The 71,350-nt window shown below is 41.9% G+C and overlaps 5 protein-coding genes across 6 annotated transcripts; all 5 read left to right on the top strand.

Annotated features, from left to right (window-relative positions):
- Window positions 1-884: 884 nt before the first annotated feature.
- On the top strand, window positions 885-2,744 carry LOC143852301 (importin subunit alpha-1b-like). Its single transcript, XM_077361700.1, has 4 exons — window positions 885-1,196; window positions 1,377-1,504; window positions 1,611-1,991; window positions 2,229-2,744. Exons 1-3 carry the CDS (start codon window positions 885-887, stop codon window positions 1,987-1,989), a joined length of 819 nt encoding a protein of 272 aa, XP_077217815.1. The 3' UTR covers window positions 1,990-1,991; window positions 2,229-2,744.
- Window positions 2,745-18,090: 15,346 nt separating this feature from the next.
- Window positions 18,091-19,374, top strand: LOC143852928 (GATA transcription factor 15-like). 2 transcript variants are annotated; one of them, XM_077362581.1, is made up of 3 exons: window positions 18,091-18,553; window positions 18,634-18,741; window positions 18,823-19,374. In XM_077362581.1, exons 1-3 carry the CDS (start codon window positions 18,515-18,517, stop codon window positions 19,075-19,077), a joined length of 402 nt encoding a protein of 133 aa, XP_077218696.1. In that variant the 5' UTR covers window positions 18,091-18,514; the 3' UTR covers window positions 19,078-19,374. The 2 variants fall into 2 exon arrangements, with proteins under 2 accessions (XP_077218696.1, XP_077218697.1); XM_077362582.1 differs by having other exon boundaries at window positions 18,095-18,544.
- Window positions 19,375-35,055: 15,681 nt separating this feature from the next.
- Window positions 35,056-35,989, top strand: LOC143852827 (histone H1-like). Its single transcript, XM_077362442.1, has 2 exons — window positions 35,056-35,241; window positions 35,332-35,989. Exons 1-2 carry the CDS (start codon window positions 35,128-35,130, stop codon window positions 35,776-35,778), a joined length of 561 nt encoding a protein of 186 aa, XP_077218557.1. The 5' UTR covers window positions 35,056-35,127; the 3' UTR covers window positions 35,779-35,989.
- Window positions 35,990-37,820: 1,831 nt separating this feature from the next.
- Window positions 37,821-38,234, top strand: LOC143852300 (uncharacterized). Its single transcript, XM_077361698.1, has one exon. The coding sequence runs from the start codon at window positions 37,821-37,823 to the stop codon at window positions 38,232-38,234; it is 414 nt and encodes a 137-aa protein (XP_077217813.1).
- Window positions 38,235-57,451: 19,217 nt separating this feature from the next.
- On the top strand, window positions 57,452-58,198 carry LOC143852299 (uncharacterized). Its single transcript, XM_077361697.1, has one exon. The coding sequence runs from the start codon at window positions 57,452-57,454 to the stop codon at window positions 58,196-58,198; it is 747 nt and encodes a 248-aa protein (XP_077217812.1).
- The last annotated feature ends 13,152 nt before the right edge of the window (window positions 58,199-71,350 follow it).

The following is a 71,350-nucleotide window of genomic DNA, read 5'->3' as shown; positions in this document are numbered from 1 at the left end:
CACTTCATCCTTGCACGAGCCTCCGCCAAAGTTTCATTTTCATTTCCTGACGGCTTTAGAGTTGTGAGAACATGGACCACTTTGAGTGATGTCAAAATGAAGTGCAGCTTCTTCTGCCAGCGCTTGAAATTTCCTTTGTCGAAACGTTCGAGTTTGACAAAGTCTTGGGTCATTTGACGAACTGAATAAAGTGCCATTGAAACAACAGTAGAAAATCTTGTCTTAAGATTGTTGGAAAATTTGTTGAGGGTACTGTTGATGATAGAAAACAGAAACTTGTTGCTTCAAGGCGTGATATCACTTTCCTTAAGACAAGATTCGCCCCCACTAGTAGTGTGCAAAGGGGATCCGCGAATTGCCTCCAAGATACAATGAAGCCTAGTAGGGAAGCCCTACTAATGTTTGATGACGCGTAGCACTAGCGGAATCAAACCCGAAATGCCCTTCCGAAATTTCAAGCCTTAGAGAAATCTCTAGATTCTGTTTCTGCAGAAAAACAGTATCTAGAACAGTAAACAAAAGAAAAACAGTATGTAGAAATACTTGGGGATTTTAGTAGGAGTGTAGAAGAGAGTGTAAAGTCAGTCAGAATTGCCATTGGATCTCATCATCGGCATGTTTCTATTAACTTGAGATGTAGTCTTAAAAGCATTAAAAAATAAATTAATCAGATCCAAAATGAGCTGAAAAAATTAAGCATCTTGCAGTCACAAATTTTGATGGCTAAATTGCGTATTTGTATCTACTCTATGGTTGAGCTAAATATTTCAATTATTTCAGCCACCAACATCCTGTTGTTACCTAATTAGGCTAGGGCACGCAGTGTTTGTTTTCCTGCTTAATGTTTTTAGGCTTCATTGGGCATTTGGTGTCCAACCTTGGCCATGCACTGCTTGTTTTCCTGCTTAGTGTTATTAGGCTTCATTGGGCATTTGGTGTCCAAAGTCCAAACTTTCAGTACTTACATACTTTGTGGTTGTCTTTGCCAATGTTATTGTTGCTTTTTTTTTTTTTTTTTTTTTTTTGCACAATATGTTATTGATTTATTCTTTATCATTATTTGTCAGTATATCATCAACCATCAAGCACTTCCCTGCCTGCTAAATCTTTTGACACACAATCATAAGAAAAGTATCAAGAAGGAAGCTTGCTGGACCATCTCGAACATCACGGCAGGGAATAAGGATCAGATACAGGTATGTAGTTACTCTTCTCTCTAGCTTGCACTGATGTCATCTCAAGCCCCTCTTTAGTTTTCAAACTAATGTTTGAAAATTTTATATTTTATTAGTGGTTTTTAAATGCATTGGTTCTTTTGACCCCGTAGTGTTGCTTGTTATATTCTAATTATGGGTGTGCAATTTGAAAATTCTCAGGCTGTTATTTCTGCTGATATCATCGGTCCTTTGGTCCATTTGCTTCAAACCGCTGAGTTTGATATTAAGAAAGAGGCAGCATGGGCTATCTCAAATGCAACTTCTGGTGGCACCCATGATCAAATTAAGTATGTGCACGTCTAATCTCAGTTTTGTTTTATGCATGAGAAAATGGAAGTCTATGGCTACCTAGATCAGTTAATTCTCATTCTTTTATTATCTTATTCTTGAAAGGTACCTCGTGAGCCAAGGTTGCATCAAACCATTGTGTGATCTCCTAATTTGCCCTGATCCAAGAATAGTCACGGTCTGTTTGGAAGGTCTTGAGAACATCTTAAAGGTCGGGGAAGCAGAGAAGAATGACCTGGGTAACACTGGGGGTGTCAACCTCTACGCTCAGTTGATTGATGACGCCGAGGGGCTAGAGAAAATCGAAAATCTTCAAAGCCATGACAATACGGAGATCTATGAGAAGGCCGTGAAAATCCTGGAGACATATTGGTTGGAAGAGGAAGATGAGCCATTGCCTCCAGGTGATGTTGCTCAATCTGCTGGGTTCCGTTTTGGGGGCAATGATCTCCCTGTGCCTTCTGGTGGATTCAACTTCAGCTAGAGGTAAGCTGTATAATCCCAAAATAATTGATTTATATTTCATCTTTAGTTTGACATATCCCTTATTTTTAGTCTCTTTTTGCTTCATGGAAAGCGTTGGAATTGAGCCTCTTGCTTAATTGATTTAGGCTTTGTTCTTCAACTTTGAGGTCAGAGGTTCAAGCCCAGCTTACCTACCCGGAAAAAAAAAACGTGGATAGTATTTTCCTAATGGAAGTTTTATACATGCAAATTTTGCAGTGGTTTGGGCTGAGCTGCTATGTATGGTGTCCAGAAGGGAACGTCGACGGGATGTAATGGGTCGGTCGGGGAGTCGGGTGATGGTCGGTTGGGGAGTCGCGTAATTGGGAGTCGCGTCGTGTTGTTTGGTCCAGTTGCAGGTTTGGTTGAAGAGGTAATGAATTGGGTCTTTCTGTGGTGGTAGAATAAAAAAAAAAGTGGGGGTCCAAGGAGGCGCTAGAGACATGATGCATTTTGTTGGTATGTTTGGGGGAAATGATATGTAGTTTGGCTTTTTATAATTTCTACTCGGAGGGGATTGATTGTAAAACAGGGTCATCGTTGCCTTATGTTGTCCCAAAGGCGATGAAATGTCTTGTTTTTTTTTTATTGTTATTATCGGTTTAGTCTTGTAGTAGCTCTGTAGCTACTACAGAGTCGAGTGTTGCAGATTCAAACCTTTTCCTAGCAGAATAGTCGGGTTATGTTACTATCAAACTTTTTTGAAATGGAAAGGTGAAGTATTATATAGGTCTTTGTTTTCCTCTTGTCAAAAAGGTAAGGTTTGGTTGGTTTGGTGTGAAGCAATTTTTCCTAAAGTTTCCTGTAAGTTTTAGAGGTTTTAATTTGCTGATGCTTTTTTTTACTAGCAAGCAGAAATTGCCCTGACCCGAGGCCACGGGAAGTTACGAAGCGAAAAAAGCTTGTGGTTTCCAATTTAATTTTACAAATTGGCTAAAAGTAGTAGTGAAAATTCGAAAGTGGGATTGTTAGTGGAGGGTGACTTCTATTTGCTATGTTTTGGTATTGTGATTCATTGGTTTGAAATTTCCGTAATGCAAGTATAGACCCTAAGCAGGCATATTACTGCTTGAAACAAGTTCATGTAGCGTCTAGTTTCTAGGTTGACCCATCTTAGTCATGGAGGTAGTAGAGACCCTAAGCAGGCGTATAATTGTGTGAAACTACAAGTTCAGTGAACAAGATCTTGGTAGTAGAATTACTTGTGGATATCAATGCCATGGCAAAATGCATTTTGTCCTTGTACCTAAGATGCCCATATTTTTAAGGGACCCGGTATTTACTTTGAGGATTGTCAATCAGTGATGCTCAATAAAGGGATATAAACAGGGACAGTAGAGTACACACTGTACTCAATAGGATTATAGATGCTCAATATGGAATACACTACCCCAATAGGGGGAATATTTAAGGTTGTCCCCATCAGAATTTAGACTTACTAAAATGACTCATTGTTTTTGTGTTTAGCCTTCTATTGGGAATTGCTAGTTGCAATCATCAAAGTCATGTGTTAAACACACAAGTCAAAATCGGCCTCATTAGGTCTAGGGAGTTTACTTCATATGTGTTGGTGCCAAAATTTGCTCAGGTCAGATGTGGTTTAGGATAACTTCAATTAGTGTGCGTCCTGCTCTCAAAGAACACACGTTAGGGGTTGCGTTAGGAAAGCTGCTGTGCTAGGTTCGGGTTCTTTCTGTTTTGCTTGGGGTTGCTATCCTTGGAGGATGGGGGTAATGACCAACTCCCCCTTGTTTCCTAGGAGACGAGCTTGGTTGCCAAAATACAGTAGGTGCCATGTGGGTGGGTGGACGGATATTACCTAACAATTTGCACGCTGGACAAAGTACTCTTGAGTCACTTTTGAGGCTGCTACTGAAACGGAGATTTGTTTTATAAAAATTAAAGAAAATGAAAACAAAGAGGGTTCTCTAAAGACTGCTTGAATCCCGAAAATGCTAAAACATGGTGAAAATGACACAATCGTTGGTCATTTATTGTTGGGAAAATTATTTTTAAAATGCAAAGTTTTGATGAAATTATGAATAAGGGCAGACTTTTGAAAATCATGAGAGGGGTTGTCTGGTGAGTAGATATGTTTTAGGACAAAATTACCCTTCTTGCTTTTCCCTCCACCTTTAGGCACATATTCCAATGCCATTTCACTTAACTTTTTCACTGTTTATCTTCTTCTTTCACAAGCCTTCTAAACAGTTGCTATTGCCATTAGAAAAAAAAACTCCATTGCCATTGCCATTAGGAAAAAAAGTCCATTGGTTCTCTTTAATTTGCTTTGGATAATAAACCTAGGCTTTGTTCACTTGCGTTCCTAGGAAAGCAAATCCCTAGAAAACAGCTTATTTTTTCCCTGACAAGACCTTGATAAGACAGAATTCTAGTGTTCACTTGCTTTCCAGGGAAAATAGAATTACACATGTGGAATATTTGCAAAAAAGCAAAAAATGACATGGAAAAGCCCATTTTCCCACGGGATTCCATTTCCTAATAAAAACACACGGATTTCGTTTCTCTGGAAAACTAGTGCAAAAGGAAGGGCAAGCAGTTTCCCTGGAAACCTTTTCCAACGCAAGTGAACAGTCTAGGGAAACTTTTTCCTGCATAGATTCCCTGGATTTCTTTTCCTAATGCCACGTCAGATTCCCGGGAAACATTTTCTTTTCCTTTCCCGAGAAAACAAGTGAACAGAGCCCTGTTGAAATATTATCAGCTGTATATTGATGAGGGCACTCCTCACTTTATTAAAAGTACGGTATGACCCGCACCATAGGATGATCCAAACCGTCCATTAGATGGGCCACGGCCTAAATAAGTTGTGCTCCAAAAATCATTTCCATAGGTCGATCCTAACCCTCCAATCTATTGAGGGTTAGGATCAACCCTCTAACATTCAGATCGGAGGTTAGGGTCAAAATATGGAAATGATTTTTGGGGCACAATTTATTTAAGCTGTCGCCCATCTAATGGATGGTTTGGATCATCCTATGGTGCGGGCCATACCATACTTATAATAAAGTGAGGAGTGCCCTCATCAAAATACAGTAGTGCTGATAACATTTCCCTAAACCTATGCTCTGGTATAGGGCTGCAACAAGGTCGGGTTGGGTCGGGTTTTTCAAAACCCTAGCCCAACCCTGGATCCCATTATCTCGGCCCTGACCCGCCCTGACCCTAAGTCAGGGCCGGAAAACCTCAACCCATTACCCGCCCTACAGAGTATTGTGCTGGCCCTGGCCCGCCCTGATTGGGCAGGGCCGGCCCAGCCCTAATTGACCCTAGTGCAAATACCTGTAAAGAGTGCCAAAAATAAAGCAACCACTTATCATATGGAACAAAATGATCAATAAACAGAGAAAGGGAACAAAATAAGACAATATGAATTCAACAACATGTGGGCAACATAGACAATTAATAATAATAATCTAAAGAAACATCAAGCCAAGATAATAGAAAACATTAGCAAAAGAAACATGCACAGATGGTTCAATTCTATAATAGAAAACTCAGGGTTGGGCCGGGTCAGGGTACCCGAGGCATTAACCCAAAACCCGCCCGACCTGAGTCAGGGTAAAAAAAAAATGAACCCTGACTCGCCCTCAGGGTTAGAAAATCCAGCCCTGACCCTGTTCGGGCTCAGGGCTGGTCAGGCTGACAGGGCCAAACTTGCACTCCTACTCTGGTATGTTCATTGTCTTCCATTTTCCTTTGGATAATAATGGAACCACTCTTTCCATATTTGGCCGGTGGTGTACATGTGTTGGACAGTGATAATATATTTCTGTGGTGATATCAATATTTTAGACCATGTAACCACTATACTTCTTCTTTTGGAACCACAATTCTGATTTTGGCAGCACCTTTTTAATCTTGGAACCATTATCTTGAAAACGGAACCACTATTTCTCACTTAGGAACCACCCATTTCATACTGAAACCACTCTTTTGATATTGGAACCACTCTTTTCATAATGAAAAAGCCACTCTTTTCATACTAGAACCACTCTTTTGATATTGGAACCACTCTTTTCATCATGGAACCACTCTTTTCATATTGGAACCATTCTTTTCGTACTTGAACCACTTCGTTCGGGAGTCTGAATGACCTTTAGGACTTCCGATAGGAGTCCAGTAGTTTATGATGGAAGTGGTACCCAATCGGGAGTCCGGCGGGAACAATCGGAAGTCCGAGTCAGACTTCCGATTGGGTACCATTTCCATCACAAACTACTGGACTCCTATCGAAAGTACTACTGGACTCCTATCGAAAGTTTGAAAAGTCATTCGGACTCCCGAATGAAGTGGTTCCACTATGACAAGAATGGTTCCAGTATGAAAAGATTGGTTCCAATATCAAAAGAGTGGTTCCATTATGAAAAGAGTGGTTCAAATAGAATGTTAGAACACCTTTAGAATGTTAGAACCACTATTAATAAGCTATTAACCACTATTATAGTCTCGGAACCACTATTATACTCTCGGAACCACTATTATACTCTCGGAACCACTAATTAGTGGTTCCAAGTGTCTACATACTGATTATGAGTGTGTAAACTACTATTGATACATGCATGATCACTTTTACAGCCAATAAAATACTATTAGAATGTAGGAACCACTATTTAATCAATCAAAACCACTAAATTGTGGTTCCGAGGTTTAAATAAAGGTTCCAAAGTATACATGGTTGTTCTGAGTATTTAAATAGAGCATCTGATTTTTTATAATGGTTAGAACCATTGAAACAATATTAGAATGTATGAACCACTATTTACACTCTTGGAACCGTAATTGACTGGTTCCAAGTGTATAAATAGATGTCCTTAGTGTTTAAATAGTGCCTCTTATTGATTAGATAGGGTCATGAGTGTGTAAAGTGTATTTACACCCTCAGAACAACTATGCCTACTCTAGGAACCACTATTGATTGGTTTCGAGGAATAAATAGTGGTGGTGGGGTGTAAATAGTAGTTCCGAGATTTAAAAATTGGTTCTGAGCCCTTGTAACTTGTGGTTCTGATTGTATAGATAGGAGTTCCGTTCGGGTTTGCCTCTACACATAGAGAGAGAGGTCAAAACAAACATGTAAGCAAACAAAGAGAGCATTGTAAAGAGGATGAAAATAAACCGTATCGTTGTAAACAGAAAAAAATGCAAAGAGCATGTAAAACCTAAGCAAATGGAGGACAATGGACCTACCAGAGCATAGGTTTATCGCTCAAAGCAAATTAAAGAGAACCAATGGAGTTTTTTTTTTCAAATGGCAATGGCGATGGAGCTTTTTCCTAATGGCAATAGAGTTTTTTTCAAATGGCAATGGCGATGGAAATAGAGTTTTTTACCGTTTGGAAGGCTTGGGAAGAATAAGATAAAAGGTGAAAAGGGTGGGTGAAAGTGCATTGGGATTAGTGCCTAAAAGGTGGAGGAAAAGCAAAAAAGGGTATTCTTGTCCTAAAACCACTCTGACGCCCCTCTTTCATGATTTTAAAAAGTCTGCCCTTGATTCACAATTTCAATAAAACTTTGCATTTTTTTAATAATTTTCCCTTTATTATTTGAACCGATTTCTGCTGGAAGTGTTTGCTTCACTTATTGTTTTGCATTAAGAGGAATGCTAACCTTAAGGGTGCCCTCGCAAAAACCTGATGAAAGGGAACCCAAATTGGTGGAACGTGACCAAAGTGGATTTGTAACATGTAAAGTCAAAGAACATTAAATGGACTCTGGTGACATTCCACCAATGGGGGCACCCTTTCATCTGCTATTTGCAACGGCGCCCTTGAGTTTAGCATTCGTCTTATATTAATGATCCTTGTCCATGTGTGACACTCCTTCACACACTCACATTTTTGCTTTGCGTCTTACCTCATCGATTGTGATGAACCCCTCTTTATCTAGCAGCACAACATGTGTCAACTGATTAAGAAAAAGTTTTCCTACTTTGGTGGGAACAATATTAAGTTTAGAAGGAACCAGAAAATCATATCTCCTACTAATGAATATACTCTTAGGTATTTGACTTGAGTGCAAAACAAGTTTATCCTTGCCGTCTTTGAGATGAATATTTGTTTCCAATATAGTTTAAACAACATGTGGTGGGACTTGCTACTATAAACCTGTCCTGTTCCATGATCCTTCATCCAAAATCAGATCTTTAACGCAGAAGTTTAAATTGCTTTTATTTCTATCTGAAACCCAATCTATAAGAGGCTTGCATTCAATCCACCTGTCTACCCGGAAACATGTTTCCTTGACCGTTAATCCAGTTGTTATTCCCTATATATCCACAAATCTTTTACTTTGAGAATATCTCTCCATTCTTTTGATACTTCTTTCAGATATTTACATCTAGGAAAAATTGCCAAGGGGGGGCACCAACATACAAGAATTGTGGACTGGGGACACCCTTTTCAAAAATTGTTAAAGAGGGTTGATAACCCCCTTTTGAGAGTTTGATAACCCCATTTAGAGGGTTGGTAACCCCCTTTTAGAGATTTGATAACCCCCATTTCGTCCCTCTCTAACAACTTTTCAAAATTGTGTCCCCCTGCACAATTCTTGTATGTTGGTGTCACCCATTGGCAATTTTTCCTTACATCTAATTAACCTGCTCAAGTTTCACCTTGCCTAGAGTGATATGACTTGATTTCATTCCATAATGATAGGCTTTCGTTTCATATAGATGATCATATTCAATGTGTGACATTCTTTTTTCACACACATATGCCTACTTAGGGTCTCCACCCCCAGCCCAACATATAAAATATATCTAGAAAAGGATTTTTAGTCTCCATCCAGTGTTGTCAACACTAATAAGTTTATAATTAAGAAATCATAACACCATATGTCCTGTCAAGGGCTCTCCATTCTTAGGCATTTGACTTGATTGCAACACTAAGAGCAATATAAGTAGTCTAAAATAAAAATGCTTGATTTACAATGTCTAGAGAAACACCAAACTACTTGTGAGAGTAGGCCTGATAACATAAAGAAATTCAACGAGAGAACTCTTCCACCTAAGAGCATGATGTGGAAGTGTAGGGTCTCTTCTACATTCAAATACTACAAATCCAAGTTGCTGGAGATGGCCTTTTGTCAAAATACACAACCCACGACTTAAAAAGATGCATCCATGGTAAAATTAGGGAGCTCGTTTAGTGACAATGAAGTTCAAAAAGAGTGCATTGAAGAAGCCATGTTTTTGGGAATCCCACCTGTTTCACACCCGGCCACGCCTTTTACATATAAGGGCATTTTAGTATTTTCACCCACGCTGTCTTTTGAGTTTTTGGGAACCATCCACATGTGGTGACTCCCTTAATAAATTATCATCATTCAAACTCGGATACTGCTTTCGCAAATAATGCAGAGTATGAAGCTTCTTTTGCAAACTCTCCTAGCTAGTGATATTGGCACGACATTTTTTTTATGTTGGGACCAGATGTCAATGGCTGTTACAATACCCCAAAAAAGCTCTCATATGTGTTTTGAGATACCCGTTCAAAACACAATGGTGCGGATATCAGTAGCGTATACATATAGTATCTATAACCCATTAAAATAGAAAAAAGAGGGTGCATATATCAAAATAAGAAACTGTAAGTATGGTTTTCTTTTCCCTTGCTAGTTTATTATAAGAGTTGCAGAGAAACTTAAAAAAAAAAAAAAAACCCACATATTAAAAAACGTTTCAGACATGATATCATGTTTTCGAGGTAGACAAGCTTTCTCAAGTGGGCTCTTAAGATTTTTCTTTTGGCAAACGAGAAGCCTCGAGTCAAAAATAACATAACACGGGCTCTGTTTGTCAGGAGCTTCTTTGTTTTTTCGTGAATCGAGTGGAAGCCTATTATTTTATTATCATTTGGCCAAGACAAAAGGGCCTCATAGAATCAGACTCTAACCTCGTTTTGACCACACCTATACACCCTTTTAGTGAAAGAAAATACACCAAAAGAAGAACCCTTTTCCCCATTTGTTTCTGACTTTGTCTTTTTGGTGTATCTTTTTTCCGTCTACTTTGTATTTGAAGACAAAAGTCGGCCTCTCGACCTTTCGTTTTCCCCCTGCCGTAAGAATAATAGGTGACCTGTTTTTGTCCACCCTTGCATTGTATCTACACCCTCTCTCTCCTTTCCTTACAAAACATGTCATAACTAATCTTTCCAGAAAATTCTCACCTTTTTACTTGTGGTCCACTACTTAGGTTAGGACTCTCCTCAAGAGCCCTTTTAATATCATTGCTGATCTAAGATTAATTAGAATGCCACTTATCATCACAAGCCAATCTATAGTTACATAACTATATGCTCTTGTAGTGCATTCATACTTTTGTTTGATATTTCCTATGAGTATTCATGAAAGTCACTACGATCAATGGTAAAAGGCAGTTTATGGGTCCAACAGGAACATGGGGGCTATTAGAGTTTGATGGTATTGGCAAAACCCTAAATGAGGCTTAATGAAAGTAAGCTTTTTGAGTAATTGGTTGTTTCACATGGTATGTGATACGTACTTGTTATGGTGTATGTGATTTAGTTACAAAGTAGTTATTGTAGGATTTTTCATTTTTGATTTGTGGGTGTTGGTTATTTGTTATGTGCCATGTAAGTGGGTTAATGAGGTAGTTATGCGGAACTACCGTTATACTTAACTCAACTCAAGAAAGCCTTTGTCCCAAACTAGTTGGAGTCGGCTAAATGATCATCCTTTATGAGGAACTACCGTTATGTTGTAACTAAATCACATACACTATAACAAGTATTAGTATCAGAGTTGTTGCCTCGTGGCAGGGCCTGTGTTCTAAGCCCAATAACTCCCTGGTATTGGAAAAAAAAAAAAAAAAAAAACCCCCCACGGTACAGCCAACTCAAAAGATGGGCCACATGTGCCATGTATATGGCCACCCCAATAAAAAGAGGGGCCAAACGTGAGGGGGAGTGTTGAGTATACATGATTAAATAACATCAAGTCTAACATCTTAAGCTTTTGGTTTCACAAGTTTGATGGATTAATGGTATAGGATGTTCCAATCAAAGTGTTCTTAATGGCATTTGTGCGGACTCATGGTGGTTTTTCGGTCAGCGGGTCTGATCTTGTAAATGAGGCAAAAATGGGACCAAATTATTGTCTTTTATGAAGGAGTGACCAATTAGTTTCTTTTAAGCATTTCATATTTTCTATGTAAAATGCTAAAAAGATCTTGACTCTTAGACTCGTTCCTAAAGACACTCTGGACTCTACCTGTGCCACATCTATATAATCAGATCCGTTCGACCAGTATCCACAAATCTGGCCAAATGGCTTCCAGAACACCTTGATCTGATTATCTAAGGTCCTTTATCAATCTATATCTTACTCATGTTATGTCCATTTGGTATGAGAGAGACCATTTGGGTCGGCTCAAGAAGTTTTCCAAGATCTACGTTCCTGATTACAAGCTCATGTCCCTATGTGGGGATGCTAGAATTGATTTTCACCATTGATTTCTTACTGCCCTTGCTTATCTAATCTAAAATTAAAAAGGGGGAAAAACAAACCTTCTCATATATAGTTAGATATTGTGTTTTGTTGGGTATATAGTATAACCTATATATGTTCTATATAAGCCCAATAAGATAATGGACTGGTGTAGTGGGCCTACATGGGCTAGAGTCCATTAACCAACTAATAACCCTAGTGCATCTCTATATATAGGGGCTGGAAGCAACAAACTAGGTATTCTAAACTAAATACCTAGGGTGTAATGCTTCAAGCAACCTTGCCTGACTTAACAATCTTGAAGTATTATTCTGCAACCCTAATTTTTTATCGTCTCTATCTATTATGGGATTTTTCTCTTCTCCCAAGAGACGTCTGTCTCTCAGGGAAAAAAAGAAAAAAAACGTCCAACTCTCACTCTCGTTTTTTTTTTTTTTTTTTTTTGGTTTGGGATTCTCTAAGGTACCTCAAGATATTAGAGAGAACTAACCATCTCGTATAGTTAGATACTGTGGCTTTGAACTTTTGATACTTTGCTTGAGATTTAGATTCTCACATCAAAGGGAGAAGGGGTAAAGAAGATCTTACGCTTTAGATGGTAACTTGAGTGTATAAAAATGGACTAATTTTAATGCAGGGTCACGAGGAAGACAATAAATAAGGCTAGTTAGCCGCATATATCACACGACTCACGAGATTGTCGAGAAGAGGTCAATGAACACGTGGTCCCGTAGACACCATTATTGAGCTACTTTTTGGGAAATTATATGTTCGACCCCATTTTTACTTGGGACAGCTCCATCAAGTGTAAAAGAGTAGTCGTAAATAAACGAGAGTGGGGATGTCTCAAGTAAAATGAAGGGACAAATATATCATGAAAACGTTTTTTATTTTGTCGGACTTTCTCGCTTTTTCTAGTACCCTTAGTCAAGACATAGTATAATAACTACAGTAGCGGCCTCTATAACTTTCTCTCGCACTATTTCTAACTGTATTATGGGCATCTTTGGCAACCATGAGAAAAAAGAGAATTTATGTGATGCCCGACCATCAAAATACAAGGGAGTGTTTTGACCGGATTGAAAATCAAGGGCTAGGTGGTTTGCCTGGTTTGCCACCTAGCTCTTGTAATTTACCCGGTCGGCCATCATATAAAAACTCGATAAAAAAAAATCATGGAATATTTGTTTACGTATGATGTGAGAGAAGGATATAGAGTATGGGTGCAACTTGGGTTGGCAACCATAATCCGACGGGTTCAACCCGATTTTGGCTCGGGTTGGCTGGGAAAAGCCAATCCGATTTAATTTTGGATTGGGTTAGGATTGAGGCCTTGGTAACCCGACCCGACCTGGAGCCGACCTCCGTCCTCTAATTTTATCATGATTTTCTTAGGATTATATTTTATATTGTATTGTTATGTTTGGCTCCAGATGAACCCGAACCCAACCCAACTCAAGCCGAACCCGATTTGGAAACGGGTTGGATTAGGATTGACCATCCTCAACCCGAGGCTCTGGTTGGGTTGGGTTGAGGGAATGCTACCGGGTTGGGTTAGGGTTGGCCTCAACCGGACCCGATCCGATCCTAGTTGCATACCTAGTGTGTGTGTGTGTGTCTATATATATATATATATATATATATATATATATATATATATATATATATATATATATATATATATATATAGAGAGAGAGAGAGAGAGAGAGAGAGAGAGAGAGAGAGAGAGAGAGTTTTGGTAAACAGAGAAAAATAATTCTCTAATTAAAATAAGATTTTCATTTTTCCTGTTTTCCTACCCCATCTCATGCTCGCTTCACTACCCATCCCAAGTTCTTAAGCTTTTTTATTTAAAATAGGAACTCAAATAATTTTTGCTCGTAAAAAGACTAAAATATTATTTTATATTATTCTTGTTGTTGTTCTTATTATCTTTTCCATATTCTTTATTTTTAAGATTTTTAATAAAGAAGAAGAAGAAAAAAACTCCAAGATTAGGAGAAGGAGAAGGAGAAGGAGAAGGAGAAGGAAGATGACGAGGAAGAATAGAAAAAACTAGAAAAATAATCTAAAATAAGAGGTAAGAAGAAGAAGAATAGAAATTTTAAACATACTCTGTGATAAATCAAAATAAGATTTCAATAATTTTGGTTGATTACAATCAATCCCAAAGTATGTTTAGAGCACAAGGGATAAACAAAGAATGAAATCTCGATAATTATGAAAGGAACCAATCTCTCTAGGTTACATTTATTAAGCTAATGATACGACTGTGAGATCTCAACCTAATCCAACGGTGGGACCTCACATATTTGAGGAAAGTGAAGCTACACACTTGTGTAGCTAACTTGGCTACATCGACGGCTTAAAATACAGTGGGCCCACATTGTTTGGGTGATCCAAACCATTCATTTGATAGGCCCTCACATTGATAGGGTGTGCCCAAAAAATCAGCTCTATAGGATCATCCCAACCCTTCAAACTGTGGAGGCAAAAATGGATAGATTTGTGAAGGTTTTTACACGTCCATTTTTGCTTCCACAAATTGTAGGGTTGGGATCATCCTATGGAGCTGATTTTTTGGGCACAACCTATCTATGTGAGGGCCTCTCAAATGAATGGTCTGCATCACCCAAACAATGTGGGGCCCACTGTATTTTAAGCATAAGTGTGTAGCTAAGTTAGCTACACGAGTGTGTAGCTACACTTTTCTCCACATATTTTAACACTTTGAAATAAAAGAAACAAAAGTACAAAAAAAAGTTTGAAAACCGGGGAAGAAGAAAAGGAAAACAAAGAAAACAAAGGAAAAACTCTAAAAATATGGCAAAAAGAAGAAGAAAAATTACAAAAACAACTTGTAAAAATGAAGATAGAATGAAGATAGAAGAAGAAGAAAAATCATAAAAAATGGAAGAATAAAAATTTTCTCTGAAAGTCTAGCCAAAAGAATGGGGATGAAAAGAGGAGGATTAAAAACACTATAATTGATAAAAGATAGCCTTCTATTCACAGACAGCCTTCCATTCAAAGGCTAGCTATTGCTGTCAATCACAACTCACCTCTATTTCTATTCTTAGATGATAGGTTAGATGCCATTTCTGTATTGGATATTTGTTTCTTCTTTTAGGCTCTATTCACTTGCGTTCCCGGGAAAGCAAATCCCTCGAAAACAGCCTCTTTTTTCCTTGACAAGACCTTGACAAGACAAAATTCTGGTGTTCACTTGCTTTCCAGGAAAAATAAAATTACACATGTGGAATTTCTACAATAAGTCAAAAAATGACATGGAAAAGCCCATTCCCCCCTCCCCGCTCCCCCCTCCTTTAGGCTCTGTTCACTTGTTTTCCCGGAAAAGGAAAAGAAAAGGTTTCCCGAAAATCTGACGTAGCATTAAGAAAACAAATCCAGGAAAACTGTGAAGGAAAAAGTTTCCCGCGCCTGTTCACTTGCGCATGAACTGTGTAGGAAAAGGTTTCCTGAGAAACTGCTTGCCCACTTTTTTACACTAGTTTTCATGGGAAAGCAAATCCGACTAAAATAAAGGGAAAAGGAATCTCACACTTGTGAGAAAAGACTCATTTCCACATCATTTTTCTCAATTTTCATGTCAGATGTGACATTTTCTACCTAGGCTCCTTCTAAATCCCGTGAAGACAAGTGAATATGCGAATTTTAGCTTTCTCGGGAAAAAAATGGGTGTTTTCCAGGGATTTGGTCTTCCGGGAACGCAAGTGAACAGAGCCTTAGGGATTTCATTTCCTACAAAAAACACTCGGATTTCGTTTCCCTGGAAACCTTTTCCTACGCAAGTGAACAGTCCAGAAACAGTCCAGGGAAAGCTTTTCCTGCACAGATTCCCTGGATTTCTTTTCCTAATGCCACGTCAGATTCCAGGGAAACATTTTCTTTTCCTTTCCCAGTGAAACAAGTGAACAGAGCCTTAGGTTAGAATGAAATACAAATACAAATATACATGGTATTGAATGGTGTTGTCTAATCTCCTAATGGGGAAATGAATATTCATTACATAAATGGCATATAACCTATCATCTAAGAATAGAAAGAGAGGTGAGTTGTGGTTGACAGCAATCGGTTGCCTTTGAAAGAAAGGCTGTCTGTGAATAGAAGGCTATCTTTTATCACCCTTGCTCAAAATAAACATGGGAACCACCTATAGTTTGCCATGAAACCATATGAAGTGCCTGACGAAGACCCTTTGTAAGACCATCTACAATTCGGTCATTGTTGTGAATGTATTGGACTTGTAAGGCCTCGCAAGAAGCCCGTTCCCGAACAAAATGATAGTCGACCTTGATGTGTTTGGTACGAGCATGAAAGATGGGATTTGGCACGGGATATGTAGCACCGACGATGTCACAAGATAGAGTGGGACAGGTTCCGAGGCGAATTCTCAAGTCAGTAAGGATTGCATGAACCCAACATAGATCAGCAGTGATAGTAACCATGGCACGATATTCGGCTTCAATGTTGGATCTGGTGATAGTTAACTGCTTTTTAGAACACCATAGTATAATATATGGGCCACAGAGTATGAAAGGTTGTCTGTGAATAGAAGGCTATTTTTTATCAATAATTACACCACAATTTTATAAAGGGAATGATATCAACACTCCACTATTTAAATAAGATGCACGAAAGCATCTTATCGTCTAGTATTTAAAGGGTTGTCAGAAGGATATTCCATTTCTCAGAAAGCTCTTTCAATTTGATGATTATATCAAAAGTTATAATGACCATCTGATAGCGTACGCTATTTTTCTTAGTCCATTTATAAGTAGGGTACTTGCTATTGTCTAGTAATATACCAACTATTGATTAGTAGGGTATTGGCTACAGACATGCGCTGGCATAAGTTATCCTATTAATTAATAGACATTATCCTACTAATTAGTAGCTAATAAAACCACTTTCTGGCAATTACCTACTGATGAACTACTTATGGAAAAAAAAAACCCACTATCATCTAATCGCTGTAATTTTTTATCCGATTCTCATAACAAATTTTGTATTGATTTGGGGCTACTTGAGACATAGTATACATCCTCGATGGATTTATAATCATAAGACATGGTTATGTACTCAGATCGTTGTTCTGAAACCGAGAATATAGAGAAGAAATGAGAATAAGAAGAAAGGAAATTTTAGTCTTTTTACAATCAACACATGACAAAAGTTACATGCAACATGATAGTTTTTCCTTCGTTACAATAAGGATGATCATGTATTATCATATGCAAATGTCATTTCAAACCATCCGTTTGTCGGGTCATAGGCATCTTTGGCTATTCTGAAGTAATTACCAAAGAAAAATTAATCAAATTGTAGACATGGCTTTGTTTTTCCTAAGATTTTTTATGAAAAGGTTTGAGTTAAAATCGACCAAATTCCGAAATTGAACTCACACATACTCGAAATGTTAATTTTTTTTTTTGTCCATAATTTCTAAATTTCGGCTGAAATTTCGTTTTCCCGAAATTTAAGGAAATTCTACCCCAAAATCTCAATTGTTTAATCAAATAATATTTTCCTGAAATTTAGATAATTTTTGGCCCAAATTGTGTATTACAAATTTTTTTTTTTTAATTGTTTCGTTGGATTTCGGCCTAAATTTCGGTTTTGGTGAGGACCAAAACACATTCCGAAACCGAAATTTGAAACCATGCTCAAGTCTCTCCTCTCCACTCACCCCTCTCAAGTCTCATGTTCGCCCATCCTTCTCTCACCACTTATAAGTAGGGCTGCAACTTGGGTCGGGTTTTACCCAACCCACATCGACCCCAACCGATGCGAAAATAGCTTGGGTTGGGTTCATTTTTCTTGAGTTTTGGGTCGAGTCGGGTTTGAAGGGGCCAACCCGACCTGACCCGACCCGACCCGAGTTACTTAAGTTATAGTATGTATTTTTTTTTTTCAAAAACTTTGTTACTTTAAAAGTGAAAAGTTAAAAGTAAAACTCAGCACGCACACAATCACAGGGACTCTTTCCATCTTGTGTTCGTTTCCCCCTTTAGTTCTAGGGTTTCAAGTTTAAACTAAATAGTTAATGCACTAAATAGTTTGTTGTTTATCTCATATGAGTATAATCATTTCATTTGGTAATGCATTAATTTATTCTCTTAGGACTAGTTATTAGTTAATGCACTAAAGAGTTTGTCATGCTTGAGTTTTTCTACTTCTATGAGTTGAGTTGCCTTTCCAAATAAGAGTTTTCCTTCAAAAATTGCGTCAACGTAAAAAAAAACCCGACCTGCCTGACCCAAGTTGCAGCCATACTTATAAGCTAATATTCCATTGAAAAAAAATTCATGGTCTCCAAACATGGCCATAACCTTTTTTGAGCATTTACATTGCTTGACCCCTCGAACTAACAATGGCAGTTTATACTTCACACAATAATAGGATCCCTTGTAATCTTTGTCTTTTATATGGCTGGGACATCCCAAGGATAATTACTTCAGAGGTGGGTACTTTCGTCATTTCAAGTGTAAGCTAGGGTTTCGTGTCTTTGTGAAGATTTCCCACCTTTTCATCATAAAGGTTATGTGTCGTTCCACTTCACCTCTCTGTCTGCATGCGGGTTTTCCTTTTTAGTTACCCGATTAAACAACACCTGTTCACAATCCTTGGGGATCAAGCCTTTTCCCACTCTTTAAAATCCCCCCTCATATCTTTTTCTTTATTCACCTCCCTATCAATACTAGCATAAATTCCCCTCCCCTTTTTTCCTGAGACAACCCCACTCTCTCTCTCTCTCTTATATGTACGAAAATCAATTCGCATTCATCTTTTCTTTCACAAAATTACCCTTCATTCTATCTCAGACATCAACTTAAATGCAGGCTTATTTTTCACCAGAATTCTCTTAGATCTGTTCTGTCTAGAATCCACCCAAACCCCAAATATCTGGCCATCTTATGCTCTACTTCTTACTTGGGTAGCTTATAAAGCCTCAATCCTTTCTGGGTTTCTTCAGATCTAAAGTAGGGTGATGGATTTCAATCAAAAAGTGATTGATCAAGTAAGCTTTGTAGGTTTCATTGTTGATTTTGTTTTTTCTTTCTATTGGGTTTTTTTATGAAATGATCATTGATCTACTTTTTGTTACAGAAATCAGTATCTATGGAGGAAAGCCAGTTGAATGAATTGAGAAGAACTTGTGCTGATTGTCAGACTACTAAAACCCCTTTATGGAGGGGTGGTCCAACAGGTCCTAAAGTGAGTATAAGTTTTGTTTTTCTTATTATTCCCTTTTGTCATTTGGATTTATTTATGATCTCTGTGTTGTGGGTTTTTCAGTCCCTTTGCAATGCTTGTGGGATCAGATATAGAAAGAGGAGGAGAGCTCTTCTTGGGTTGAACAGTGAGGCAGAGGAGAAAAAGAAAGAGAGGAGGAAAAATAAACTTGGGGTTTCTTTTAAGTTGAGGTTATTGGCCATGGGCAAAGACGTCTTTTTACAGAAATCTATGTTGAAGAGACAGAGGAAATTAGGAGAGGAAGAAGAGGCTGCTGTTCTATTGATGGCTCTCTCATCTGGATTTGTTTACTCTTAACAAAAGCACAATTCCCTTGTTTTCCAGCCAATCTTTTGTGTTGGCTTTTTATAAGGAAACTTTTTTTCTTGTTTGGGGGTTTTGGTCTAGAGGAGAGGAAGAGAAGAGATTGGGTTTTTTGGGTTTAGAGAGAGGATAAAAGTGGAGTGATCAGTGAGCGGGGGATGGGTTTTCATGATGAATCTATCACCGGCAAATATTTTGTTTGTTTTATTTTGTGGGAGATGTGTGATCATTCAAACAAAAGGCTCCCATTGTACTGTATAATGAACATAAGAGGGAATTTGGCTTCTTTTTTATGGCTCTTAGCTAATTTTACTTTGTTTGATTAGTGTAAATAACTGTATTCTTGTAAGCTGCTCTAGACTGGCCTACTAGCAAACACCACTTCAAAACAGATTTGTCTTCTTTTCGAGTGTGTTCTGTGGCCTAAGAGAGAGAGAGAGAGATCCACTTTTGGGTGATCCGGGTGGATACTAATTGGATCTGATTTTAATCTGAGAATTTCTCAGATTTCACCTTTAAATGTTTGGGTAACAATCCATTTTTGGAATATCTGATTCATAGTGGTTTCTTGGGTTCTACAGCAATATTCATTTTCGGCCTTCGCATTAGATACCCTGATAAGAAATTGGGATACAATTTTGATAGGTAGCATTTTAATAGTTAGAAGTGGAAGAAAAATAGATACCTCCTTTAAACACCATTAAACTCCACCTTGACGGTTGCTCCCTTGGCAATTCAGAATTTGTGGTGTTTTTATGAATTCTTTGGGTTTTATAATTTCTGGGCTTCTCGGAACAACTGATTCTTCAGAAGACATCTTTATTAACCAGATGGAAGTGAACTTGGAATTGAAAAGTGATCCATCCAATATTGTATATTGTGTTGTGTTGTGAAAAACCCCAAATAGCAATGAATAACAAACACATGCAAACACACAAAGATTTATGTGGTTCGCCAAAGCCTACTCCATGACAGAGGCGACAAGAAAATCCACAATAAGAAAATGAGAAGCCTTTTTCCTTCTTGAGCACTCAACCCTCTTATTAAAGACAAGAATACGAAAATAAGCCCTAAAACCCATTTATATAAAGCGGGTCATAAATTATTCTTATCGGCCCGAAAACATTTAAAATGGGCTGGGCCAAACGGAAGGTGGCTTCACCCCGGACTTAAACATTAAAGACAAGAATACGAAAATAAGCCCTAAAACTCATTTATATAAAGCGGGTCATAAATTATTCTTATCTGCCCGAAAACACTTGAAATGGACCGGGCCAAACGGAAAGCGGCTTCACTCCAGGCTTGAACGGACCACATCTGGGTCGCATTTTCGGATTCCAACCAGGTTGAATTCAAGACACCCAACTAAACATGTTGTGGGTCAAAGGGATACATCTCTATTGAGAATTTGGGTTGTGAGAACTGCATCGTTTATGTTGCTAAATTAGAAATGTTGCCTGGATTGTGTCTCATTTCCTACACCTTGAGTCAAGCAATCCCCTAGATTGAGTAGGAGTGGTTGCACTCTATTATAAGTTTTGGGAAATGATATCTTCCCCCATTTTATACGCCGGGGAATCCACATGTAGTGTTAAAAGAGTAGCCATAACCATAAGGAAGAGGCGTAGTTTTTTTTTTTTTTTTGGGGGGGAGGGGGGGACTTAAAATATCTTACTTCTGTAAGATTTTTTTTTTTTTCAAACAGATTTTGGGTATTTTGGAGGAGAGATCAGGAGAAAAGAGAAGTTTTCTTTAAAATGAAACACCCCCTGTTGTCTGTTGACTCCGCCGATCCTGATCCGTCTTGGCAGTGAGAGGCAGTCCAACTCGGTCGTCTGACCCAGTTCGACTTGGCTGCTCCAAACTAGTCCGACCTGCCACACGTTCGACTTGGCTGCTCCAACCTAGCCTGACCCGCCACACATTCGACTTGGTTGCTCCGACCTAGTCTGACCCGCCACAACTTGTATGCATTGAACAGGTTTTACATGTTGATTCAAATCGGCCCATCGTACCCAACTCGCCTGGCTAAGCCAGCTTAACCCATTCCAGCCTATTTTAGGCCTTTTCGTCTCCTTTTAGTTCTTAGGACTGTTTTGGGGCTATTTTAGCTGCCATTTGAGCACCCATTTTCGGCATTTTCTTTATTTTTCCATGACATTCCTTATGATACTGTTTTAACATGTTGGTGTTACCTTTTGTGGGTATTTTGGATTAATTTCATTATCCATATTTTGATCTTTTCACACTTTGAGGATCATAATAGTGGTTAATCCTTTATTTATTGGGGGTAATTATGTGCTTAGCAAAACAATTTCCTCATTGTCGCCAAAATTTGAGTGGTTAAAACTTTTCGCAATGTCATAACCTAAGAATTGGATCAAAAGTATCTTAGTTAAGAATCATAACATCAAATAAAAAAGGGTTTTTTGTGTGTGTGTGTGTTGGGGGGGGGGGGGGGGGGGGAATGAAATTTACAGGGTTTTGATTGTTTTTGTTAAGGATTCGATGTGAAAAAATGGATCTATTCACGTCCAAAGCAATAGAATTGAACAATCCACAAGATACGCACAATGAGATTTATATGGTTTAGTTACAATGCCTACATCCACGGCTGAGAACATAATCTTCCAAAGAAATAAATAAAAAGATTACAACATAATTAACATATAGCGTGCACCAACCTTTTTACTTTGTTTTCTCACCCTAGTCATACCCAAAAAAAAAATAGAAAAATCCCCACTAAATTTCTCACCATGGAGAAAAATCAATTACTGGGGCTGAACAAGGTGTATTTGTAGTCTGTAGTCTGTAGTCCGTCCACACCCAAGTGTATACACCCAAGGAAAGGTGAGAAACTGAGAATAGGCTTGTGAAAACAATAGGTTTGAGAACACAAGAAAAGTCAATTCATGGATTTATGGGGCATTGTAAATTGCTCACAAGATTTCACTGATGAGATGTGTACTTCTCTAACGAAATGACATTCGATCTCCATAGGATAGAATAGCTTGAGTCCTAGCACAGCTGAGGCAATCGATCATGCAATAAATGAATCCTTATAGAGCTCAGAAGTCAAATTGATTCACCGTACGAAACGTCGTGCCAACGAGCTTTAGAGGTATAGGGTTCAAGGATATCCCCGGGACATTTGGAAGTCCCGTCCCAATTATGGGCTGCCCTATCTAAGTCCAGCGTTCCTCTAGGCCTAGGGTTATCCCATCCGATATGATTTTATGGTGCACCCTTTCCTTTGGGCCCCATTTGCTGGCTGGATTTTTAAATATAGCAATAGCCAATAGTGTTATAGTGGGACTCTGGGAGTGGGATGCGGTGTGTTCGGCAAGTGTTCTTTTATGTGATTTTCCCCTTTTATTAGCGGTGAAGAACAACGAGAGCCAAAAAATTCTCAAAAATCATGTTCGGCTGTGTGACCCACTAAGGTCCGTTTCTAAAATTTCTGCTACTTTGTTGACTAAAAAATAGGATTCCTCGAAGCGATAAATACCGTTTCTAAAATTTCTCGTCACTCCGTTTCCGTCCGATTCTTTAGGCGAGAATGAGAAGTGTTGCCGAACATGCCCGTACCTGCAGAAGTCTTCTCATGTAAGAAGACTCATTCTTTTTAGGAGGCGTCCTAAAATCCCTTTAACCCATCCTGTAGTCCTGCTTACCCAAGAGTGGTTTATTTTCAAAGACAAAAAAGCCTCTCTTTGATAAAATGATGAGCACGCCTCGATCCTAGGGGTGCAACTCGGGTTGCCCTTTTTCCAACCCCAACCCGATTTCCAACCAAACGAGCTTCAACCTGACCTGACCCGAGGGAGGCTTTTTTCCAACCCGAACCCAAACCCGACCCGACCCAAGTTCAACCCCACCCAATCCGAGTTTTTAAGCTTGCAAAAAAAAATAAAAAAAAAATGATTACAAATGTCAGGTTTCACTCGGGTCGGGTTGCCCAAACTCTCAACCCGACCCGACCCGATTTACAACCCAGGTTGGGAAAACTCAAACCGAACCCAAACCCGACCAGAACTCAACCCGACCCGACCTGGGTTTTTTTTCCAGGTTGAACCCGACCCGAGTTGCACCCCTACACCTCATAAAGGTACAGTGTGAAATATATCCGAAAGCGAGAAATGTGTGCATCGATTCGTGTACAACGGACGGATGATTGATCCACTCCTTGTTCACTTTTGAGTCTAATGATACTATGTTCTAATTTTAAAGTTCTCAAATTGTACACTGTTGAAAAGTTCGAGGGAGTGGGATCTCTTTGGCTTTTGTAGACGGTCTCATAAATCCTGTGGCATCGCGCGGGAAGGTGGAGAGAGAAGGGAGGTGTGCACGCATCCCTTGTCCTCTGTCGCGGTTCCGACCGCACCCCCGCCCGGTGGCGAGACAGATATATTCCATGGTCTTGTCTCAACTCAAATTTGGTTTGTATACATTCCTGACACCCCGCTCATGGTTGAAAGATAGATTTAAACCGGCTAAGAGGATATGTTAAAGTATAAAAGATTAAATATAGCCTTTCTCTAATAGCTTAAGCGTTTGGAGAAGTTGGTAAGTTAACATGGTATCAAAGCAAATGCCTGGGTTCAAACCTCCTTTTGATAGCAAAATCCACATGCAATGGGTAAACTCAAAAGTGGGGCCACATGTGCAACGTGTAGGCCAACCCTAGAAAGTGGGGCCACACGTGAGGGGGAGTGTTAAAGTGGCACTGAAGTCAAACTTGACATCCAAAAACTAATTGTTACAGGACATATTCAATTCCTCCACACTATAAACCGGGTGGGTAACAAACATAGTTCCTATTGTCAAAAAAGGTGACCTATACATGTATACGTAGGCTATCCAAAGCTAGTCCTAAAGATAATATTTATCTACCTATACATGTATACGTAAGCTATCCAAAGCATTGTGGTCAAGAAGTGTTGTCTGCTTAGGTCCAAGGTCACACCACCTTCGTTAGGTTGTGGGAATCTACTACTATCAAGTCTTGCCCTTTGGCCTCAAAAAATGCTAGAGCCACCTATCGAAGGATCAAGACTTCTATTTCTCATGATGTCATGCATCATAAACTCTCGTAGATGATGTTGATGATATAGTAGCAAAATACAAAATCGGAGATGCCCATTTTCTATCCTTAGTATAATTTTCAATCGTCTACGCAAGTCTCTCTCTCTCTTATCTCTCTAGCTATAGTTTAGTTATTTTATTTGGTTTTTCTCGTCTTGTGTTGAAATCGGATCAATTGGAAGACCCTTATGATTAAAATTAGTTATTAACAATTAATAGTTAAAGAGATGCAAGCTAATGGTGAGCTGTGTAGTACACACACCATGTGCTTGGTGTTATATCATTGACGAGTATATACAAAAAAGAAAGGAAAAAACAAAGAAGCTTTCCACAAAGGACCCTTCCACGAGGAATAAATTTTGGCATATTGGTATTGGAAGCCCCAAAGTTCAATCTCCGAATCTTCACATTTATATTGACTGGAGTGTGAATAGCTGGAGAAGCAAGCTGACAATATGTGGCATTTTACTGATGCCGATGCTACAATATAAAAAGGGAAATTATAATCCTAAAACCCTTATTTGATACAATCACCACTCACTCCTTTTAGTTGCTGAGATTTAAAGGGGGTGAGAATGTCAAATCAAAGGGGGGTGGGGTGACTAACTTCAAATAAAAATTGAAAGAACATAGAATGGAAGATCATATGCCCAAGGGTGAAGTGTCTTTAGGGATAATGGGTTTTGCATTTTTGTTCCTCCTCACAGCAGGAGGGAATTCCACTTCTGCTTTCTCAAGGGTGAATGAGATTCGCGAATGAAATTCAGTTGTAGATTCTTATTCGTGAACCAAACAGCTCAGAGTGAAGAACATAGATAAGGCCATAAGTTACACCAAAAAGTCATTTAATGTGTATTCCTGAATAATCTCAATTTTCAATTATTCAACCATTTCATTTTACGAAGTTCAACGTTAGCCATATTAGTCAACACGAGAAATTATATGATGAATGGCCATACATGCACGAGCAGCCCAAAATTACAATGGGGCCCACTTGTTTGGGTGATCTAAACCATTCGTTTATTGGGCCCTATCATGGACAGGGTGTGCCCCCATAGGATGATGCTAACTCTCGGTCCGTGGAGGTTTCTATATATACTGTGCCGTTCATTTTAAACCTCTACAAAGGGAAGGGTTTTCAGGGCCCGAGAAATGAATGGTTTAGATGATCACCCTAACAATGTGGGCCCAATTGTATTTTTTCGGCTCCACGTGCATGCACAGCCGTCCACCATAGTATAGAACAAACTGATAAGAGTGGAAGTGCCTAATTTAAGGGTGGGAATACTCAAATCTCTTATTAAAGATAGTGTGATAAAAGATGAGGATTTATATGGTAGACGGCCGTGCAACAGCCCAAAAAACAAAGGGGCCCACATTGCTTGGGTGATGAAACCATTCATTTATTAGGCACAGACATAGATAGGGTGTGCCTAGAAAATCTTCTCCATAGGATTATGCTAACCCTCCAATCCCTGGACGTTTCTATAATGTGCCATCCATTTTAAACCTCCACAAATCAGAGGGTTACGATCATCCTATGGAGTAGATATTTTATGCAAACCATATCTACCTAAGGGCACAAGAAATGAATGGCTTGGATCAACCAAATAATGAGGCCCCACTGCACTTTTGTGCTGCATGTGCCTGCACGGCTGTCCACCATATAATTTCTTGAAAGGGCTACCATTAAATTATTAGAACTACTAACCAAAAGCAAAAGAAAGCTATCAATAAACTAAATTTTGCGTGTGATTGCAACTTGCCTGACTACATTCTGGCTTGAATTTATGCCACCCAATTCTCTTTCGATCTCTATCCTTTTCTTCTCTTCTTTAGAGTGATTTTGATTTTCTCCAATTCGTGAAAGAAGCACATGGGTACCCGGTGAAGGAGAATCGGGTTCGAACCCAAAACCAATCTATAAAGATAAAAGATACCCACAAAAGAAGCTTTTCAAATTTCCAAGCTTGCAAGCAAAGACATTCTAATAAAAAATAAGAAAAGAAATTTTCATCAGGCCCATGAGTCACTAACAATATATTTATTAATTAAAATTCATCATTTTCCTTATTAAAATAAAACCCACAAATTATCAGAAAATTACAGATCAGTCTACAACAGAAAGAGTGATAGAGATGGAGAGAACAGAGTATAGAGACAGACAAATCAAGAGTAAGGACTTCACTTCACTTTCCATTTCATCATCTTCTTCTAATGCCGAGCTCCCGACGTAAAAGTGGGGCATTTCTTCGAAAAAAAATCCAAATCTTGAAACCCCAGACTCGAACTTGGTGGATCTACGAACCCGCAAAGATAATTTTGCACCATCAGCACTAATTAAATGAAAATTAAAGAGGGGAGAAATAGAATAAGAAGAGAAGAAGCGGTGGGCCCCATCAACCGAAGGGACGATGAATTGGGAGACGGCGGAGGATTATAAAAGTAGAATGGGAAGTAAGGGACAATGGGGTTAGGAGGGGGCGGCGTGGGATAGTTTGGGAAGATGGGTGGGGGATAAAATACTGTAGGGGTAGGGTTAGGGGTGGCGGGAGGAGGTGGAGAAGCGTAGATGTAGGAATTGGAGGGAGGAGGGGGCGGAGGGTAGTAGTTGCCGGAATCCGGCGGTGGAGGACAGCCGGAGTTGACGGAAGCAGACGGTGGGAGAGACGGAGTCGGAGGCGGCGGTGAAGGTGAAGGTGGTGGAGGAGAGAGAATAGGTTGGCAAGGGTTGTCACAAGAGGAGCACATTGTACATGCAATTCCTATAGGAGGAGGTGAATTGTACAAAACTTCGTCTCGCATTTTCGGAGAGAGTGAATTCGCAGGGAAAATTAAGAGTAAGACGAACAAATGGACACGAATCAGACTAAAGATCGGCATTCAAATGACCAGAAGAGAAGAGAAGAGAAGAGAAGAGAAGAGAGGAGAGCAAAGAGGGTAAAGAAAAAGGGTTGGAGAGATGGGAAATGGCAATGAGTGGAGTATATGATATGATAGACCACACCCATGTTTCCTTTATTTTTAAGGATACTTAATTACTGTACATAGGTAAGGGTGAGACATGAGAGTTGGTTAATATGAGAAGGTTCATCGGCTGGCACTCTATCTCAGTGTGTGGATTTTGGGGCTTTTGTTTTTCAATGAGGGGAGCGGGGTGTAAAATTCGAGGAGGGAAGGACACGTGTGAATGAGAATAAGAATTTTGAAGCGTTACGTAAGGTGGATTTTTAGTTATTTACTGACAACAGGGTGGAGGTATATTTGACTTTTTGACTCTTTACTCAGTGGAGCCCGCCCTCTTTGTCTCTCCGGCATGGTCGGTAGCCGGTGATTTGTTTTTTTAACTTTTCGGAGTTCTTTATCAGAAACTTTATACTTTCAATACTTTAATATATACTTTCAATACTTTAATGCTTTTTTGGAATGGGAATTTTGATAGTGTAACTTTAAGAAGTGACTTAGTTCTTAGTGTATTTTCAATACTTATTTCTTAATATCTTGGTAGTTTTGGATGAATTCTTCAGTGTACAACATTGTTTTTCGTTTCGGATTGTTGACAAAATACACTTGAGTGACCTCTCCTTCCACCCTCTACTCTCACTCTCTCTCTCTACCTCTACATGTTATTCTTCAATGTTTATTTAGGTCTATGACCTTTAACTTTTACTCAGCCATTGAAGGGGCCAACTTCATAGCACAGAAACTATATCAAACAAATGAAATAATGAATCGTTGTGGTCCAACCAATCACCTGTACTTCTAAGGTAAGAAACAAATGAGCTTGGAGTTGCCTTGTTTCCCCGGCTGTTTTTCCTAATACCAATAAGTTTGGGTTTTTGTTTTGGTGAGAAACCAAATTAGAAAGGGCGGCTAGCTCCTTTGCCTCAATTTGTCAAACCTAATGTAAAAGCTCTCTTCACCTACTACCAAAAAGCAAGGCTAAAGTGGAGGCTATGCCTTGTGTATGAGGTGTGTGTGTGTGTGTGTGTGTGAGAGAGAGAGAGAGAGAGAGAGAGAGAGAGAGAGAGAGAGACTTTTCTCTAGGGTTTTCTTTGTCTGTTGCGTACTCATGTGTGACTTTTCTCTAAGGTTTTCTTTGTGGGTTTTTTTTGTCTGTTGCGTACTCTGTGTGTCGTCTTGCTCGAGAAGAAAGGGTTAAGGTTGTGGTTTGTGGGTCTGTCGCTATAATTCATTATAAGTCTTGTATTTTTCTTCTCATAGTGAATATCATGTACTTCTCTCCTTCAGACGTAGGCATCTTGATTGAACCATGTTATTTCTGTTTGTGTACTATAAAATCGGATATTTCCTTGTGGATTTCTAAACAAAATGTTTTAAGAGAACCATCCCAATTGATTGAATGGTTAGGCCCTGTTCGTTTTAGATTGTGGCGGCCGATTGTTTTCCCTAAACCTATTATTAGTTTGATTCCAAAAATCAGTTTGGGTTTCACAATCTAAAACCATCAGGGCCTTAGTATTATTTGATCAATGTCACATTGTGGTCACAATTCCTTGAATTGGATGGAGTGGATTTGTGTATGTGCTTGAATCAAATGATAGTATGATACTGCACTGGTTTACAGTGGGTAGTTTTCATTATACAAGGACATTCTTCCCTTTAAGAATGTGAATATAAATAATCATAAAGTGAAGCACTTCCATTTCCCTCTCATTGTAGCGTGTATTATCGGTATCATAGTAAAATCATATGAGATTCGAAAAATAGATAGCGATGGAATGCATAAATTGATGGGAGGCAATAACATCCTCGCAAGCAAATTGCTATAAATCTTAGTGTAATATGTTTTGTGAAATGATATTTTCACCCCCTTATCGTCCTTGGGCGACACCCCTTCTAGTGTATTTAGAACTACTAGTTTTTACACTAGAAGGGGTGTAAGCAAATTTCTATAAAGCATAGTGTAATATGTTTTGGGAAATGATATTTTCACCCCATTTTCGTCCTTGGGCAACACCCCTTCTAGTGTATTTAGGACTACTCTTTTTACACTAGAAGGGGGTGTGGCCCAAGGATGAACAGGGGGTTGAAAATATCACTTCCCTATGTTTTTTTCTCCATGGTTTTAATACTTTGCGTTTCTTGAAAGCACTCTTGAACTTTAATCTTTTTGCATCTGCCTCTTTTTCTTTGCAAAGAAAACCTTGAAAAATTATTGATGAGTTTGAAGTAGAGTTCAGAGTTGAGAGAGGACATATCCAGACTATTGGTCTGATGGGCCATGATCATGAAGCCCATATATTGATTTTGGTAGGCCTTAACCCTGTAGATGGGATGCCCTTCTTTTTAGTATTTTCCTTTTTTTACGTAGGCCCCGCCCCCTTTTTAATTCTAGCTTTGCTTTCATCGACCACTTTTGTATAGTGGTGCGTCCCAAAAGAATTAATATGACAAATTGATTGTGCTAGACAACGACCAAACTATTAATTTGTCATGTTGAGGTTACCACCTATGTATCTTCTAGGGCTGCACACGGTTTGGTCCGGTTCGGTTTAGGGAGGTTTTTTGAACCGAACTAATCCCATCGGTTTGGAGAAAATCAAAACCGTAGCCGAACTGATGAGGGGGTATAATCGAACTGATTTTGACCGGTTTGGTTCACGGTTTATTCGGTTTTTGGTTCAAATGAGGCTTTTTATGTTGCATTTATATCTAGGGTTGATACTCATAGGGTGACTACAATGACAGAATTACCCCTAAACTACCCAAATGGTAAAAATGCCCTCTAATAAGAAGACAAAATAAAGGAGGTGCAATTTTAAGTTAAGGGAGGGCGCCCAAAAAAAAAAAGCGTCTACGGGGGGTGGCCAAAATGGGGTGTCTATAGTTTCCCATCGGTTCGGTTCATTTTTGGATTAAAACTAAAAAACCGTCAACCGAACCGATCGGATCGGTTTGGGTAAAAGTCTTAACCGTGACCGAACCAATGCCTAGAAAAACCGACACCGAACCGAACCAAAAGGCCCGATTTGGTTCGGTTTATCAGTTTGGCCAGTTTTTTGTACAGCCCTAATATCTTTGTCTACAAAGGGAAGTGATATTTCACCCCCTTTTCCTTCCTGGGCCACCCCCTCTAGTGTATTTATGACTACTCTTTTTACAATAGAAGGGGAGTAGCTGAGGGAAGAAGATGTTGGATTTTGATTTTCAAAATCTTAGTTTTGAGTCAAAAATAGTGTCTTAGAAAATGATTTGAAATAGAAAAACTTATCTTTTGGAAAAAGTAGCTTTTTTGTAGAGAGTGTAGTTTTGTGAAGAAAATATAGTCTCGTATTGCTTTGGAAAAAAGTTGGAGAATAGTTTATATAGCTTTTCCCACTTCTTTTCATTGCTTTAATGCCCAATTGGTTATAGCTAATGGGAGGACCTGCACCGTTCGCGCGCACGCCGTGGGCTATAGGGCGCATAGAGGTGTTTTTTTAGGTGCACTTCGCATCGTAGCGAGGAGCCTTAAAATTTTCCAGATTTGAACTGAGCCGTTTGATCAAGATCGAGTTGGATCGGTCGGATTGGGCCATGAGTTCAGGCCCAACGGTTGGTCCAGTGGGCCTAGGGGCTCCAACGAATAGTGCTTGAGCGGGTGGGATCCAAACCGTTAGATCGTAGTGTAACGGCTAGTAGATGATGACCGTTGGATTGTGCCACTTCTACACAATGGTCAAGAGCCCAAAGGGAGTCACCAGAGACTCTATAAAAGCAATAGAAAATACCCATTCTGTACAGAATTTGGATATCTACTTTGGCATACCCAAAGACTTTATAAAAACCGTAGAAACTACCCATTATGTACAGAATTTGGATTTCTACTTTGGCATACCCAAAGACTCTATAAAAACAGTAGAAAATACCCATTCTGTACAGAATTTGGATTTCTACTTTGGCATACCCAAAGCTACTAATTCCAGTAGAATTTCCCACTCAATTACACTCTCTATAATTCCCTAAGAGGTTCCTGGTTTTACTGTTTTTAGAAATCCATCAAATATTCTGTTATTCTGCAGAAACAGAACACTTGGGTCTTAAATACTTGCAGAATTCAAGGGTGATTCAGGTATGGTTCCGTTCAGTGCAGAACGTCATCAAGCAATCGGTTTGGAACCGGCCTTCTTTGTATCTTGGAGGCGAGTTCGTGGTCCCCTGTGCACACTACTGGTGGGGGCGAATATCGTCTTAAAAAAATCGTTTACGCACCTTGAAGCATCTTCTTATATTTTCTCATTTTTATTCAACCACTACATCAAATTTTCACCAACAGAAGATGGGACAAATATCTCATTTTCCTTATTATAATTCGACCAATAACCTACGAACAGGAGAAGCTGATGTTTAATGTACGGTACAACATGAGCATGAGTAGAGATAACCTATCTAGTTTATGGTAGGGCATAAGAATGAATGTCCACGAAGGAGTCAATGGGCGTGGGGTTGAGATTTTATACGGGTGTAGTACCACTTACACCATAGGATGATCCAAAAAGTGCAGTACCACTTACACCATAGGATGATCCAAACAGCCCATTTGATGGGCAACAATGTAAATAAGTTGTGCCCAAAAAATCATTTCCATAGGATGATCCTATCCCTCCGATCTATAGAGGAACTGCATATTATAGAAACCTCCGTAGATGGGAGGGTTGACTTCATCCTTTCGAAATGATTTTAGGGTCACAACCTATTTACGGTGTGGCCCATCAATTGGACGGTTTGGATCCTCCTATAGGCCTAAGCCGTACAGTACTCTTCGAAAAATACTGTACTACACGAGCTTACACCATATAAAAACATGGGTCTAATCAACCACCTTCATCTCTTTCGTCTCTCATGCACCCCTACGTTTCTGCCATTAGATTGAAGCAGACATGTGGTCTTTGTATACGAATAAAAGAGTATATCTAGTGGGCCCGGGGCTATCAAGTGAACAACTTCTATAGTATAGAAGTATGAATGGTTATCTAGTGGGCCCGGGCCTATCTAGGGGCCACATGTGACCTATGTGCGTCCAACCCAAAATAAGAGGGGCCACATGTGCCATGTGTACGGCTAACCCAAAAATAGAGGGGAAACTAGTTAGGGGGAGTGTTGGAAGTACAAATTATAAATGATTAAATTACACCAATTATAAATCAAAGTAGTGGTGATGTGGGTCACCGATTATTAGCGAGAAGAATTTGGACTAGTTGGGGAAGAGTCATGTGAAAAAGCAGAGATTCAAGTTTTGGTTCTAGTGAAGGGGGCCATATTGTTGGTAAGTCTCATCAATGTCTGGATGTTATCTAACAAAACATGGAAAATGATGGAAGAGAATGAAGTTAGATAGGAAGACCTATTCATATTCGATTCTCAAAATTAATCGGTTCCCATCATAATTAAGGCCATGTTTGTTTTGGATTTTGAGAACCGATTGTGAGTTCTAAACTGATTATTGAACTCAAAATTAAACGTAAATTAAACTCCAATAATTAGTATTGGATTCATGATCGATTGTCAAAATCCAAAACAGTGGTAAAGGATATAAATAGTCCTGGAGGAAGACCTTCTATTAGCCGGCGAGGGTACATTTAAATTAATCTATTAGATAGGGCATTTCTATCTCTTGAAAATTAACCTTTAATTGAGAGTATTTTTTAAGTATGCATTTTTGTTTCACTATTTGCTAGGCAATTTCACGGGAAGCCATTTTGTGGAAGACTTTTGCACAAGACAACACCCACATAGGCTCATTTTTTGACAGAATTTGTCTTATTCATTTATTTCAGCCGAGGAATTGCCTAGCAAATCCCATTTTAGTGATTTCATTTGCTCTCTCCACTCTCTCCCTCCGTTTCTCTCATGCAGTTGGGCCAACAAATATTCAATGGAATAATTTTTCATAGACAAACATAGCCTTAATGATCGTGCAAATAGTAAATTAGTGTCCTCACATGCTTCTCTTGCTTCCTTCGCAATTCATGGATTAAATGATGGGGACACGAAGTTCCCTGCGTATATTATGAATTACATGACACTACACATGGGTTGCTTTGGAATAGCGAAATAAAAGTCCAAACTCTGGATTTTAAGCCTTTGTTTTCTAGTGTGATGGTAGTTATTGCTTGCCTAGGAGTGGGATCCATATTTTAAAGATTTGCCTAAGAAGACAGAGGACATGAGGATCAATGTGCTAACAATCAATTTCCCAAAGAAGATATGCTTGTGTAATTGAGACCGTCGACCTTATAGACCATTTGAGAGGTGACCCACTTGGTATTGGTCCCGTGTCGACTGTCGAACACATCCCATGTGTAAGATAAACTGATAAAGCTTATAATAATCAACCGTTCAATTTTTCCTGGTGTGATTCAACATAAAGCTGTAAAACAACATAAAAGATGGGCTCCAAGAAGATGAAGATGAAGATGAAGATGAAGATGGAATCAAAAGCACGGTGTAGGGAAAATGGGATTTGGGTGAGGCAAGACTAAGATCTCAAGGAATTTCACTTGCTTGCTTGTGGTTTTGATCCAATACGCTACAGAAGCTTGATGGATCAAGGGTCCAGTAGGCCCCATATGACAAGTGGGGGTAAAAAAATAGTTCCTAGGTAAGAAACTTATGTTAAAGTATAAAAGATTAAATAACGCCGTCTCCAACGGCTTAAGCTTTTGGAGTAATTGATTGTTTCACATGGTACCAGAGCTAAGTTCCCGGGTTCAAAACTCACAAGTCTAAAAAAGTCAAAGTATAAGGCCAGCCCAAAAAAAGAGGGTCCACACATGATGGGGAGTATTAAAGTATAAAAGATTAAATAACACCATCTCCACCAGCTTAAACGACCAATTACTTCGAAACCTTAAGCTCTTTAGAGTTGGTGTTATTTAAGCATTTATGCTTCAACACTCCCATCACGTGTGGCCCCTCTTTTTAGGGTTTGCCTACACGTGCCCCTCTTTTGATGTTGGCCCCTCGTTTTAAGGTGTGATGTGAAATGGGGATGAATATAGGTGGCTTATAAATTCGCCTTCCTTTACCGTTGGCATTTGTGAAGCCAACGACACCACTATAAATAGCTCTCTCTCTCTCTCTCTCTCTCTCAACATGAGCCCTTGCTGGGGATTAACGCATCGTGAACAACCTAGGCCCCATATAACTATGATCAAATCCTTATCCTTGTACAAACCTTTTTTTATGCAGATCCTCCCTCCTCTGTATCACATTCTTTCATGCCCATCATGATTGTATTATAATGAGATCACACCCATCTTAAGCATTCCTGATGTAGTTAAGATTATGACTGACGAATACTATAATGATGGTTGTCATGGAAGTATTTTGAAAGTGAGGATTAACCCTCCTCTCATTGAACAGTTGCCACCTAGGTTAGGCCTAGGACCTCATATTGACTCTAATCTCCATGTTCCGATCTTCTTCTCTCAGTTGGTTTGGAAATTGGGTTATAGTAGTTTTGTTAGTCTAAGATGGTTAGATTTCAAAATACAGAGTTTTTAGATGGAAATTGGTATTAGTCATTTAAAACGAGATTATATTTCCCCCTATCCCCACCCCTTCGACGGATAAAATCCCCCCCTTTAAATAGCATTCCAAAATAAGCATGGTGCCCATAACGGCCTCATGTACGAATATCCCGCTCATTAATGAAACAAAAAATTTGAATTTCTTACTAAAAGTAAAAGTCAGTTCGTATACCGTAACGCTCGAAATCCTTTCTTTCACACTCAGAAAACAAAACAACCGTCCGATTATTTTCAAATCCAAAGGTCAAAAATACCTCATTCACCTCAATCCGCAACAATTCAAAACACCCAATAACAAATGTCCACGTTGCAAACAGTTTCTTCACCCTATAAATACAAACAGTCCGTTGTCAGAAATTTCCAACCATTTGCTCTGTCTTTCCGTTCCCAAAAGAAGAAAAAGAAGATTATCCTTTCTCCTTCAATGGCTAAAGATCCAGTTCCCAATGTCAAGCCCAAGCCCAAGTCCACTTCGCAAAAGAAGCCCAATTCCAAGCCCACGAAGCTCCCTTCAGCAATCCATCCTCCATACTTCCAGGTTTTTCTTCCTTCCCCATTTTACCTTTATCTATTTTTATAATTCCCTTTTTGGGTTTCTTTTCTTATCTTTCTCTCTGTTTTTTTTCAGATGATTACTGAAGCTATTTCTTCTTTGAAAGATCGAACGGGTTCGAGCCAACCAGCAATAGCCAAATTCATGGAAGAGAAATACAAGAAAGAACTCCCACCCAATTTCAAGAAGATTTTATCAATCCAGTTGAAAAAATTTATGAAATCTGAGAAACTTGTGAAGGTTAAGAACTCTTACAAGATTTCTGCTTCTGAGAAGGTTAAGAAGGTGTCTGTTGAGGTGAAAGAGAAGAAAAAAGAGAAGGATAGTAAGAAGGTAATGAGCCCTAAAAAGGTTGATGTTAAGAAGGTGAAAAAATCTGTCGGTGTTAAGGAAAAGCCTAAAATGAAGAGATTGAGTAAGGTTTCGACTCCGATTGCGTTGAAGAAAAAGGTTTCGACTCCTAAAAAAGTGCCCAAGTCTATTAAGGGTTCGAAGCCTGCTTCTAAGAAAACTAGGGTTTGAGAATTTGATGTTAGGTTTAGAGGTGGTGTGGTGGTACATGAGATTGATGTTCTCTTTTTGTAAATAGGGGTTTTCTTCTTTTTGTTATTGTTGTTGGGATTGTTGGTTTGTTATGATAGTGTTGTTGGGTTTAGGTTTTTTTTTTCTATGTTGTAAATGGTTCTCTTTTTAGGGTTTTAATGAAATGACTGGATTTGATTTCCTTCTTCTATCTCTGTTTGTGGACGTGTGGGATTTCAATTTTTTATTTTGAGTTGTTTGTTGATTCGTTTACAGGAAGGCATGGATTTGAGAGGGTGGAGATGTTTTGAAATTTTATTTGTGTGGGTTTACAGTTTTAATTTCGGATTTTTGTTGATTTGTTGTATGATTTGTGGGGATGATGATGCTCTTGTACTTGTTTTGTTAACAAGGATTTCAATGATTTTGGAATTGAATTTTTTTATGTTGTTTTCAAGCCACCAAGTCATAATGCCCTGACCATGGTTTGAAATTTCGGTTTCGGTAACCGTTTCGGACCCCACTGGAAACCGAAATTTCGGTCTGAAATTTTGTAATTTGGTTCAAAATTCCGGACTGAATTTTTTATTCTCAAATTTCTGTGCCAAATTCTGAAATTTTGGCCGAAATTTTGTAACACTTTTTTTAAAATAAATAAATAATGGCATTTAACTGAAATTTTAGAACCAAATTATTGAAATTTTAGACCGAAATCTGAAATTTGGTAAATGGTGAAAAATGGAATGCAATTATTTTGGGAAATAATGGCATTATGCCCGCGGGTTGGGTCGACCCGCGGGCACGGGTCGATTTTGCCAGGTCAACCTAGGAATGCTCTATAACTCCCCATTACAACTCTCCCGCTCGTAGCCTATGGGGTCAGGTTCCCCAGGTCATGAAGTAGCAGGTTGTGCGGCAGGAGAGGGGAAGCAAACAACTGGCCATTGCAGCCCATAGCTTGTACCAACAAACGTAGGATCCACCTTACGGGTGAGTGCGTGACACTACTTTAGACTTCAAAAATCTACTGATTTTCTTGCAAACAGCTTGGTATCAACTGTGTTCATCCAACCGTTCTTTAAATGGTGCCTTACAACACTTGTAATATTCATGTAATTTTTGCTGGATTACATATAAGCAACGGTTCGCATGCAATAAACATTACTGGATGTTATGATCGAGTGTTGAGAGTGATTATGCAGTCATAAGAGATCCAAATCAAAGATTAGTAAATGAGCGCTTTAGATCAATCAAAGGTGGCACCCACTATGTCGTGGTTATGGAGCCACATTTAGGTGTGCAACTCAGGTCGGGTTGGATCGGATTGAGGCCAACCCTAACCTAACCGGATATAGCATTCCCTCAAGCCCAACCCAACCAATCCGAGCCTCGGGTTGAGTATGGTCAACACTAACCCAAATCGGATTGTGTGGAGATGGGTTGGTTCGGTTTCACCTTAGTCAAGCATAAAAATACAATAACCCAATGAAAATCAAAATAAAATTAGAGGACGTATGTCAAGTTTGGGGTCGGATGGGTTGCTAAGGCCTCAACTCTTACCCTAACCCTAACCCTAACCCTAACGCAGCCCAACCCAAGGAAATACCAACCCAACCCGAGCCAAAGCTGCACACCTAGCCACAGTGCATCTCCATTCTCCACCACCTCATGAGACAACAGGAATCCATGCCATCACATCTCAACATCATCCAACGGCTGCGAACAATCCAACCCACACCCGTCATTATAACTCGCTATCCCCAACTCCCTACTCCCATCCATCTTTTCCATTTATAATGAAAATAAAGGTCAATCGAAATCGACGGCCACCATTCATCGGCATCACATCCATCACTCATAAATGCGTATAACGAAGTTAGGAGGCCCGTGAGACACATGACAATGCGGGCCCCGCCCCTTATTAATTGAACATGAATGAATATATTAAAAAACAATCACCCCCTCTTTTTCTTATATACACCCCCTCCCCTCTCCTCCTTTAAATAACACCCTTCTAGTAGCTATTCTTCAAAGAAGTGAAAATGGAAGGGCTGAGAGGATATTGGAAGAGGAAAAAATACGAGCGACTAATTAGACCCGGGAGGCCTAGAAGGAAGCGGGTCGAGCTGGCCCGGATGGGGGGTCCGAACCGTTCGAGAAGGTTTTGGCGGATCCGGGTCACGCCTAGGCTCCGTTACCTGCGCCTTGGCTATGCCAAGAAACTCTTCGTCCGACTTAGAGACGCGTATGTGAAAATGATGCTGGGTTTTGCTAATTCCACTGGGTTCTCATATGGATCGGATTTTGGGCGGTCCATCGGGTACGGTAATGGGTCTTTGAAAGAATACGATGAGAAGATGATTGTTCAGATTTACAAGTCCCTTGTGGCCCAGGGTAAGTTGATGGGTTCTGAAGGTGTGAAGATTGGTGGTGGTGATATCATTTTGAGGCAGTAAATAAAAAAGGTGGGGCTGTTGCATCTCTAGCTTTTGTTGTTTTTGCTGTTTTTGGGGCTTTTAGGGCTCATTGATGTGTTTTTTAGTTTTAATAATTGTAAATTGAAGTTTTGGGTTTTGATTATCCCATAAATTTGTTGCTAATTACTTTTGTTTCTCTTCTTCTTACTCCTCTTTTCAACCTCTTTGGGTATTTTTGGAGCTTAGAGATCTTAATTTTTATTTGATAGAAAGTTAGCATCATCTACCTCTAATAAGTATTTGTAATGGTTTTGGAAATTAATATGGTTTTTTCCAAATAACCATATTAGAGGACTACTGGTGACTCTTCTAAGAGTCCCATAAACTTCACACAACTAGATTTCATGGTCTGGGAACATGTTTTCCTCCCTTTTATTTTAAGGTTTTGCTAACTATAGTGCCCTTAGGGCATTTGTTAAGGTGCATTGGGAACATGTTTTCACACTTATTTCCAACAAAAAAGCCTTCAGAGGTTGATAAAAATCTTAAGGGGAGTGATAAATGGACTTAGCACTGCCCAAATCTTAAAACAGTGACAAAATGTGTATAAAAACATGTTCCCAGTGCAGCTTAACGACTGCCCTTAGCAAAACCCCCTCCTTTTTTTTTTTTTTTATGGGAAGTGATATGTAATATGTTCGCCCCTTTTTGTTACTTGGGACAGCCCACTATAGTGTATTTATAACTACTCTTTTACACTGTGGCTGTCCCAACTAAAAACATGGATGAATATATCATTTACCTATTTTATTTTTCTATTTTGATTTTACTGTTTTTTTTTTCTTGTGAGAGAAGTGGTGTACATGTCCCAATTATTTTTTGGCTGTTTTGTCGGTACAAGCCTGCATTTTGTGAATGGGAAGAGGACTAGCATGAGTTTCAGGCTATTTCATGACTGAGACACCTAAATCACCCTTATTATTTTACTTTATTCTGATTGATCAAAATATTGCTTAAATGACCATATTATCCTCAAATATTAAATCTGAGGGATCTCTTCCCACGACCACACCATATTGATTTGATTATTGCAAGCAACAAGTCCCATGCCACTATTTATTTGATTTTATTTTGCAAGCAATCGGTTCAATGCCAAATCATATCTTTCTGTCTCTTTCATTTCACTTTGTTTTTTCCCCTTCCTTTTTTCGTTTAGGAAGGGTCCATCAAAGACTAATGTAGGTATTTGAGGATTGTTCAGACTTTGGATTGGGGGTGCAAGTCGGGTCGCCTCGGGTTGAGGATGGTCAACCCTAACCCAACCCACCTCTAAATCTCTCAACCCTAACCCAACCCATCTAACCCAGCATTGATTCGGGTTGCTGGGTTGGGTTCAGGATCACCGAGGGCCAAACAGAAAAATACAATAACCTAAAGAAAATCAAGATAAAATTAGAGGACGGAGCTTGGGTTCGGGTCGGGTCTATTTGCCAAAGCCTCAACCCTAACCCAACCCGAAATTAATTCGGGTTGGCTTTTCCCTACCCAACTCGAGGAAATGCCAACCCAACCCAGCCAAAATCGAGTTCAACACATCGAGTTCGGGTTGAGCCCGATCCAAGTTGCACCCCTACTTTGGATACCAATTAAATCGGTTCATATTTGCAAATGTAAATTTAATCTTATTTGCACATAACACTATATGCATCTAATATTATATTGAAATACCACTTAGGTAGCAGGATTGATCTTAATTTTGCCTACCAAAAATGTAAAAAAAGGAATTTGTTAGGTACCTTACCAATATGCCAAAAGTTCCAGAGCTAATGAAACACGTTAGGCAAGGCCTTTTAAACCTGTCCCAGGTTGGGTCCTACCCAGTCCCATACAGGCAGCCCCAACTCAGGACCCTACTAGAATTGAGGTAAAAAAGAGAGTTATTTTTAGTGATAGAAGGCCTAAATGGTTGGACATCTAGCGCAATGGACAAAGGGGCCCTGTACTTTGACCTTGAGGACATAGCTTTGATTCCAACTTTAAATACATAAAAAGGATGTGTGTTTGATAATGGAACCCATTTAACACAGTGAGGGCACGAGACTCTGATTCATAATCCAATTTTTTATTTGAGGGTGAGCCTCAAGGGTGCTACAAGAAAAAAGAGTAGAACCATGAGAGCTTTACATATGGATATTTTGTTAATGGTAATTGGTTCCACTTGAAGTTTGAGGGAACTTTGAAAGAGGGGTTGTTTGAGTTTGACACTTTGACTGTTGTTCGACATATTGTGGTTAGGAGGGTTTTACTGATGAAAGTACAGCTTTTTTTTTATGAGATTGTAGAGGAAAGGTTTGGTTGGCAGGCACGTGATATGCTGAGCGAGAGGCATGTGTTGGGATTCCTTTTGAGAGTACTTGCTTGTTTCGCCAGTAATGAATAACAAAATTTCCATCAAAGCTCGTGGGATTCCCGCGAGGGAAATAGGGGTGCAACTCGGGTCGGGTTGGATCAGGTTGAGGCCAACCGGATCGGGTTGAGGCCAACCCTAACCCAAACCAAGATAGCATTCCCTCAACTCTAACCCATCCCAACCCAACCCGAGCCTCGGGTTGAGGATGGTCAAACCTAACCCTACCAGCCTCTAAATCTCTCAACCCGAACCCAACCCATCTAACCCAAAATCGAGTGGGGTTCGGGTTCACCTCTGGCCAAAAGAAAAAAAAAATGCAATAACTCAAACAGAAGAGGTAAAATTAGAGGACGGAGGTCAGGGTTTGGGTCGGATCGGGTTGCCAAGGCCTCCCAACCCAAAATTAAATTGGGTTGGCTTTTCCCAACCCTAACCCAACCCAAGTTGCACCCCTAATTGCTCAAGCTTGAATATAGTATCTGTGAAGTCAAGTGTATTAACACATTGGGGCTGTTTCCTGTGGGAAAAGCATGACGGATAACATTGGATATGTTATGCTATGTTCACTTCAAGAACAACCCTACCGGGTAGTATATGCTATCAAGAAGTCGAGAGTTAGCAGAACTTTATTTTATACATCTTGCTTTGCTGCCCGCTTAATACTCCATTTAAAAATATTTAAAGCAAAAAATAAAAACTGTAATTTTTTTAACATTCAAAAAAAATAAAAATATAAAAAAAATTGCACCATTTAAAATTAATTAATTAATTAATTAAACTTTCAAAAAAAAAATTAGACATATTAAATGCATTTTTAGCAGACTTTTCAACTTTTACCCCACTAAATTTTAGAAATAACAAAATTACCGCCACCAAGTGGGCCTTCTCTGGGCGAATCGGTTTCCAATGAGACAAAAATGAGAGCAGTGCTTCAGGGCCTAAGATTGAATGGTGGGCAGAGATTTGGACAACCTTATAGTGGAGAGATATCCCCTCAATACTATCTGATGGCTGAATGAGAGAGCTTCTCAAAGTTCATTGATGAGATCCTCGACCAAGTGGGTGGTCACTTAATCCAATTCCACTATGCAAGGAGATAGGCGAATGGAGAGATGGACTGACTAGCTCAAGTGGGATTGTCTAGATCTGCGTTAAAGAATTTTGTTTTTTTACTCTCTTGAGATCTGTAATCTTGGTTGAGTTTTTTCTCTTATTCTTGCACTTTTCATTCTCTCGACTATCTTGGTCATGATCTTGGTCTTCTAATAAAATCTCACCGTTTCAAAAAAAAAAAAAAAAAAAATTGCCCCCGGGATGGGTAAAACTTGATATTTGTCTTTAATCTACAAGTCATATAAGTTTTTTATAATTTTAATTTTAAAATTAATGTTATTTTTAAGATTTTGGTTTTACAGATATTGAGACCCATATTCATGATACAACCGAATTTAAATCAGTTTTTTTTCTTTTAAAACCAAAACATACTAAACCCGTTCTATTTGTTGAACGTATTTTTTGCATTTCCATTTATTTGACCGACTATTTGAGTACCTTTTTTGAACCAATACCGCGTTTCATTCGAATTTTCCCCTCCCATTTTAATTAATAATGAAGAAGAGTACCCAATCCTGTTAAAGTATAAAAGATAAATAACGCCTTTCTCTAACAGCTTAAGCTTTTGGAGAAGTTGGTTAGTTAACATTGTATCAGAGCCAAGGTCTCGAGTTCAAACTTCCCGGATAACAAAAATCCACATGCGATGGTCGGACGCCTTTCTCTTAAGCTTTTGGAGAAGTTGGTTAGTTAACAAATCCCAAGGTTTATTTATAGTAAAATTATCCAAGCAAGGTAACTAATCCTTGGAAAAGCTTATCTATGAATTTCTATCACCATGGACAACAACCTTAGTAGGCATGTCCTCCTGGGGGATTCATTTACTCTGGAAAGGGTATAGAGGAGAACCTATCCCGGGTAAATTAATCCCCCCTCCCCAAGAAAAAAGAGAACATGTCCTAGTCCAGTGATGGGAGACTTCATATGGTGTGCCCCACTATCGAATATGTCATGGTACAATAATGGCATCGACTGAGAGATCCCAACTTTTTGTTGGAAAGTAAGTTAAAATGAACCAACTTTCTACATTAGATATTCCCTGATCCGATGACTCCATATCATCCAGATTTTGTGTAGGGGTCCTGCCAAACCCCAGCTTACCTATCAAAAAAAGAAAAAAAGAGTTAGGCAAAATACAGTGCACCACATTCACGATATAGTGACTTGCTAACAAATTAGGTTCTGTGATGGGATCACGTTGCAACTTAAATCAATTGAGAAAAATGCCACCAACCTAAAAAGGTATTGCAACAACAGTGAGATGCCAACAAAAACAGTTGTAGTAATATTCTTTCTTTTTCAAACCACAACAGTTTTCTGAAACTATCTTTAGCTTAGCCATCAATGCTCCCATTCAAGGAAAAGTACAATGCTTTCCTTTTTGCTTTTGTTTTTATCTTCCTTCGAAGTTCTATAAGTCCTAAATTCATTGGATGTTTATATGGTGGAAAGTCAAAAAGGAGGGCCTTTACTGCCTGTAAATTTATTGTTTTTTGTTACAACTACATTTTCTAAGTTAGTTGGGAGAGAGAGAGAAATTTCCAATAATCTATTTGATTCAGAGCATTTTGTATAACTTTTGCGGCCCTCTACTGTTTCAGTTTAAAGATTCTATATACCTAGCTAGGTTTCCCCAAAACCCCACTACTAGTCTGAACAGGCTTAAGCATACCTACCATAATAAAGCTATGACAAAAGTCCCCATAACTGTCTGTGGTTTGTTTTCACATTCTCATTGAAAAGATTTTGTTGGTGTCTCCAGTTGCCTACTATCATTTCAAACAACAATTGACCTTAGGAAGTAACGGCTATATAGACCATCGAATCAATTTGCTCTTGAGTGACACTACCTGATAGGACACAAATACGGCGCTACTCTCAGATCTCGCCACATGTCGTCCATGCACCAACAAAGCCTAAACATCATGAAGAAAGGCGTTGAGAAACAGCAAGACCATGCGATCACGACATGTGTCGCTCTCTCGCCGTCCAGACCTCATCATCACAAGTTATGGAAGGAATTATCCGGCAAAGCCACGCGCGCCGGCGGAGCAGGAGAACAGCCCAATCCTGCAAAGGAAGGTTTTTTCTCCATAATGATGAAGAAGTCCGCGCGCCTTCCTTTAAAAGGGAGGGAAGGGAAGAAGAGAGGGATTCACGCTTTCAAAAGACATCCTTTTATCAAGCTCCTGCAGAACAACCAGAAAAAGAGGCGAGGCAACAACAGAGGAGGCTAGGAATTTAATCCTACTCTCCCTGCTAGTCCTCTCCGACCCACTCATCCGCACACCCAGAAAAGAACGTGCGCTTTGGTCCTGGTAACCCTGATCAAACCCCCTCCTCCTCTCGCTGTCCTTTATATTGATTGGTCGAAGGATCTGACTTGGGTGTCGAAGTGGTCGTCCGGGACCCACCCCGGACCCCTTGACCCCCTTTGTTTGTGATTGCAGACCCCGCGGAGGCCCTCTACCTACCGCGCAATCGCAGAACCGGATTCAGACGCCATCATATTGGCGCCATCCGTGGGACTCGTCGAGTACTGAACGCCTTATGGCGATGAAAAATCACACCCAACAACAAGAAATATGGGTAATGACCAGGAGTCAGGCTCAACGCGCACAAACCCACACCTCAAGCTCCAGGGAGCCCAACTCACCGCTCTTGGGCCGACACCAGCCCTCCTCCAGCACACTGCAGATGGTCCCCACCATAGAAATGTTCAACGAACTCTGCCGAGAACTGCTCCAGCGCTTGCCTCCGCCAGAACCTTCCGCCCCAGGGAGACCCCTGGCAACGCAGGACCAGACGGAAGCCTACGACGAAGGTGACGAGGAACAGCCGGAGGAGCGTCATCCCCGGCGATGACGAGCACCGGTCCTCCGGACGCCGTCCCCCTGGGCAAATAGCCCTTTGCCCCCCACAACTAGGGGACACAAACTAGACGACGAAAAGCAAGCTACGCTAAGCCACTCTCCCCCCGCTCGGGCTGCTCATTTCCAGGGACCACTCCCAGCTCGGGCGGAAGAGGTAGCAACCTCAGCGCAATCCCCCAGTATGGATCCGATAGCCGACCTGCAAAGGCAAATCTGAGAGGTAAAATTGGAAATGAAAAAGCCCGACGTTCACGGCATCCTCGACAAATGGGAGAGGGAAACGGCATCCCCATTCACCTCGGAGGTCTTAAAAACCCCAGCAGAAGCAGGAATAGACCTCTCCCGTTTCGGTCTGTACGACGGAAGCACAGACCCCCTCGAATTCCTCCAAACTTTCAAAAGGGTAATGACGCTCAGGGGCGCATCGGACGGATTTATGTGTAGAGCCTTTGCCTCCCTGTTGAGAAAAACTGCTAACGACTGGTACATGAGATTGGAGTCCGACTCCATCGCATCCTTCCACGAATTCGAAAGGAAGTTCAGCGCAAGGTTCGCCAACAACCGCCTCCGCCACAATCCAGCGGACGCCCTCTTAGCCCTCTGACAAGGAAGAAACGAGACCCTAAGAGATTTCATGTTAAAATTCAACGCCGAATTGGCCTAGCTTTCTAACATGGACATCCAAATAGCGGTCGCCACACTGAAGCATGCCACCACCGCCCCGAATCTCAAGCTGCATCTTACCCTCAAGCCACCACGGGACCTGCAGGAACTTGAATCAAAGGCTGACAAGTTCGTACGAGCAAAAGAAGCCTGCGCCCGAGAACGGGTACAAGCCGGCTCCGATGAAAGAAAAAGCAACGACGGCCGAAAGATCATGAGGCCACGCGCCGAGGAAAAACAGGCGAGCCGGAACCCCATCCCCGTCTTCGAAAGACTGGGAAGCGCGCCACTAAAGGTTCCCCTCTCCCATGTCCTGCTAGCTATTAGAGATCAGGGTCTCCTAACCCCCCCAAGAGAATGGCCACGGACCCAAAGAAGCGGTCCGCCAAAAAGTTCTGTGAATTCCACGGGGACCACGGCCACGAAACTGACCATTGTTTCCACCTTCGCCTCCAGCTGGAAAAGCTGGCCGAGGAAGGGCACCTAAATCAATATCTCAGGAGCCCTGGCAAAAACTTGCGCGAGGTCCAACATCCGCCCGACGAACCCAGAGGCAGGCATCAGTCACACAGTAGGTGCCGGTCCAGCAGTCGTCGCCGATCCACAAGCCGACACCGATCCCCGAGCAGGCATCGCTCTCGAAGCAGACGACGATCCCGAGCAGACACGACACACGCCGCCACCAGCGCCCCAGGAAAGAAGAGCCCCCCGAACAACCGCAGGCCCGCGAACAGCCGCCTACCATTATAGGAAAAATCAATATCATCACGGGCGGGCCGGCGGCGGGAGGGCCGACGACAGCCGGTCGACGGGCGTATGCAGAGCGGGTGTTTTCCATGGAAATGCCTTCCAAAAAGGCTCGGACGGATCCTCTCCATGAAGACCAGATCATCACTTTCTCCCACGAAGACCTCAACGGACTACAAGTCCCGCACGACGATGCACTGGTCGTCAGGCTAGTCGTCGCCAACTTCGACATAGGAAAGATTCTGGTTGACACAGGAAGCTCCGTCAACGTATTACACCTCCGAACCTTCGAAGAAATGAAACTTGGCAAAGAGAGGCTAGGACCCGCAGAGTATTCCATCTACGGGTTCTCCGGGGCGTCAGTACGGGTCAATGGCAAAATCGACTTACCCGTGACCTTTGGGACGTACCCCCTCCAAAAGACCATCCTGACCACCTTCACGGTTGTGGATATACCTTTCACTTACAGCGCCATCATAGGGCGACCCGCTCTAAGAGACTTGGGAGCAGTAGTCTCCACCCCCACCTTAAGATGAAATTCCCCACTCCAACCGGAGTAGGGGAAGTCCGGGGGCAGCAGACGATAACACGCCAGTGCTACGCAGCAAGCCTAAGAGGAACTAACGCCCCGGCCGAGAACTTCACGATCGATAGTGAAGACCCCCGGCAGCGGGCCCGCACAATCAGAGGAGAGCCCGCCGAGGAGCTAGACTCCATCCCCATAGCCCAAGATCAGCCGGAAAGATAAGTCCGGATCAGTTCCCTGCTGAAAGGCACCTTGCGAGAACAAATGATCGACTTCCTCAGAGCCAACAAAGACGTATTCGCATGGTTCGCTAAGGACATGCCCGGGATACCCAAGGAATTGGCCGTTCACAGGTTAAACGTGAACCCAACCCTCAAACTCGTCCGACAAAAGAAGAGGAACTTCGCGGTAGAACGCCAAACTCACATAAAAGCCGAAGTGGAGAAACTGCTACAAGCCGGATTCATCAGAGAGATCCAGTACCCCGAGTGGCTGTCGAATGTGGTCATGGTAAAAAAAGCTAGTGGGGGCTGGCGGGTCTGCATAGACTTTACAGACCTAAACCGGGCCTGCCCAAAGGACCCCTACCCCTCCCGCGCATAGACCAGCTCATCGACGCCACATCCGGACACGAGCTCCTCACCTTCTTGGATGCCTTCTCGGGTTACAATCAAGTGAAAATGCACGAACCAGACATCCCAAAAACAGCATTCATTACCGATCAAGGCGTCTACTGTTACACCATCATGCCCTTCGGATTAAAAAATGCGGGGGCCACATACCAACGGCTCGTAAACAAGCTATTCCGGGACCAGATCGGAAGGAACGTGGAGGTGTACGTCGATGACATGCAGGTAAGAGCTTGGAAGCCTCCAAACACATCTCCGACCTTCAAGAAACCTTTGACATCCTGCGACGAGCCCGGATGAAGCTGAACTCCGCAAAATGCGCCTTCGGGGTGACTTCTGGGAAGTTCTTAGGGTTCATGGTTAGCCAGAGAGGCATCGAGGCCAACCCTGAAACAATACAGCCCATCCTGGACATGGAGCCCCCGACAACAGCCGTAGAGGTGCGGAGGCTCGCAGGACGAATCACCGCCCTCGGCCGTTTCATGCCCAAATCGGCGGAGAAATGTCAGCCGTTCTTCAAGCAGCTAAAAAACATACGGGAATTCAAATGGACCCCGGCCTACCAAGAAGCCTTCGACGCCTTGAAACAGTACCTCCAGACACCGCCCGTACTCGCCAAGCCTGAGCTAGGGGAAAAACTATTTTTGTATCTGGCCATCAGCCCTACGGCGGTGAGTGCGGTATTGGCCAAGCAAAACGATAAGAAGGAATATCCGGTGTATTATGTCAGCAAGACTCTCCACGGTGCGGAGGTCCGATATTTAAACATAGAGAAATTCGCCCTCGCAGTCGTCAGCGCCGCCCGGAAACTCCGCCCCTACTTCCAGGCCCACCCCATAGTGCTTCTTACTGACCAGCCCCTGAGAAGAATTCTGCAAAAACCAGAGATCTCGGGCAGGATGGTAAGTTGGGCCGTCGAGTTGGGAGAGTTCGACATACAGGTCCGATCGAGGTCGGCCATCAAATCCCAGGCCCTCGCCGACTTCATAGTGGAGTCCACAGCCCCTGCCACGGAACCAGCAATGTTGGAAAATGCCAGAGGCCCCACCGAACAGACGACTCACGAGGACATGAGGCCAGACTCAGCGGAGCAAAGCGGCAAGATTAACTGGACCCTACACGTCGATGGCTCGGTAGGTAAAATGAGGCACGGGGCAGGAGTGGTCCTCCACAGCCCCGAAGGATTCACACTGGAATACGTCATCCGGCTAGATTTCAAAGCCTCCAACAACGAGGCTGAATACGAGGCCTTACTAGCAGAGCTAAGCCTAGCCACAGAACTCGGTGCAGAAAAGTTAAAAGTGTGTAGCGATTCACAGCTCGTCGTTAATCAAGTGAACGGGGCATACGAAGCTAAGGGCCCCAGGATGAAGCGATACCTCCAGAAGGTAAAAGAAAAGCTACAGAGAATGGGAGAAATTGAGATCCTGCAGGTACCACAAGACATGAACAACCGAGCGGACGCATTGTCAAAAATGGCCTCCGAAGAAACCCATGACTTCGGCACCGTGCTCACGGAAATACTGTCCCACCCCAGCATCGATGAGGTGCAAATCTTTGAAATTCCGCCAGGACCAAACTGGATGAATCCCATCATGCGATACCTAAAAGATGGGATACTACCCGAGGACAAGCTGGAAGCCCGACGTCTAACCGCAAGAGCCGCCCACTACGTGGTCCACAGACCCAGGTTGTACAAGCGGTCATACATGGCCGTACCTCCGTTGCCTTGTACCCTCCGAATCGGAGTATGCACTATAGGAGGTACACAAAGGGATCTGCGGAGACCACGGAGGCGGCAGGATCCTAACTCAGAAAATCGTAAGGCATGGCTACTTTTGGCCTACGATCCTCAGGGACGCCAAGGAATTCGTCAAGAAATGCAGCCCGTGCCAGAGGTATGCAACCACCCCCCGACAACCGGCCACCCCATACACTGCGATGGCAGGACCCCTGCCTTTCGCCATGTGGGGCATGGACCTGCTCGGGCCATTCCCAAAAGCCCCCGGAGGGCACACAATGTTGTACGTCGCCATCGACTACTTCACCAAGTGGGTCGAAGTTAAAGCCGTAGCAAAGCCCAATTCAAAAGCAACGGAGAAGTTTTTCTATCATGACGTGGTCTGCCGCTTCGGCATTCCAAGGATACTCGTAACGGACAACGGACCCCAGTTCGCAAGTGCTGAATTCGGCCGATTCTGCGATAACCTAAGCATCGAACACCGTTTCGCCTCCGTAGCATACCCACAGGCCAACAGGCAGGTGGAGGTGACTAACATGATCTTGCTCCAGAGCCTCAAGAAGCGACTGGGAGAAGCTGGGAAGAACTGGGTAGAGGCACTCCCTAGCGTCCTCTGAGCCTACCGAACGACGCCACGGACCGCAACTGGGGAATCCCCCTTTAGCTTAACCTTCGGGGCCGAAGCGGTCATTCCGCTAGAAATCGGCCTCTCCAGCTTCCGCACGGAGAATTATGACGAACAAGGAAATTTTGAGCTCCTTCGGAACACTCTCGACCTCGTGCTCAAAAAAAGAGAGCGAGCCCTCCTCCGAACCGCCTCCTACCAGCAAAGGGTAGCACGATACTACAACGCCCGAGTGAGAAAGCGCACAGTAAAACCCGGAGACCTAGTACTACGACCGGCGGAGGTATCCGACCCCCGCAACACCGGGAAATTCGCGCCAAAATGGGAAGGGCCCTACAGAATCGTTCGAGCACTCCGCCCCGGGGCCTATCAGCTAGAGCGCCTCGATGGGACCCCAGTCCCTCAAAGTTGGAGCATGGATAACCTCCGAGAATTTTACCAGTAAGAAGGTAGGGTAAGGTCCGTGTTTTTCTTTTAAGATATGACGAGTGTTTTGTTTGTTTCCTTTTTTGTGGTTTCTAGAAGCAAAGCTGTGTTTTCCCCTTTTACAAATCAAATGGAGTAGCGTTTCTACCTGAGCGATGTGCATCTCCACTTTCCGGCCCATGATAAATAAAGGGCCCAAAGAAAGACAGGGAGTGAGACAGAGGTAGCATCAGGGTCGACCACCCCGAAAATACCCTAAAACGCTCCCCATGAAAAAAAAGACAGGGAGTGAGACAGAGGTAGCATCGGGGCCGATCCCCCCGAAAATACCCTAAAACGCTCCCCATGAAAAAAAGACCTCCCCTTTAAGGGCAGGCAGGACCCATTAACCCCGAACTGATCAATCGAGGGGAAGATAGTCCTTCCACAAACAAGACGCCCCACGGGGTGCACTAGAAACATTCTTGCCAATCAAATTGAAATTCAACACCAAAAGGCTCAAGTGGCCTAAGGCACATTGTATATAAGAAAAAGGAGAACGAGAAAAGAAAGAGAATTCGAGAGTTATTACAGACCAAGCATGTTAAACAAGAACTATGAAGAAGGGGCAAGACCCCAAGGCGCCCGAGCCTCACTGGGCCCCTGCAGAGGGTTCAATAACCACGGGAGCTTCCAAGGCAACCACCGGTTCCTCGACCGGTGTCGGTGTATTCATCGGCGCCTGCAAAAGATCCTCCGGAGTGCCTTCCTCGGCCTCGTGCACCAACTTCTCGAGAGGGAAGGTAGGGTCAACCTGGCGAACGCGCCGCCGGCATTCAGCAAAGGCATCTATCTCAATGTCCACGCTGAACAAAGAGGCGGCCTTGAGAAACTCCTCGGAGTCGCGCCATTCCTCCCGCACCTTCGCCAGCTCCTTGGCATGCGCTCGTCGATCCACAGCCAACTTATCCTCCGCACGGCTTCTCCCATCCATGGTTGTTCGGAGGTCTATCCGAAGTTGAGCAACAACATCATCAAGCGCCACCTTTTCCGCCCGGGCCTTCTCCAAGTCCTCACTCAGCTTCCGGACTCGCTCCTCAAAAGCACCTATTTCAGACTCATCCTCGAACAGGTACTGCACCATCTTCCTAGCATAACTTTGAGACTGCAAAAAGCATACCATTAGGAAATTCCTACTTAGGTCTCAAAGGCAACAAAAAGGGAAAAGCACGAGCAGGAAAACCGGCCACCCGGTACTTATGCGGGACGTCGACTGAAAATATTGTGCCCCCAAGGCCCTGCGATCGATGCCTTCTAACTCAGCCTCATCGCCGGGAGGAGCGGTCGTCACCCCTAGCTCCACCGCAACCCGAGGATTCCCAAGGACGCTGTCCTCAACGCCAATCCTCCAGTCGGGTTTAAACAGTTCTCCCGGCATCCGAGAGCACTGCGGAGAAAGCTCCGTCCACTCCAAAAGCAGCTTGGTCATAACCGCCCCTTCCAGATGACTCGGCACGTCCTCCGTAAATGCAGGTGGAGGCACCGCACGGCCGGCTCCCCCCTGCTTAGCGCCAGAAGAGGCAACCCTCTTGGCAGAAGGCTCCAAATCCCGGAGAGGAGACCTGGTCGTACCCTTTTCTCCGACCGATCGACCAGAGGAGCTAGATGGCGCGGATACGGGAAGCCTAGTCTGCGACCGATCCAACCTGGCTGCAGGCATGAAATCAGAGGGAATCTTCTTACGGCTCGCCAGACCCTTCGTCGCCACCACGACCCCCTTCCCCCCGCCAGCATCACCAGAAGAAGACATACCTGCTGCCAAAAACAGAAGAACAACAACCACTCAGAGCAAAGAAAAAACTCAAAAAATATATGCCTAAGGCGCATGTGGACAAACCCAGGGAAAAAGGCTCACCGCGATGACTGGCAGAACTCTCCCCCGTTCCCTCGCCCGTACAGCGGGACCTCCTCTCCATAGCTCCAAGCAAACCGAGCCTCCTCAGACCCCTCTCCCATCTAAACTCGGAAACATCAATAGCCTCCCCAGAGGCGAGCTTCCCCAAGTCAAACTTACTACAATCGGACTCGTCGGGGAGGGACTTCCTTCGCCACTCAACGGAGCGCCTCCAAGAACGAGGAAAGCCCCAACCAGCGTTCGACGGAGGAATGATGAACACATACTCCTCCTTCCACTTCTTAATGGAAGAAGGCAAGTTCGCCGCAATTTTCACCTGAGGACGCTGGGTCAGATACAACCAGCTGTCCTCCCCCTTCACCAACGGGCTAAGGGCAACGCAACCTCGGAGCAGAGGGAGGGTAGGCTGAATCTTATGAAGACCCGCCTTGGCCATAAAGGCCAAGAGAGTACACCAACTATTAGGCGACAATTGGGAGGGGGCCACCCGGTAAAACTCGAGGGCCTCTACTATAATACCCAATAACGGGAACCTAATCCCTGCCCGGAAAGCCTCCACATAGAAAGCTACTTCTTCCTCCGTGATACCCTCACACACCCCCTCCGCAGAGGAAGGAACCCTAATCCCATAATCATCGGGAATGTGAAACTCCCTCCTAATCTTCTCCGCTGCCCCTTTTTCCAAGGTACTCCTATAACACGTCACCCGACCAGGCCGGATAACGGCACCAGATCGAATGTCCCTAATCTCCGCCTCACGAGTGGAAGAAACTCGAGCAGGAGATTCCAAGGGTGCGGCCCCCGACAACGATCCAGAAACCCCGGAGCTATCCTCCAACTCCCTAGGCAGCTGTACATCTCGAGAGTCACCGCCCCCGCCCTTTACCAACCGCCTCCTTTTCCTTGGCGGAGCCCTCTCCACTACTTCTACTGACTCGAAAGATGGACTCCGAGAACCGGTTGCGACAGACATCATAAAATAATGAAACGTCGGACGGAATAAAAAGCACAGAACTCACCAGGGCAGACAAACGAGGAAAAACCAGAAGGAAGATGGTGAAGAGCAACACGTAGAAAAATCGCTGCAGAAGAAGGCCCGCTTCACCCGAGGAAGACAAAGGAACCAGACAAAGAACAAAATCCCCAAAAAGGCTCGGGAGCCATCACAAGGGCCCGTTATACAACGCCACAAGAAGAAAAATACCACGTACGGTCGGAAAAGGCTCGGGGCCCATCATAAGGGCCCGGCATACAATACCACCGGATGAAAAAATACCGAACACGGCGAAAAGAGCTCGGGTCGCATGGCAAAGGCCCGGTCTTATTTCTACCGCTCCGCTCGAAATATTACGGCTACTATGCAAAGGGAAAGAAAACATAAGGTACAAGCCGTAAATACAAAAAAGAGCCATTCATAACTATTCCCCTCTGGCCCACGGGCCTGCAAAAAGGGGGGAGGAGGGTGAAGACAAAAAAAAATAAGGGCACGCAGGCCCGGCCCCCAATAAAGAAAGAAAATAAAAAAATAAAAAAAAAGAGAAAAAAGGGAAAAAGCCCCTCCAAAATCCCCCTCAACCGACTCGCTCCAGCTTAAAATGACTACCCACTGAAAGAATTTTCCGCTTCAGAAAGCTCCTTATCACTATGCTCCTCCTCCGAAGAACTCCCCCAACGAGAATGCTCAGCAAATCGGGCCTGGTCATTTAGCCACCTCAACTTGTTCCTCAGCAAATCATTCTCCGCGCACAAGGCTGCTATCTCTCGATCCATGTCGATCATCCGGCTACAGACCTCCATTTCCCTACGATGGACATGAGAGAAGAACGAGCGGTGGCGATGAACAAAAGCTTCATGGGACTCCCTCTCGTAAAGAGGAGGAAGATGAGAGCGTGGGGGAAACCCTGGAAGCGGGTTCCTCTCAGGAATCGTTTGCTGAGGCCCCAACCCGTCAGGATTTGACTCGGGGCTACTGGGAGGACTCCCCTCAATAGCGAATCTCCCCTCGCCACTTATAGAGAGACCCTGGAAAGACGACGACATCTCTGACGAGCCCGAAGAAGGGCCAAAAGAGAGCAAAGAAGGAAAAAGGAACGAAAAAAGCAATCTGCATAAAAAGCAGAAGGACTCACCCCTTATAAGCCCTATGGAAGACCCTTGGGTAGGAAAACGAAGCGACTCGCCCTACGCGTGTCCGTTTCCCATTGGATGACCAGCCAGCACCACATAAAAACGACGCTGCTCTCAGATCTCGCCACGTGTCGCCCATACACTCATACAGCCTAACATTCATAAAGAAAGGCGATGGAAAACGGCAAGACCGTGCGAATTCGACACGTGTCACCTCCTCGCCGCCCAAACCTCATCGTCACAAATCACTCCCAACCCGTCCCCACCTAATGAAAGAGAAGGGTCTGGAGGTGGGAAACCATGCAAAGAGGACCGACCTCAATCCCACCAGAGGAAAAACGCGCGCCCAGGCCCGGGGCCCCGGCACGAGACCGCGACACACGAACACAACAGGCGAAGGAAATTAAACGCGCTAGGGAAAGGCTCGGAATCCCGCACAGGTCCGAACAAAACGTCTCAATCCCTCGCAACAAAGATAATTCATGACAAACAGATGAAAAAAGCAACACAAAGAGACACGGCACAAACTCATAAAGATCGTTCATTCACATCCTCCTGGCCCACAGGCCTACAAAAGAAAGGGAAATAAGAAACAGAGCACAGGGCACGTAGACCCCAAAATCCCCGATAGCAAAGGGGAAAGAAAAAAAAATGCGCAGAAAAACAGGAAAGGACTCAGACTAATCGGAAGAAGACTCCTCTCCCGAAGGGTTTCCCTCCTCTTCCCAGGAGCTCTCCAGCAGGGGGTCCACCTCATATTCAAACAGCTGCTCATTGAGGAAGCAAACCTTTTTCTGCAGAGCCTCGTTCTCCCGCTTCAAGTCCTCGATTTCCTTACCCATCCTCAAAACACGGCCACGCAGTTCCATTCCCTGGTAATAGGCTCGGGAGAAAAAAGACCACTCCCTGGCGACACGGGACCGAGACAACTTGTCCTCCCTAGGCAAGGGGGAAAGGCGAAGGGGGGGAAAGCCCGAGGAAGGGTTCGAGTCCCTCCTAGCCCTCTTCCCACGGGCCGCAAGGTCCTCCTCCGAATCAGAAGACAAGTCGGGGTCACTCGACGATTCCTGGAAAAGACAGGCCTTGCCCCTAACTCGCGAAGGGGAACCAGACATGTTGTTAAGAAACGGTGCAGAGAAGCACCCACCTCAGAGAAAAAGAGGGGGAGAGAAGCCATGACAGAACGCTGGGGTAGTCTTCCTTTTTTAAAACTCAAGGAAGAAAAATCCCACATCTCGAAACAAGGCAACCCACATAATGACGCTACCACTTCCCGGAGATGGCCACCGGATAAAACGGCACGTCTCATCGGAATCAGATGCCACCATAAATGCCCTCACCGTGACGTCACTCGACCAAAACGTTACTCCCTTGGCCCATTCAATGGCCCAAAGGAGTAAGGGGGTGTTATGATAGGACATAAAAACGGCGCTGCTCTCAGATCTCGCCACGTGTTGCCCATACACTCATACAGCCTAACATTCATAGAGAAGGCGATGGGAAACGGCAAGACCATGCGATCACGACACGTGCCGCTCTCTCGCCGTCCAGACCTCATCATCACAAGTTATGGAAGGAATTATCCGGCAAAGCCACGCGCGCCGGCAGAGCAGGAGAACAGCCCAATCCTGCAAAAGAAGGTTTTTTCTCCATAATGATGAAGAGGTCCACGCGCCTTCCTTTAAAATGGAGGGAAGGGAAGAAGAGAGGGATTCACGCTTTCAAAAGACATCATTTTCTCAAGCTCCCGCAGAACAACCAGGAAAAGAGGCGAGGCAACAACAGAGGAGGCTAGGAATTTAATCCTACTCTCCCTGCTAGTCCCCTCCGACCCACTCATTCGCACACCCAGAAAAGAACGTATGCTTTGGTCCTGGTAACCCTGATCAAACCCCCTCCTCCTCTCGCTGTCCTTTATATTGATTGGTCGAAGGATCTGACTTGGGTGTCGAAGTGGTCGTCCGGGACCCACCCCGGACCCCTTGACCCCCTTTGTTTGTGATTGCAGACCCCGCGGAGGCCCTCTACCAACCGCGCGATCGCAGACCCGGATTCAGACGCCATCACTACCTAACTCAATTAACATCGCTATTACATTATGTGTGGCTGAGTCAACTCAGGAGAGGCATCCATCAGGGAGGGAGCCAGGAATTTGGTCCAGGAGGGGCAGAGAATGGTTGTTATAAGAAAATCAATAAATTTTTATAATGTGGAAGTCAAAAAGATGACACAAATTACTTTTAATTTTAAAAAAATCTTTCATGTTTTTTTACAAGCCTAATATTTGGAATTATGTTGTCCATTTAGTGAAAGACATAAATTTTTTTCTTTTTCCCAAAAATTTATCTGAAACCCAAATTGAATGATTTTTTTTTTCATCAAACCTTTGAAGCTTGCAGCTATTTTACTAGATTTTTGAAAAATCAAAGTGTTAAGTATTTTATTTTAAAGAACTCTAGGTTTTGCTAACTATGTTCATTTCTTCATGGGGATTTGCTACGGACCATCACACAAGGCATTTCGTGGAACGGTTGTTGCATGGGAGTGCAGCCACATAGGCTCATATTTTGTCTTATTCATTTAATTCATATGAGGTGGCTGCACTCTCACGCAACAGCCTTTCCGCAAAGATTGTGAAATGCCTTGTGCGATGGTCTCTAGCAAATCCCTTCTTCATATTATCATTTTCTATTAAGAAAAAAACCAAAAAAATACTATTAATTTTAGTGGAAGTTTCGGTATGTTGATTTTCTCACCCTTATGGACAAGAGTAGTCATAGCCCACATGTCCATGTGGCCATTGCCATGATGGGCCATTATTGGGCTCCACAGTATCCGATCTTAAGTTGTAGTTTGATTCAAAAAGTAGTCATAGGTGATCCAAACTGCTCATTTGTTGGACGTAAAGCCCAGTTTTCTTACATAAAAATGATTTATTTTGTTCTTTCACTTGCATCCGTGGGCCGAGAACACATTTGGTTTCAGGCCCCTTCCTTTGATAAGATGGATAAAATTAAAATGCATTTCCACGCATGCTCTGGGCTCTCGTGAAACTGCACTCGTCATCCTAGCATGAGGCCAAAGGGTATTGTTTGGTACATTGAGGAGCGAACCTGTTACGAAAATATTGCTTAGTGGGTTAGTTATTCAGTCAATCTCAAGACTCAGTGTGGTTGAGATACTGGGGGAGCAGTTATTTAGCATTATCTTTTAAATTGCTAGTAGTGCCGTTGTGGCTTATCTGTAGGGAGCATTTTCTTTTAGTTGCTTATTTGTTGGAAGGAGTTAGCCTTCTTTTCTTATTTAAATTCAGTCGTATGTAAGTTCAGATCATTAAGTATCAAAGAAAGACAATCTATTTGGTTGCTGTCTTGCACTCTCTTTTAATTATTTACATGGTATCAAAGCTTGGTTGGCTGTGAAAGAGGGAAGGCAGCAAGGAATACAAATTGTTCTCAAGTTGCAAAAGTTCTTGTTTCACAATGTCATCATCGAGTGCAATTGTACCTGAAGTTCTTACAGAGAAGAACTATGCTGATTGGAAAGTGTGGTTGAAGAGCTATTTGCAAGGACAAGGTCTGTGGGATATTGTTGATGGATCTGATGTCAGGCCCGAAGGAAATCAACCTGGCTTAAATGCATGGAAAAAGAACAACGGCAAGGCACTTCATGCAATCCAAATCTCTTGTGGATCTGACATGCTCTCATATGTGAGAGAGTTAGATTCAGCAAAAGAAGCCTGGGATAGCTTGGCCATCATGCACGAACAGGCAAGTGGAGCGAGAAAATTCTTTTTGGAAGCTGAATTACGAGCCAGCAAACAAGGAGAAGACTCCATTGATGTATTCTCTCGCAAGGTCAAAGACATATGTGATCAATTGGAGGGCATCGGCATCAAGATGGAGAATAACACTCGCGCTGCCATCATATCAGAAAATCTAAGAACAGAATTTGATGCTATGCGAGTGTTAATTCAGAAGGAGAAGCCATCCATGAATGAGGCAGTGAGCCTCCTTCTTCAAGAAGAAGCCCTGCTTGAAAGACTTAAACTGGAGAGCAAACCTGAAAGGTATGAGCATTCTAACGAAGCATTATTCACTAATGCTCGTGGAAAGCCTCGACGAAAGGCAAAGTTTCAGGGATTTAGGAATCCAAACAGCAACCAATCTCGACCATCTACCAACAATGGCAGGAATTTCAACTGCTACAACTACACCAAATGGACGTGAAAAATGCATTCTTATATGGAGAAATTGACAAAGAGATCTATATGGATCAAGTAGAAGGATTCAAAGATCTTGAAAAGCCAAATTATGTGTGCAAACTCACAAAGGCACTATATGGGCTAAAGCAAGCTCCAAGAGCCTGGTTTGCCAAGGTTAGAGAATTCTTTTACTTTCATGGATTTATTGCCTCACATGCTGACTCCTGCATATTTATCAACAACTCTCCACAATCATTAACAATATGTGCCATATATGTTGATGATCTCATTATTATGGGGAGTAATTCTGGTATGGTTGAGAAAGTAAAGAATGATCTCTTCCAAAGCTTTGAGATGAAAGACTTGGGAGAACTTCAATTTTTCCTTGGAATTGAAGTAGTGCAGAATGATCATGGCATTAAAAGAAATTTGCTCTGGAGTTACTTGAGAAGTTTGGAATGTTGGATTCCAATCCAATGCCAACACCATTAGAAGTGAATCACAACTTGACAAAAGATGAAGGAGCACTCATTGATGATCCTCGGTTGTACAGGGAGATTGTTGGTAGTCTCATATATTTGACAATTACTCGTCCAGATTTGGCTTATGCTGTGGGAATTGTGAGTCAATTCATGCAAAATCCAAGGAAATCTCATATGGAAGCTGTCAAGCACGTCTTAAGATATGAAAAGGGAACAGTCAATGAAGGAGTCTTTTATAAATGTGGAATTTCAATAAAACTTTCAGGCTATTGCGATGCAGATTGGGCCGGGGATCCATCTACACGTCGCTCAACGTCGGGATTCTGTTTCAGTTTGGGCACATGAGTTGTATCTTGGGCAAGCAAGAAACAACCTACTGTAGCACTCTCATCCACCGAAGCAGAATATAGAGCTGCAATGCTAGCCACCTACGACAGTGTTTGGTTAACTCAATTGCTTGAAGATGTTGGAGAAAAGGTTGATTACAGCATTAAGCTCAAAAGTGACAACATCAGTTCCATAATGTTGGCATCAAATCCAACATTTCATGCTCGCACAAAGCATATAGAGATCCATTATCATTTCGTTCGAGAAAAGGTTCTGAACAAGGAAATAGAAAATAGAAATGATCCATTTACCAACAGACGAAGAAGTTGCAGATATCTTCACCAAATCCTTAAGTGCAGAGAAGTTTAACAAGTTCAACTCAAGCTTAGGAATGAAGGATGCAGATACCAACTAAGCAATAAGAGGGGATGTTACGAAAATATTGCTTAGTGGGTTAGTTATTCAGTCAATCTCAAGACTCGGTGTGGTTGAGATACTGGGGGAGCAGTTATTTAGCATTATCTTTTAAATTGCTAGTAGTGCCGTTTTGGCTTATCTGTAGGGAGCATTTTCTTTTAGTTGCTTATTTGTAGGAAGGAGTTAGCCTTCTTTTCTTATTTAAATTCAGTCGTATGTAAGTTCAGATCATTAAGTATCAAAGAAAGACAATCTATTTGGTTGTTGTCTTGCACTCTCTTTTAATTATTTACAAAACCCCCCTTAATTTGTCCCCTCCATAGATACTCAATTGGGAAATTCACATGATTGCTTTGTTTTGATGGGTGATAAATAACAAATATTTGATAGATATTGGAAGATTACAATCAACCCTAACCTTTGCTTATATAGAATACCAAGGGATAAGCATGGGAAGATAAGATAAACATGACAAAAAACATATTAATCTAATCTAATCAAACTACCATTCATCTAATTCTTGATGATCATGAGATTGAACTATCCCATACTCTAACATGCCCCCTCAAATGTATGTGGATTGAAAAATAGACATATTTTTTATATTTTAGTAAAATTCCTCAATTAAAATTTACCAATTTGATGCAGAATACTAAATATAGATAAATTGTCTGAGCAATAGGATATAAGAGATTATAAATTACCAACGGTGATTGTGAATATAATACATTAATTATTAGAGTTGGAGTTATTTATTCATTTATGCTTCAGCACCCCTCTCCCATGTAGCCCCTCTTTTTCTAGGTTGGGTTTACATGTGGCACATGTGACCCCTCTTTTGAGTGGATGTATACGAGTATTTTAATATCAATGAGCAATTGGCTGTTTCATATGTTATCAAAGCTATTGCCTAGCGACATGTCCTGAGTTCGAATCCCAAAAACTCCTTGATATTAAAAATCCATGCGTACTGTCAACCCAAAAGGGGTCGCATGTGCCACGTGTACGGCCAACCCAGAAAAGAGGAGCCACATGGACAGGGAGTGTTGAGCTATAAATGTTTAAATAACACCAACTCTAATAGCTTAAGCTTTTGGAGTAATCGATTGTTTCACAATGGGAATTTCAAAATGAAGGAGATGGATTATTCCGTCCTCGCATGCATTATCGGGGTTACTGAGATCTTCCCAAGGGACATTCCCGCCCTTGGAAGCAAACTGGGGTTATCACGCCTGTGGACCCCGATCCGAGAGAGACGGGGGGACGTGCCCCCACGCGAGTCTCGGGATCATCCACGTGAAGGAGAGCTCCACCAAGGAACTCTCGAAAGAGTGCCCCTCACAGCATGAGCGGCGATGTGAAGTGAGATACCTCTTGATTCGGGGACTAGCCCGGATTCGAGACGCACCTCGAATAAAGAAAGAGTCGCCATCCAAGGAAGTGGGCCCTGGATCCCATGCTATGCTCTGTCGCAACAGATAACCAGAGATATAAAAGGTCCGTGCCTGATGACGAATGGGGAAGGGATTAGGCGCCCCCGATTCGCCCAAGTGCGAGCACCTGGTCTCTTATGCCATTTATTATTAACTTTGAAGAGTTTTGGGCAAAAATCATGTGAAATGGGAACGAATATCCCCGAGATAACGTCTAGCTAATCATGCATATCTCGGAGATGAATAAGAAGCACACACAAAAGAAATGAAAGATATGACACTTAAGAATAGCTAGGTTATGAGTGTCATGCCTAATTGGTGTCTATGTTCTGATGGGCAAACGCATGCATGCTACAGCTAAAGGTATAGGATCTGTACCGGAAAGTAAGAAAACACAGCAAAAACATACAATATGACAAACCCTAGACTCTAATGCGATAATTGACTCGGACCAAGATGGCCATCCATCTTAGCTGCACTACATATCCCGGCCTCGGGAAGAATCAGAGCCAACGTAGTTCGGCGACCTATGCTAAACTACAATGCCTAACCTTCTAAGATCGCTATCCTAGACTCGATCAACTAGACCTGACTAGTTTTTTAAAGCTTCTTGCGCCATTGCTTAAGTTCAAGTGAATGGTAATTTTTAGGACTTCCTATATGCCCTAACTAATGCAAGTGGACCCTACTGTAGACACCCCATTTTGACCGGACCCAGGTTCGCGAGTGGTTGTGCGCAACCTTATCAAACCAGTGAGTTAGGGTCTCAAATTGCACCCTAAGCTAGGTTAGGGTCCCCCATAGGTCCCTGTAAAATTTTGTCAAAATCCGAGCGTGTTTGATCAGTGAGCGGATCAAGACAGTGGTCTTAGTTCAAATCTGGAAGGGGGCTGATTGATCCGAAAGGGGGGTGTCCTTTTAAAAAAATAGCCGAGGTTTTGCCTTCTGTCTAATAAGACAAAGCGGGAGAGGTGCGCCTAATAATTCGCGCGCTTTATCACTTGGGAGTGCCATTATCAACATTTATTTTTAAATATATATATAAAAAATCAGAAATGAAAGGAGGACTGCTCATTTTCGTGAAAAAAAACCGAGAAAAAGAGAGAGCGAGAACGAGAGGAGAGGGATTTGGGTTTTTCTTCCGCCGATTGTCTTCTTCGATCCATCTCCGGCGGGCTTCCGGTCAAGCTCCGATTTCTTCCTTCTTTTTCTTCTCCTTCTTCTTCCAACCTCCTTCACCTCCACCGCTATCTCTTTCACCTCCACAAGTCGGCCATTCGTTGCTGGATTCTCAGATCTGAGATCTGAAATCTCAGATCTGAGATTGCAGACAGAGAGATCCGAGACAAAGAGAGAGATCCGAGAGAGAGAGAGAGAGAGATTGCAGACAGAGGGAGAATTTTCTTTTTGGATCATCTTCGCCGATCCTTCATCTTCTCCGGCAGATTTACCGGCCGGAATCCAAGCTCCGGCCGGTCATTTGCTACCTCCGATCAGATTATCTTCATTGTCATCATGTTCTTCCTCTTTTGCTTCATTCAAGCCCTATTTTACCCTCAGTTACTATCAAACTCTATTTTTGCCTCATAAAACCCTAGATCTATATCTTCTTTTGTTCGATCCGGTCTTAGTCACCATTGATTCCGATCATTTTTGCCGAAATCCTACATCCTCTCCGGTCGTTATCTCATCTCCGGCATTAACTCCGGGCAAAATTTCAGATCTGATGGTGTGGTACCCTGATCCCGCGAGAGGGGTGTGGGGCGCGAGCCGCCGCTCTCTCTCTCTTGGTCTCTCGTATCCACGCGATTGGCGTGTGCATTTTAATATTGATTTGAATTCGTCTTTTATGTGAACTTGGGATCACTAAGGCAATCCGAATTCCACACGAAAGAGACTGACAGAGTCGCCACCTAGATGTGGGATCTAGGACCCGTAATTAACCAGAAATCTAGACTCGCTACCTGGTTACGAGAATGGAAGGTATGGGGAGTTATCCACCACATGCACCATTCTTGCCCGATAATCGGTCTTCGATTCCAAAAGCTAACTCTTTTAAATTTATTTTAAATGGCTCATTCAACTCTATGTTAATGTGCGAACTAAGTGACATGCATCTTATGATCTAATTTCAATGTGAATCCTAAATGTGTATCTTGATTTATTAATTTGTCTGGATTCAATCTAAGTGAAAGTTCTCCTAAAATTCTAATTTCATGGAAAGTCCTAAGTGATTTGATTAAGCATTTACAAGAAAATTAATATACAAAACACCACAATTTGTTTGTGGTGCCGACTCGCGGGTGGTATGCCATCAGACATCCAAGCTGCCTACGTACCCAAGCCTCACTGGGATCAGAGTCGACGTAGTTCGGTGCACCTAAGCTAAGTTACATATGCCTAACTCAACTAAGACACCGACCTAGACGGGATTGACTGTTTCAACAGTTTTAAGAGAAGTTATTTAATTCAAGTTGAGGATTTTATTATCTTAGGATTTCATCGAAGATGCTATATGATTCTTATCTAAATGCAAGTTGTCCCTTAGACTAATGCAGGTTAGCCTACATCCTAGTTTACTAGGCTTGTCCTATGGAAAAGATCGGGTGACTAGTGTAACTAAACCTATGGCACGGTTGCTATACATAGCAAACGTCCGTGATGAGGCTGGACTCCTGACTCTAGGACTCCCTAAAACCTAGGACTCCCTAAAACTTAGGACACGACACGACACGACACCAGTGTTCCTAAATTGGGCTCTAAGGGTTCCTAAAGGAATTTTGAATCCACCGGCTCTTGGGAATCTCGAATTCTTTTGGGTTTGTGGAAACTTTTAGAGTTTTCTTGAAGCTTTTATTATCTGAAGGTATTTAGTGTGTTTGGTAGCTTTTAAAGTTGTTTATTTAGAAGGTTTTAGTTTCATTTGAAATTTTTAGTGGTCTTTTGGTTAATGGCTTTTAACGGATTTTTATCAGTGGATTTTAAATGGGTGAATTTTAGTTTTGTTAATTTTAGGTTGGATGTACTTTAGATTAATGTCTTTCGATTTTGGTTTGGAAAATGACGTTAACACAACCAAGTTTTGACAATTGCACAAATTCGACAAACCATTGACCATTAAAAGATCTGACAAATGCAGCCCACTAAAACTGTCGTAACTCTTTAACCGCTTGGCCAAATTCAACGTACAAACATGCGTTGGAAAGATCTTTTATAGGGCTACAACTTTGTAGTTCTCCATTGTTTGTAAATCTGTGATTTAGAGGTTCGAATTTGTGTTGCAAACAAAAGGACAGCAACATTAAACTGGAAATGCCTAAAGGTGTGCCGCAACCATTTTGGACTTAACTTTTTAACCGCTCGCTGTCTGATCTAGCACGAATACTCGTTGGAAACGGCACGAAAATATCTACTACTTTGTAGTTAACCATTTCCCACGATTCTGTTGTTTAGAGGTCGAAAAATCTGTTTAAAGTCTAACAGCTAGCACTATGACGGGAATGATATTGGCACCCCCATGTTTTCTTTTGATAGTTCTTATTTTTTTAGTGATTAAAAGACGGTGAATATGAAAAATGGCTTGAATGGGCCTGAGATTAGATTCAAATGGGATGTTTGAAAAAGGGGTTGTTTTTATCTACTTGGCAAGGTGGGGTATGGATATTGGGTTCTTGAGATTGAGTGGGGGCTGTTGTTATCAAATTGGAGTGGGGGCTGTTGTTATCAATTGAAAGATGGAGGTTTTGTAAGCCAAATTAAATGGGTTTTGATAATTCATGTAAAATTCAAGTTTTCTTTCTTGTAAATGTTCAAAATTTTTAATGAATTGTTTTCCCAAAAGAAATCTAAATTCCCTAACAAGCCAATGATTTCAACATCCCATCGCAAATAGGTTCTAATGACCCTAACACATTAATTATATTTAGCATAAGTGAGAACATGACCAAGGCCAAACTAGTACAAAATTAAACATGACATCAACCAAAATATACGCAAAACAACACTCAATCCTACAAATATAGAAAAGAAAATAAAATTCCAAAAGACATACCTTTTTGTAGACGATATTCCATGCAAACTTATGGAGAAGAGGGATTTGGTCTAGAGAGAGGGCTTGAATTTTCTAAGAGAGGGGTTCTCTCCTCTTTTCTTTTTTTTTTCCTTCCTTTCTTTGGTGAGATGAGAGGGTATTTATAGGAGAATGGGATAGGAGGTTAGGTGAGGTTAGGTGAGGTTAGGTAAGGTTAGGTGAGGTTAGGTGATGTTAGGTGAGGTTAGGTGAGGTTAGGTGAGGTTTGGATGGTTATGATGGGAGGAGAGGTTAGGTGAGGTTAGGTGAGGTTTGAATGGTTAGGATGAGAGGAGAGGTTAGGTGGTTTTGGATGGTTAGACCCAGGTCATGATCTGCCATTGATCTAACGATTTACGGAAATCGGGTCTCGGAATGGAATCAGGGTCCGGGCTATGAAGTGACCCTAGCTTATTTTGTCCCGATTGATGATCCGTAAAGTCAGATCAAGATATTAATGACCTAAAACATATAAATCAATGATAGAGGGGGTTCTCACATGGATTTAACACACTAATTTATTTGTTGATTAAAACAAAACAAAATGGGGTGTCTACAGATGCCCCTCTTTGGTAGAGATGACGTAGTCATTGAATACCAAAGTTAAAAATGACAGAACCATTTTGCGTAGTTTTAATCGACAAAGGACTCTCTAGACACAACGCACCTTAACATAATGCAAAACCTTAGATGAAACCCTAGAACTTGAATAATAATAAAAACTCGATGCGGCGCCGTTCACAAACGGGCAATTAGAGAATGAGATATCATTTTCGAATGGATTCTGAAGGGAAAGGACAAAGATCGCTCTCAAACAGTTTTTAGAAGGAGATGAGACGCCGCTCACAAGCGGGTTCAACGAGGATAAGAAGCATTCCCAAATGGACTTGGATAATGAGGCACCGTTCACAAACGGCCTCAAGGAGGAAAACCATTCACAAATGGACTCGAGAAAAGAGGCACCGTTCACAAACGGGCTCAAGGAGAAGACAAGACCATTCACAAATGGACTCGAGAAATGAGGCACCGTTCACAAACGGGCTCAAGGAGGACGATACCATTCACAAATGGATTCGAGAAAAGAGGCACCGTTCACAAACGGGCTCAAGGAGAAGACAAGACCATTCACAAATGGACTCGAGAAATGAGGCACCGTTCACAAACGGGCTCAAGGAGGACGATACCATTCACAAATGGATTCGAGAAAAGAGGCACCATTCACAAACGGGCTCAAGGATAAGACAAGACCATTCACAAATGGACTCGAGAAATGAGGCACCATTCACAAACAGGCTCAAGGAGAAGACGAGACCATTCACAAATGGATTCGAGAAATGAGGCACCGTTCACAAACGGGCTCAAGGAGAAGACAAGACCATTCACAAATGGACTCGAGAAATGAGGCACCGTTCACAAACGGGCTCAAAGAGGACACGAGACCATTCACAAATGGACTCAGAAAATGAGGCACCGTTCACAAACGGGCTCAAGGAGAAGATGAGACCATTCACAAATGGACTCAGAGAATGAGACACCTGTTCACAAACGGGTTCGAAGAGAAGACGAGACCATTCACAAATGGACTCGAGAAATGAGGCACCGTTCACAAACGGGCTCGAAGAATTTAGGGATTTTTTTATGAACTTGAATTTGACGTAGGAATGGATTTTTATTTTTATTTTTTAATTAAGGATTTGGATTTGATAAAATTTTTTATTTTTGGAAAATGAGGTACCGTCCGCAAACGGGCTCAAGGAGAAGATGAGACCATTCACAAATGGCCTCGAGAAAAGAGGCACCGTTCACAAACGGGCTCAAAGAGGACATGAGACCATTCACAAATGGACTCAGAGAATGAGAAACATGTTCACAAACGGGTTCAAGGAGAAGACGAGACCATCCCCAAATGGCCTCGAGAAAAGAGGCACCGTTCACAAACGGGCTCAAAGAGGGCATGAGATTTTTCATGAACTTGAATTTGACGTAAGATTGGGTTTGTTTGAATCGGGGATTGGTTTTGATGAATTTTTTATTTTTGGGAAATGAGGTACCGTCCGCAAACGGGCTCAAGGAGAAGACGAGACCATTCACAAACGGCCTCGAGAAATGAGGCACCTTTCACAGAAGGGCTCAAAGAGGACATGAGATTTTTCATGAACTTGAATTTGACGTAAGATTGGATTTGTTTGAATCGGGGATTGGATTTGATGAATTTTTATTTTTGGGAAATGAGGTACCGTCCGCAAACGGGCTCAAGGAGAAGACGAGACCATTCACAAATGGGCTCGAGAAATGAGGCACCGTTCACAAACGGGCTCGACGACACAAGATAGCTTTGATTGATGAATTCAACAATGAAAAATTTAGAGATTTTTATGAATTTGAATTTGACGTAGGATTGGATTTTTTGAATTGGGGATTGGATTTGATGAATTTTTGATTTTTTGAGAAATGAGGCACCGTCCACAAACGGGCTCAAGGAGGACATGAGACCATTCATAAATGAACTCAGAAAATGAGGCACCGTTCACAAATGGGCTCAAGGAGAAGACGAAACCATTCACAAATGGACTCGAGAGATGAGGCACCGTTCACAAACGGGCTCAAGGAGAAGACGAGGCCATTTGCAAATGGGCTCGAGAAAAGAGGTACCGTTCACAAACGGGCTCGAAGAATTTAGAGATTTTCCATGAACTTGAATTTGACGTAAGATTGGATTTGATGAATTTTTTATTTTTTTGAACTCAATGAAATCGGGGATATTATGGATCGTGCCCGACAAAGATGTTGGAAACTAGGACTTTGACGAATGATGAAACGGCAAACCTTTGGAACGAAGAACCATTACTAGCAAGAATGGATTAGGAACATTTTTATGAAACTTCAACAAGATTTTTCTCAAAGAGACTGCTGGTCTTGTCTTCTGGGGATTTTGATAACTGAAACCTTGAACAAGACATTTGAGATTGGTAATTTAGAACAACGACTCTCTTGGATATTAACATGGAAAAGCGGGATCTGCTTCTTGACAGGTGTTTAGATAAACATTTCTTGACCAGGATAACTAACCGGAAGGGAATTATGAATTTGAATGGTTCATCTTTCTGAGAAATTGGCTCAACCACCATTGCATCTGAGGTTCTTCCAAGCTTAAGGTGCCTTCCTGGGGTATGATCTTTTTACGGAAGCTGGGCTTTCTGATGTTTCTACTTCTGAATTTTTCTGAGCTGATCTTCTTTGAAATGAAGTTGTTTGACTAAATTCTCGAGCTCTTTCAGGTATAATTGCAGGGAGCTGCCTAGGCCTGGCCTCCTTCACCAAGACAGTTACATCATTTGGACATAGGAACGACAATTGACTCTTTCTAAAGAGAAAACTTAGATGAAAGGCACTACTCAAAGGATTGAGCAGCCCTGAAGGAGTGAACTTAGAATAATAAAGATTGACTGACTATACTGACAAACATAGTGATGCTTCTGACTTAGTTAATGTTTTGTTTGGTAAGTCTATCCTTTCAAGGAATAGTTTTTCAATTGGTAAACACCGGACTTCTTCCTCGAAACAGTAATGCCTCAAGAATTTAATTACGACCCCTAAGATTGCTTAGCTTCAATGCCCCCAGTTTTGAGGATATCACTTGAATTTGCTTGAACTTCAGTTGATCTTCAGTCTTGATACCGGCTGTTGCCTTCTTATACTGATTCTCTTACCGTGACCAAGTCACCTCTTCAGGGTTTTTAACTTGGCGGACCGCGCTAGCCTTAACTTTTGCCTGAACCACCTTTCTAGGTTTTCGATCCAGCAGGCTATCCCCTTAGCTTTTGCCTAAGCCGCCCTTTCGGGTTTTCAACTTAGCAGGGGAATGATCTTAAATTTTGCCTAGACCGCCCTTTCAGGTTTTCAGTCTAGCAGATCTTCAAACTCCGTTATTTTTCTTATTCATCATCATTTCATTTTTTTATTGTATCTCAGGACCTAGCTCATTAGTTCTGAACACCAGAAGGACTTTTATAGGTAGGATAGGGCTTTTCAAAGAATGGCTTAAGGCTCAACAAAGATTTCGACCGAACCTGTGAACAGGTCGCCTACATATCCCAAGGTAGGAATCAGGTCGTGTGTAGTTCAGGGCGAATGCCCCTAGTTTGAAGATAAATTGTTTGATTTTTTTTTTCTTTTTTCTTTTCTTTCTGGAACAATTAACTTCTCTTCTTTTGGAACTTGTCCCTCTCTTTTTTTTTTTTGAAAGGATTGAATTTCTTTTCCTTTTTGAATCGACCGAACTCGGTTCAACCGAGTTGCCTACGTACCCCAGTATAGGGATCAGGTCTCGCGTAGTTCGGGGGAATGCCCCAAGTTTGATGGGTTTTCAAGAAAATTTGATTTAGGCTCGAAGGGTTTGCAAATCGGTATTCTTTTGACATTGGGTTTTGATTTTGGGATTTAATCGGCCAAAGGAGGCCTTTCGATGTTCAGATTGGGAATCGATCTAGGTTACTAGAGTCCCTCTGGTACTGATTATTTTTTTTTTCTCTTTTGTTTTTTTTTTTTTTTCGCGGAGTTTGACGGCATTTCCAGGTAAGAGATAATGGATCTTCTTCTTTCAAGATTCTAATACGTGCTTTTGACTTTCATAGAGCGAAACTTGTTCTTTGACATCCTCCATCTATGGATTCGTACTCTCGATATCTGATGATCACTTTTCATTGTTTGCTTTTGAACTTTTCATCTTGAATTTGTTGGCTTTATGAATTTGAGAACCAAGGTCATTGATTGGAAATATGAAAGTTGTTTCCACTCTATGCCCCTTGTATAGCATATATCTTCTCACTTTCTTCATTTTCTTTGAGCTTTCCATCTATGTCTTGCCCCTGGTATCGGTTGTAGCTTTTCTAGACAATCTTCTTATTCTTGAAATAATTTTATCAATTCTTCACACTCTTTAGAGGGTAATGTATTTTCAATCGGCATTCACTGAATCAAAGTTTCAGTGCCAGTGTTTATCATTTCAATTTCATCTTTGAAAGGTTGGGATTGGCGCTCCTCCTCTCGTTCAAGTAATTGCTGTGACTCAAGTGGAGTTTCGTCAATTTTGTCCTCATTTGAGGAGGGAGTCTTATTTTAAGATCAGAAGCACACTTAAGAACAGACACAAGTGAACTTTTTGGAACTGACTGAAATTTTATTTAAAGAAAAGCTATTACATCAGACGACCTATCCTGAACATGCTCACGATTCACAACTCTAAATAAGAAAGAGAAACAGAAGATAACTTGCCTGGACTAGGCATTGACCTTTAACTGTAAGACCGGACTCAACAATTATACTGACCATGATGACTGACTCAACATAAAATAGTAAGTGACTAAAACTTTAACTGCTGCAACTGTTTGGCGTTGAAGGCTCGGCGAAGGCTGGTTCGTTCTGAACATCATCATGGCTGATACTTTCAATTTTGGACAATGATGACTGATTCGCATAGGGAAATGCCCCTAGCTCAATGATTCTGAGAGTGAACTCTGAAGGACTTAGCAAAATAATCTTGAAAAAGGTAGCCCCTAGAGGAGGAACAGACCAGGGGTACAAGCAAGATTGGATTATCTGGACCAGGCATGATCAGATCATGAGAACGCATAATCGAAAGATTGTGAGATTCTGCATCTGCCAGTTAGGGGATGGCATGAAGATACGATCGAATCGTATGACAGAAGAACGAAAGACGCACGATCAAAAGATTAGATGAGATAGCATAAGATTGCTTTCAACGGATAGATCATGAATGACTAATCCTATGAGATCTTTGAAAATTATGGGATTTATATCCTAACCCAAAGGGAAATTTTTTTTTTTTTTTTTTTCACATTTTATCAGTGTTACCTGAAGGCATCAACCCTAATCCTAATCTATCGGAGTGGAGAGAGAATCTCGACTCATGACTTTGTTCGTGTATCTAAGGACCGATCGTGACCATTGGAAGATGGACCACGGCCTAATCTAGACACCAATGGGTAGGATATCCTAAACTAGGCTCACACACATGATGCACATGTGTTCGTATACTACATGCATGTGTGGGTTAATCTAGGGGTAAGGCCAAGAGTTCCCTTAGCGCGAATCCCTGTTCGATATACTGTACCAGTGTCCGGCGTATCAGTACGTGAACAAGAGATCCGTTTACGTACCATAAAGGTACTAGGCTAAGGGTGGAATGCTTCTCTAGCACAGAGGCACCAGGTGATGAAATCCCAGTCAACCATGCTAGATAACACTCCGGGTTCCTAAAATAGGACGTGTGTGCACGTGAGATGCAAGAGTTTAGATGCAAGTGATGTAAGTGTGTGCAATATGTTTGCGCAATCTATGATGCCCTCAGGTTTTGTTAGGTTAAGTTCGAGTAAAATGTGATGAGAAAATAAAACAAGACAAACTAATCTAACAAGTATAGAGTTTTT

Source organism: Tasmannia lanceolata, unplaced genomic scaffold, assembly GCF_043159265.1.
Source record: "Tasmannia lanceolata isolate RefF3 unplaced genomic scaffold, GAP_Taslan_0.1 ptg000019l, whole genome shotgun sequence".
In the NCBI taxonomy this organism is placed as follows: domain Eukaryota; kingdom Viridiplantae; phylum Streptophyta; class Magnoliopsida; order Canellales; family Winteraceae; genus Tasmannia; species Tasmannia lanceolata.
Note: the sequence above shows the minus strand (reverse complement) of the source record. Positions and strands in the feature narration are given on the sequence as shown.

What these genes read in the sequence shown, in the direction of transcription:
- LOC143852301 (XM_077361700.1), top strand. Translation starts at nt 885, where the DNA reads ATGCACTGCTTGTTTTCCTGCTTAGTGTTATTAGGCTTCATTGGGCAT. An exon ending in GGAATAAGGATCAGATACAG is followed by an intron (nt 1,197 to 1,376) that starts GTATGTAGTTAC and finishes GAAAATTCTCAG; the next exon opens with GCTGTTATTTCTGCTGATAT. An exon ending in GGCACCCATGATCAAATTAA is followed by an intron (nt 1,505 to 1,610) that starts GTATGTGCACGT and finishes TATTCTTGAAAG; the next exon opens with GTACCTCGTGAGCCAAGGTT.
- LOC143852928 (XM_077362581.1), top strand. Translation starts at nt 18,515, where the DNA reads ATGGATTTCAATCAAAAAGTGATTGATCAAGTAAGCTTT. An exon ending in TGATTGATCAAGTAAGCTTT is followed by an intron (nt 18,554 to 18,633) that starts GTAGGTTTCATT and finishes TTTTTGTTACAG; the next exon opens with AAATCAGTATCTATGGAGGA. An exon ending in GTGGTCCAACAGGTCCTAAA is followed by an intron (nt 18,742 to 18,822) that starts GTGAGTATAAGT and finishes TGGGTTTTTCAG; the next exon opens with TCCCTTTGCAATGCTTGTGG.
- LOC143852827 (XM_077362442.1), top strand. Translation starts at nt 35,128, where the DNA reads ATGGCTAAAGATCCAGTTCCCAATGTCAAGCCCAAGCCCAAGTCCACT. An exon ending in TCCATCCTCCATACTTCCAG is followed by an intron (nt 35,242 to 35,331) that starts GTTTTTCTTCCT and finishes GTTTTTTTTCAG; the next exon opens with ATGATTACTGAAGCTATTTC.
- LOC143852300 (XM_077361698.1), top strand. Translation starts at nt 37,821, where the DNA reads ATGGAAGGGCTGAGAGGATATTGGAAGAGGAAAAAATACGAGCGACTA.
- LOC143852299 (XM_077361697.1), top strand. Translation starts at nt 57,452, where the DNA reads ATGTCATCATCGAGTGCAATTGTACCTGAAGTTCTTACAGAGAAGAAC.